Source organism: Primulina eburnea, chromosome 1 (assembly GCF_022965805.1).
Source record: "Primulina eburnea isolate SZY01 chromosome 1, ASM2296580v1, whole genome shotgun sequence".
In the NCBI taxonomy this organism is placed as follows: domain Eukaryota; kingdom Viridiplantae; phylum Streptophyta; class Magnoliopsida; order Lamiales; family Gesneriaceae; genus Primulina; species Primulina eburnea.
Window position 1 is genome coordinate 7374274 of NC_133101.1, and position 71413 is coordinate 7445686.

Sequence of the window (71413 nt, forward strand, 5' to 3'; positions counted from 1 at the left end):
GCCTTGATTATTTCTCATGAATTTTTGTATGAATAATGACATTGAGTCATTGCTCAGTTGTTCCGCTACCATTAGAGCAGTTGTAACCAATGGCGTTATTGGCTCGCCTTCTCTGATTTGCATATCGAATTCATAGACTTTTAAATCTTCAAATAAATAATGTAGCACCACCTTGTTGAAGTCTTTTGATTCTCTTATGACCATAGTTTTGATATTTCATTCTTTGGGAAGGTCACACATCACTTTTAAGGCAATCTCTTTATTTGAGTGCACCCTTCATGGTGCATTTAGTTCGTTTACGATGCAACTTACTCTTTCATCGAATTCATTCATTGATTCTCCAGCTTTCATGTTGATATTATCACACTTCTAAAGAGCAACTGAAAGTTTGTTTTCCTTAGTCTGCATCATTTCCTTCACACAACTGAATCAGCTTCTCCCAAATTTCTTTGGTGATTTACACATACTGATTTTGCTGAATATGTTTTTATCCAGGATCTTGTACAAAATGTCTTTGGCAACATTTTCAAAGTTCGCCTTCTTTTTATCTTCCGAGGTCCATTCTTCGTGTGACTTTTCTATACGATGTGGTCCTCCGTCAGTAAGAGCAACAAATGTGTTTGCTTTCATGAACTTCATGGGTCCGTCACTTATCATGTACCACATGTCATCGTTCTGAGCAGCTAAATGAGCCTGCATTCTGATTTTTCAATCGTCAAACTCCTCTCCGGAGAACAAGAGGATTTTGTTGAATGAAGACATGGTTATCAATTTGAGCGAATAAGAGTATTCAAAACAAGATTAACTACTCTGATACAACTTGTTATGATCAGTTAATACAATTGGATTGTTTAGAAAGGAAGTTGAATAAATATTCTAGCTTGTTAGATCTTTTTATTATGAATCAGTTATTTGATGGAACTGATGTGCAGCTAAAACTGAATAAACAATAAAATAGAACAATAAGTTTTTATGGATGTTCAGAGACTTCAAATGTCACCCTTTTTATCTCAAAGATATATTTTTCACTAAAAGATGGATGCATTACAACTGATGGTGATAATCCACGTCGGTATTATACACTGCCAAGCTGAAACTCTTAGTTTTCAACACTTTACAGTAGATAACTGAATAGCTCTAAAGTAGTCTGAATTCTACGAATAAATACAATGTAATGAGAGCTAAAGTGTGCGATTAATAATCTGAAGAATGATTGAGGGAGTATCGCAACTGATTGATGATCGTAGATAGTTCATTCAATATTTTTTCCCCAACTTTCTTCAACTGAATCGATCAGCTATGTATATCTTCGATTCCAAACGTCACGTTGAATGCTTTTAATGACTAATATCCGTTGAATCGTTGTTTAGTCCATGTAGATGACTTTGTCTGACAGTTGTACGAAGCATCATACTGTTCCGTTTCATCTATTCTGCTTTGGTACGTACTGTTAGTTTATCGACTGATATAACTGATGACATGACTAACTGATCAGGAGTCAAACTGGTAAACATATCAGTTCAGCCGGACAATATGAGTTTTAATTGATTTCTTTTCGGTTTTGAACACTTCAGTTGATATAGGTCTTTTCAGCTCAATTTTGTAAAGTCTACAGTTCTGGTTTCCAATTTGTTTACCGAGCTTCGAGTCATTGGTTTTAAGACTTATTTATACTTATAAGAACTTAGTTCTTAATACATTTAAGTACGATAAGTCTTCTTTCAGTTAAGATCTCTTAGTTACATTCGATCAGTTTGGTTTTTCAGTTCTCTTGCAAATTTGTTTGTCAAACTCTGAAACTCATAAATTCCAACATGTTAAAACTAACTTTTTTCATGGAGATCTTGACGAGGTGATTTAAATGCAACAACCACCAATGTTTGAAATTAGCTCCATGGTACCACTGGTGTGTCTCTCAAAGAAATCCTTGTATGGCTTTAAACAAGCACAAAGACAATGTTATTAAAGGTTTGATAACTTTATGATGAGCCACAAGTTTAGCAGAACCAACTTTGATTGGTGTGTGTACTATAAACATCTATCTTAAGGGAAGATCGTGTATTTACTGTTGTATGCAGATGATATGCTCATTGCATACTCTGATATGGAAGAAATTCAGAGACTCATGGCTCAGTTGAATGAAGAGTTTGAGATGAAGGACCTATGGGCTGCTAAGAGAGTATTAGAAATGGAATTAAAAACCAAGACAAGAAGAATAAATTGTTGTTCCTCACACAGAAGGGATACTTGTTGAAGGTTCTAGAAAGATTTGAAATGATAAATCTAAACCAGTAACTTATCAAATTGCACAACATTTCAAGATATCAGTTTCATGGTCCCCCAAAACTGATCAAGAAAAATTGCACATGAGTAAAGTCTTTTATGCAAGTGTAGTTGGGAGCTCGATGTATCTCATGGTATATACAAAGGTTTATTTAGCCTATGGAGTAAGTCTGGTAATTCGGTTCATGTCTAATCTAGGCAATGATCACTGTTTAATTATAAAATGGATCCTAAGGTACTTTATAGGAACATTGGATGTTGGATTAGGTTCAAAAATACATCTGAAACAGATGAAACGGTGAAGGGTTATGTGGATTCTGATTATGTAAGGAGCATTAATACAAGTGACTGTACAATGGGTCTCTATAGGGACTACTATATATTCGTTCTCGCTTTACGAAAATGATTAACCCAAGTTGTTAAAGAAGTTCATTGTAGCCCATCATAAACTCATTTTAAATCTTTAATTTTTAAGATGTCAGTAATTCTTATTTTTCTAGGAAAAAACAAAGAAAAAAGGGTATTAGAAAATGAAAAGAGGGGAAGATAATAATGAATATTCTTCGAGAATAAGAAGGGTGGGAAATAGTAAATTTGTAAATAGTTTCTTGGATCCTCCAACAAGGATTGCCCTTATTGTGCCCATATATATCGAATTGCTGCTGAGTGCTGGCTGGCCCAAACATAATAAAGCAAACAAGGAATGATGAAAAGTAGGCAAGGAGCAAGAAAATAAAATAAACAATAGAAAAAGTGGAATGCAATCCAAGATAACCAAAAGCATTGTTGGAGAGGAGACAAAGGTAGAATACATACATAGAAAAAGGAAACACTTGCCATGAGATAAACATTTTATTATAATCTAAGATTGAATTATTTGTTTATCACGAGATTATTTTTTCCTCTGATAATGAGAGTCTAATGTAGGATAACGATGATGTTATCAAACATAGAATAAGCTCAACTTTTATTCACATATAATGGTCCATACTACTTGTGGAAAGTAATTTAGCCTGGGAGTTGTAAAATAAATACAAGAAATGGGAAATGTAGAAGAAGACGCAATAGTTCTGTGTTTTTCCATTCCCTTTCTCTTTTTCCTATTTCTCTCCCTTCATGCCAAAGAACACACACTCACACACCCCATTGAGTGAAACTAATCATCATGAAAAATCCTCTCCATCTTGCACTCCAAAAAAGCAAATTCAACCATCAAAATCTTCCCCACCTTAAATTTACTTCACTCCACACAATTCCTTTCTCACCAATTTCCACCATTGCAAAATCCTCCAAAAAATGAGCCTCTCCCCACTATTCCTTAGTTTCGATTTCTCCATTTTCTTGATTCTTGTTACAGCATCAGTGTTCTCCTCCTCCGCCGCCGTTTCCGCAGCGGCGCCGCCTCAGCTCGTCTCTCTTCTTGCGATAAAATCATCCCTTAAAGACCCTTCAAACACATTACGTGATTGGGAACCGGAAACGGCGTTTCCCAGGCCTGGTTCACTGCCCGTTTGGTGCTCCTGGTCTGGGATCAAATGTGACCATAAGACAGGCCAGGTAACAACCTTGGACCTGTCGGGGCGTAATCTCTCTGGCATAATTCCTTCGGAAATCAGATATTTGTCCCATTTGCATCATTTAAATTTGAGTAGGAATTCTCTTGATGGACCCTTCGAAGATTCCATTTTTGAACTGCCGAATCTCAGGACTCTGGATATCAATCACAATTACTTTAATTCGAGTTTCCCTCCTGGGATTTCGAAACTCAAGTCTCTCACATTTTTCGATGCTTATAGCAATAATTTCTCCGGCACTTTGCCGGAGGAAATTATTTACCTCAAGAATCTCGAGTACCTGAACCTCGGCGGAAGCTACTTTGAAGGTGAAATCCCGACGGCTTACGGCAGATTCTTGAATCTGAAGTCTCTGTACTTGCATGGGAATTCACTTACAGGTTCAATTCCGGCTGAGTTGAGTTTCTTGAATCGACTTGAACATATAGAATTGGGATACAATGCGTACTCTGGAGGGATACCGGCACAGTTTTCAAGCCTGTCAAATTTAGTCTATCTTGATATCTCATCAACCAATTTATCAGGCAATGTTCCAGCTGAATTAGGCAGCTTGACAAATCTTGAAAATATATTGCTTTTCAAGAATCATTTATCAGGGTCGATTCCGGCGAGCTGGGCCGGATTAGTATCCTTAAAGGTTCTTGATTTATCAGATAACAACCTCACAGGCGAAATACCTAGAGGATTTTCCGATTTGAAAGAGCTAAACAGGCTATCGTTGATGGACAACAAGCTGACAGGTGAAATTCCAGGAGGGATTGGTCAGCTTCCCAATTTGGAAATTTTGTATATCTGGAACAATTCTTTTTCAGGGATGTTACCTCAAACACTCGGCTCGAATGGGAAGTTGCAGCAACTCGATGTCTCCTCGAATTCACTGTCCGGTCCTATCCCACCAAAACTTTGCCTCGGCAACATGCTGATAAAGCTCATTCTGTTTGCCAACCAGTTCATTGGTGAAATCCCTCCATCTTTAGCAAATTGCACGGCTTTAACCAGAGTAAGGATTCAAAACAACAGGCTCAACGGGTCGATCCCAATTGGATTTGGCTCCCTGCCAAACCTCACTTACTTGGATTTAAGCGATAACGACCTATCTGGTCCAATCCCGAAAGATTTTGGCAATGCTGCCAGAATGGAGTCCTTGAACATATCAGAGAATTCTTTCAATTCCGAGCTGCCTGATAACATATGGAAAGCACCGAGTTTACAGATTTTCTTGGCAAGCTCTGCTAATCTCAATGGGAAAATCCCTGATTTTATCGGGTGTTTGAGATTTTACAGGATCGAGCTTGATGGAAATAATTTCAGTGGCAGCATTCCATGGGATATTGGCCATTGTGAGAAGCTAGTTACCCTAAATTTACGCCAAAATTCCCTGACAGGAATTATTCCATGGGAGATTTCAGCACTCCCGTCCATAACAGCCGTCGATTTGTCCCATAATTATCTTACAGGGACGATTCCCTCTAATTTCAACAACTGCAGCACATTGGAGAATTTCAATGTATCATACAATCAGCTCACAGGTTCTGTTCCGTCATCAGGATTACTATTTTCATCCCTTCATCCATCATCATTCGCAGGAAATGAAGGGCTCTGCGGTGAAATTCTCAAGAAACCTTGCCGGGAAGATGGGCTCGAAGCTGGAGCGGTGGAAATCCACCGCGAGCCAAAGAGGACCGCCGGCGCCATTGTATGGATTATTGCCACCGCATTTGGTGTTGGCTTGTTCATACTTATCGCCGGAAGTAGGTGTTTCCAGGCCAAATACGGCCGGAAATTCTCAGATGGTCGGGAAGTCGGGCCGTGGAAGCTGACTGCTTTCCAACGCCTGAATTACACGGCCGATGAAGTACTTGAGTGCATAAACATGACAGATAAGATAATCGGGATGGGGTCCACAGGTACTGTCTACAAGGCCGAGATGCCAGGTGGCGAGATCATAGCCGTCAAGAAGCTGTGGGGGAAGCACAAGGATACCATCAGGAGGAGAAGAGGGGTGTTAGCAGAGGTCGATGTCTTAGGCAACGTAAGACATCGCAATATCGTAAGGCTATTGGGTTGTTGCACTAACAATCAATCTACCATGTTGTTGTACGAGTACATGCCTAACGGGAGCCTAGACGACTTGTTACATGGGAAGGATAAGTGTGACAATTTCGTGGCGGATTGGGTCACAAGGTATAACATTGCTTTAGGAGTTGCACAAGGGATATGTTATCTTCATCACGACTGCGATCCCGTGATCGTTCATCGCGACTTGAAGCCTAGTAACATACTTCTGGATGTCGAGATGGAGGCTAGGGTGGCCGACTTCGGAGTGGCCAAGTTGATCCAGAACGACGAATCGATGTCGGTCATTGCTGGATCATATGGTTACATTGCACCAGGTTAGGTTCAAGAATCTCCATCTTTCAATCATTTTATATCTTAATTTTGTTTAAATCATAATGTTTACTTTATTTATTTATTTGTTTTTTTCTTTTTGGCGGGCTAGGAACTAGGAATAAGAGAAGGATGTCATGCATGCCTTTTTCTTTGGTTACATTGATTTTTAGTTCGTTGTGTAGGGTGACGATATATGTGTCCTCCTTGCGTGCAAAATGTGGTGTCACGTCTCATGTGATGCATTCGGGATCCCTTTCGGTTGATAAGGATAATGGGCGTTGCTTTAATCTGTCTTTCAATTTTATTTTATTTTTTATTTTTCAAAGTTATTGGTCATACAAAATCCACCCTTTTCAAATTAAATTATAAATTTTTAGGCGCCAAGAAAATCTCTTCCGACTATAAAATCAATTTTAATTTCGCACTCGATTAATAATAATATTCTTTAAAGAAAATCTTATTTGAATCTGCCGTCATTGATCCACTCCTTGAAAAGTTCGTGGTTTTAAAATTTCTCATCTCAAAATAGGCACAATTCAATTTCTTGATTTCATATGGATTAGTAATATAAATTTATTATGCTTTTCATTCTCTTTTCCTCTTTGTCGCCGTGATTTCCTACTGTTGAGTGCGTTGTCCACTATTAGGCGTGAACTCTTCTTTTCCCTTTAGTTTTAACTTTTATTCGATTACTGAGGACCCACCATGAATTTCTCAAACTTATTCTCAAAACAAAGATGCAATTTTTGTTCTTGATTAATCCTTTTATATTATTTTTTTTATCAATTCTTATGCCATAATTTTTTAAAATTTTGTGCTTTAATTTTTTGGCAGAATATGCTTACACTTTACAAGTCGATGAGAAGAGTGATATCTACAGCTACGGGGTGGTACTAATGGAAATCTTGACCGGGAGAAAATCAGTCGACGCACAATTCGGGGAGGGAAATAGTATAGTGGACTGGGTGAGGTACAAGATCAAGATGAAAGATAGTATGATCGATATGTTAGATAAGAACGCAGGCGCATCCTGTAATTCTGTGAGGGAAGAAATGGTGTTAGTCCTTAGGGTCGCGTTACTATGCACGAGCCGGAATCCAGCTGACCGGCCCTCCATGAGGGATGTCATATCTATGTTGCATGAAGCCAAGCCTAACCGGAAATTGCCCCGGAGCGGGGACTGTGTGAGTGCTGATGTGGTGTTGGATTTTCCCGAGCCACAAAAACCAGCAAATGTGGAATGTTAAATATATTTTAGTTTGGGGATTTTAATTTTTTTTTTAATTTTATTTTATTACGTTACTTGGAGATTGTGGGGATTGGTATAGAAGAAGTGATTTTCTTGTCTGATTTTTGCTGGAGTCTCTTTCTTTTTGTATATTGTACTAATAGTAACCTGGATTTTTGGAATTTTATTCCAAAAGTAAGTGTCTCATACGGCCCTACTTCCCCACTATACTTCTAAACTATGGACTCACCATTACTTATTATTATTATTATTATTATTATTATTATTATCCAAAAGAAATGAGAAGCTATAGGGATTTTGAAACAACCGTATCAAATTACTATACAGTGATAACATAATATAAATTAGTGTCCTTTCGAATACATTACATATTAAGTTTCTATATGTAAAAAATATAGAGATTATTATAAAATTTAAAAACGATATTTTATAATAATTTTTATGTTAGGAATGATATCATAATTTAAAATTTCAAAAAATATAGTTAAAGACAAAAAAAAATTGTACTTGTAAAAAACTATCAAGACTTATCATTTGAAACAATTAGGTTTTATTAAGAATTCAACAACAAAATATTAAAAATTCAAATGAATTAGCAAAACTACATTACCTTTTTATATTTAGTAGGTCTTCTGTAAAACGGTCTTATAGATATTTGAGTGAGTCTCATATGAGACCGTCTTACGAATCTTAATCTGTGAGACGAGTCAACCCTACTTATATTCACAAATAAAAAGTAATAATGTTAGCATAAAAATTAATAGTTTTTCGTGGATGACCCAAATAAGATATATGTCTCACAAATAAGACCTGTGAGACCGTCTCACACAAGTTTTTGCCTAGATTATTTGTAGAACCCGATTTCAGTACACGTATAACCCATGCATCTATTTAAATTATTAAAGCATTTAACTTATTTTAAAAGGAGTTTTGTAGTGACCCGTTCCAGAATCACCTACTAAACAGAACTTAAGCATGCAAAATTAACATTAAAACTGAATCAGGTAAAACAGCGGAAAAACAGTAATACAACCCAATCGAATCTGTAAGTACAAAATACTTAAACAACCAGATCGAACTAAATTCCAAGAACAAATACCAACAACTACAAGTCAACCTCTGCCAGCTCCCTGTCCACTCCCTCCTGGACCGTCCAACCTGAGACCTGCCCCATCGAATAGGGTGTCCAAAACAGAGATAAACCGAGGACGTGAGCATAAAACGCTCAGCACCGAAAGCATGAGTATACAAGACTATGACATGCATGTATGCAAAATGTACTGGATACCAGGATCTGGGTATATCGAAATACTGCTCAGGTAAATGACGTCAAGGTATGTAGCACTCTGCGCCGTCGCACCAGGAGGTGGCTCCCATACCAAAATAAACCTGTGGATATACCGGTGACCTGACCACCGTCGGCCAACGGGGTCCAACCATCCACAACAAACGAGGGCTGAGCACCCTCTCAACAGGCTATCTCAAAAATAGTCAGGCTCAACATGATTATGCAAATGCCGCATAATAAACCATGCATCATATGACAGATAATAATGCAACATATAAACATGCAACACATAGTAAAGCATACTCAATCCTGCTATCTCGGATAGTACTTTCGTACCTCAAATCAGTAGATCCTAGCAATCAGCCCTAGAATCAAGCCTGCGTCCGTAGTCAGCCCACTGATGCCGCTAGCTCCCAACTAGAGCACAGCTCCGCTACAAAACCAGTAGCTCCCCGCTAGTGCCTAAACCTCGGGAAAAGACTAGAAACCCATCAGAAATGACTAAAACGCTCTGGAACACTCGGAATTGGCGAGTAAAAAGTGAAGCCTCGCGCCTCTATTTATAGACAACGATCGGACGATCCGATCCACTTCGGACGATCCGAACCCTGTACCCTTCGGACCTTCCGAACCCTTATCGGACGATCCGAACCCTGCATGTCTTCCACGTGTCCAGCCACCTGTCTTCGGACGATCCGAACCCTGATCGGACGATCCGAACTCTGCATGTCTTCCACGTGTCCAGCCACCTGTCTTCGGACGATCCGAACCCTGATCGGACGATCCGAACCCTCTTCAGACGATCCGAACCCGGTTCGGTCCTTCCGATTCCACCGAAATATAATTAATCCAATAATTAACTCAAATTAGGCATCGGGATACTACATTCTCCCCCTCTAAAAAGGATTTCGTCCGCGAAATCGAGTCTGAAGAATGACAATTCTGAACAACAATACATTCAACTTAAGAATGAATTACAACTGAAAGCACAACTGAAATTACAATCATAACTGAAAATACTACAACTAGAACAACTCTGGATGCTCTGACCACATGCGACTCTCTAGTTCCCAAGTAGCTTCTTCAGTACCTCGGCGCTGCCACTGCACTAAGACAAGAGGAATAGTCTTATTCCGCAGTACCTTATCCTTCCGGTCTAAGATCGAAACCGGTCTTTCCACAAAAGACAAATCCGGATTCAGCTGAACTTCTGTCGGATGCAAAACATGAGACTCATCCGCTACGTATCGTCTCAACAAGGACACATGAAACACATTGTGAACACTAGACAGATACGGTGGCAAAGCTAATCCGTAGGCCAAATCTCCCACACATTCTAAGATCTCAAAAGGACCAATGAATCTCGGAGATAGCTTACCCTTGAGTCCAAATCTCAGAATCCTCCGAAAAGGTGATACCTTGAGAAACACTTTCTCGCCTGCATCAAAATGAAGAGGTCTGCGCTTGGAGTTCGCATAACTCGCTTGTCGATCCTGAGCAGTCTTAATCCGCTGTTTGATCACAAGAACTTTGTCCATGGCCTGCTGAATCAATTCTGGACCCTCGACCTGTCGTTCTCCGACTTCTTCCCAGAACAGAGGAGTACGACAACGTCGACCATACAATGCTTCAAACGGAGACATACCAATACTCCTATGAAAACTGTTGTTGTATGCAAACTCTATCAGTGGCAGATGATCCTGCCAAGCTGGCCCGAAATCCATCACACAAGATCTCAACATATCCTCAAGAGTACGAATAGTCCTCTCTGACTGACCGTCAGTCTCTGGGTGATATGCAGTACTCAAACTCAAGGTAGTGCCCAAAGCTTGCTGAAAGCTGCCCCAAAATCTAGATGTAAATCGAGGATCTCTGTCACTAACGATACTCACGGGCACACCATGAAACCGTACAATCTCCTGAATGTACAACCGTGCCATCCGATCGAAAGTGAAATCTCTGTTATATGGAAGAAAATGGGCAGACTTAGTAAGCCGATCCACTACCACCCAGATAGCATCTCTATTCCCCACAGACATAGGCAAGTGAGTCACGAAGTCCATCGTGATATGCTCCCACTTCCACTCCGGAATAGGAAGATTCTGCAACAAACATCCAGGTCGTCGATACTCAGCCTTCACCTGCTGACAGACTAGGCACTTGGAGACATACTGATAAACATTACGTTTCATACCTTTCCACCAAAATCGAGTCCTCAAATCCTTATACATCTTGTTGCTCCCTGGATGAACACTCAACTTGCTACGATGAGCCTGGGACAAAATCTCCTCCCTCAAAGTGTCATCTTCCGGTACAACAACACGACCAGATAAGCACAAAAGACCCTCGGACTGATAGTGGAATCCAGAAGTATTATCTCCATCAGCCAACCGAGCTAATTTCTGAACCTTAGAATCAGACATCTGAGCATCTCTAATCCGAGAATACAAAACTGGCTCGGACAAAATAGTAGCTATACGGATACTCTCTGTTCCCTTCCGATGCTTACAATTGAATCCCATCGAACAGAAATCCTGAATAATCCCAGATACAGCACAAGTCTGAAGAGCAGATAATCTCACCTTGCGACTAAGAGCATCGGCCGTGAGATTCGCAGATCCTGGATGATACTTGATCTCACAATCGTAATCCTTGAGTAGATCCATCCAACGACGCTGACGCATGTTCAACTCAGCCTGAGTGAACAGATACTTCAAACTCTTATGATCAGTGAAGATCTCAAATCGCTCACCATACAGATAATGGCGCCAGATTTTCAAAGCAAAAACGATCGCTGCTAATTCCAGATCATGAACAGGATAGTTTTCTTCATGAGGCTTTAACTGTCTCGACGCATAAGCAATCACATGCTCATTCTGCATCAGAACACACCCTAGTCCCTGTAAAGAGGCATCGGTGTAAACACTGAAACCACCAGATCCAGACGGTAAAGCCAAAACAGGCGCAGATGTCAAACGTCTGCGAAGTTCCAAGAAACTCTCTTCGCACTCTGATGTCCACTCAAATGAAACATCTTTCCGAGTGAGCTGAGTGAGTGGCTTAGCAATCTGAGAGAAGTTGACAATGAAACGGCGATAATACCCAGCCAATCCCAGAAAACTGCGGATCTCGGCTACTGTCGTCGGACGCGACCAGTTCAATACCGCTTCCACCTTGCTTGGGTCAACTGAAACTCCCTTGCTAGAAATGACATGACCAAGGAATACAACCCTGTCAATCCAAAACTCACATTTACTCAACTTCGCATAAAGCTGATTCTCGCGAAGTGTCTGTAAAATAATCCTTAAGTGTTGTGCGTGTTCTTGCTGATCGTGCGAATAGATTAAGATATCATCTATAAACACCACAACAAACTTATCCAAGAATTCCCGAAAAACCCGATTCATCAGATCCATAAAAACTGCTGGTGCATTCGTCACCCCAAAAGGCATAACCAGAAACTCATAATGCCCATACCGGGTCCTGAATGCAGTTTTCGATATATCTCCCTGATGAACTCGAAGCTGATGATAACCAGACCTTAAATCAATCTTGGAATACACAGAGGTACCTTGCAGTTGATCAAATAAATCATCAATCCGTGGCAACGGATACTTATTCTTTATCGTAGCACGATTCAACTGCCGATAATCTATGCAGAGCCGCATAGAACCATCCTTCTTTTTGACAAAAAGAACTGGTGCTCCCCACGGGGACACACTGGGTCGAATATACCCCTTGTCAAGAAGATCCTGCAACTGCTGTTTCAATTCTTGCATCTCCGATGGAGCTAAACGATAAGGAGCTCTAGAAATTGGTGCCGTGCCTGGCACTAAATCAATGCCGAAATCCACTTCCCGAACGGGAGGAAAACCAGGAATCTCCTCGGGAAAAACATCCGGAAAATCGCAAACCACTGGAATGTCACTGATACCGACACTATCTGCGGACGAATCAATAGCATAAATAAGGTAGCCTTCCCCGCCCGACTCTAAAGCACGACAGGCTTTCAGAGCAGAAACCACAGGCATCGGGGGTCGCGCTCCCTCTCCATAGAAAAACCAACTGTCGCCCTCAACTGGACGAAACTGCACAAACTTCTGATAACAGTCCACAGTAGCTCTAAACACAGTCAGCACATCTATTCCCAGAATGCAATCAAAATCCTCCATCGCAAGAATCATCAAATTAGCAGTTAAAATATTACCCTCAAACTCTAGAGGACAACCCAAAACTAGACGTTTAGCTAACACCGAATCACCCATCGGTGTGGAAACAGATACCACAACGCCCAAAGAAGTGAAAGGTAATGCATGACGCTTAGCAAATCTCGCAGATATGAATGAATGAGATGCACCAGTATCAATGAGAACGTAAGCAGGTAATCCACATAATAAAAATAAACCTGCGATAACTCTCTCGTTCTCCTCAGCAGCCTGATCCTGGTTAAGAGCAAAGACCTGCCCTTGAGTACGCGGTCGGAGGTTAGAACCCTGAGTAGACTGTCCCTGCTGTGGCCTCTGATGAACTGAAGCCTGAGAACCAGATCCTGATCCTCCGCCCGTCTGTGGACAATCTCTCTTCATGTGGCCCATCTCACCGCACTTGTAACAAGCACCCGCAACCTTGCGACAACGTTCCGTCGGATGATCCTTCCCGCAATGCTGACACGGGCCCTTCTTCTTCCCAAAATGGTGAACTCCTCCAGATCCAGAGGAAGAAGAAGTAGATCCAGCTTTCTTGAATGCTTGGGCGCGGGGACCCAAAGAACTAGTAGGACGAGCAGACTGCATGGCTCGACCTCTCAGCAAACTGCCCTCAGCCTGGCGACAACGATTCACAAGGCCCTCATACGATGTCGGATCATCGCAGACAACAACCCGATCATAAATCTCCTGATTGAGGCCCTGAAGAAAATGGTTATACTTGGCCATAGCATTGTCACTGACATGCGGAACATACGGAAGCAACTCAAAGAACTTCTGCTGATACTTATCAACAGACAAACTTCCCTGCTTCAGATTGATCAACTCAATCGCCTTGGTCTGCAGAAGAGCTGGCGGAAAGTAAAGCAACATGAAAGCGGCTCGGAAATCGGCCCAAAGAACTCGACCCTGTCGCTGAACTATCGGTGCAGAGATAGACCTCCACCACTTGCGCGCACCACCCTCCAGCAAGAAATCAAGGGTATCAATCTGCTGCTCCGCCGAGCACTGAAAAGTCTTGAAGCAGCTCTCCATCCTCTCAAGCCAGTTCTCCGCAACATCCGGAGTCTCACCGCCCGAAAGAGGTTTCGGCCCCATCTGCAAGAACCGATGCATACTAAAACTCCGAGGCTCATCACGACGGTGTTGACGACGTTCTCGATGCTCTCGACGACGCTCCCGATCGTCGTGGTCTCCCCAGCGTCCAACGCTGCCATGACTACTAGCATCGTCGTCAAAACCAGACATCTTTTAGCTACAAAAGTTACCAGAGATTAAACCCAAAAGAACAGTTCTAAATCCCAAAATCTTAATGCATGCTCTGATACCATAAATGTAGTGACCCGTTCCAGAATCACCTACTAAACAGAACTTAAGCATGCAAAATTAACATTAAAACTGAATCAGGTAAAACAGCGGAAAAACAGTAATACAACCCAATCGAATCTGTAAGTACAAAATACTTAAACAACCAGATCGAACTAAATTCCAAGAACAAATACCAACAACTACAAGTCAACCTCTGCCAGCTCCCTGTCCACTCCCTCCTGGACCGTCCAACCTGAGACCTGCCCCATCGAATAGGGTGTCCAAAACAGAGATAAACCGAGGACGTGAGCATAAAACGCTCAGCACCGAAAGCATGAGTATACAAGACTATGACATGCATGTATGCAAAATGTACTGGATACCAGGATCTGGGTATATCGAAATACTGCTCAGGTAAATGACGTCAAGGTATGTAGCACTCTGCGCCGTCGCACCAGGAGGTGGCTCCCATACCAAAATAAACCTGTGGATATACCGGTGACCTGACCACCGTCGGCCAACGGGGTCCAACCATCCACGACAAACGAGGGCTGAGCACCCTCTCAACAGGCTATCTCAAAAATAGTCAGGCTCAACATGATTATGCAAATGCCGCATAATAAACCATGCATCATATGACAGATAATAATGCAACATATAAACATGCAACACATAGTAAAGCATACTCAATCCTGCTATCTCGGATAGTACTTTCGTACCTCAAATCAGTAGATCCTAGCAATCAGCCCTAGAATCAAGCCTGCGTCCGTAGTCAGCCCACTGATGCCGCTAGCTCCCAACTAGAGCACAGCTCCGCTACAAAACCAGTAGCTCCCCGCTAGTGCCTAAACCTCGGGAAAAGACTAGAAACCCATCAGAAATGACTAAAACGCTCTGGAACACTCGGAATTGGCGAGTAAAAAGTGAAGCCTCGCGCCTCTATTTATAGACAACGATCGGACGATCCGATCCACTTCGGACGATCCGAACCCTGTACCCTTCGGACCTTCCGAACCCTTATCGGACGATCCGAACCCTGCATATCTTCCACGTGTCCAGCCACCTGTCTTCGGACGATCCGAACCCTGATCGGACGATCCGAACTCTGCATGTCTTCCACGTGTCCAGCCACCTGTCTTCGGACGATCCGAACCCTGATCGGACGATCCGAACCCTCTTCAGACGATCCGAACCCGGTTCGGTCCTTCCGATTCCACCGAAATATAATTAATCCAATAATTAACTCAAATTAGGCATCGGGATACTACAAGTTTAGTCATGCATAATTATTTAAATGCATTATTTTTAATTTAATTACGTTTTTGTAATGCACGTTAAAACGTCTTTCGAGTTTCATGTTTCAGGCGATCATTCGAGGCGAGATTGAGGAAAAGACCCGGTGACGATTTTTGGCAATTTTAAAGATGGTATTTTATTTTAAGTTGAGTTTGGGGGCATTTTAAATAATTTAGTGAGTTTTAGCATTTTTGAGCCTAAATATTTATTTAGTGATTTTAAGAGTTTAAAACTTTTAAAATTTAGTATTTTATGAGATGTTAGTATTTTGAATCCTAAAATTAATTATTTTTGTGAGTTTATGATTTTAGAACTTTCAAAGTCTAGTATGGAGTGTTATATTTTTAATTATAGAGTTTCATTTAAAAGGTATAGGAGAGTTAGTGTTTGATTAGTAGATAAGTATTTTTAATTAAGCAATTAGTCTCCTAATTAATCTAAAACACACGCCACACACACACAAACACACTTTTACACACACTAGCTCACGCCTAAACACACACACACAAGTTTCATTCTAGATTTATTATTTTAAAAGAGAAAACTAGGGTTCTTCAAAGAGCATAGCAGCCGTCCCCCTTCCCTCTCAAATTCCAGCAGATTTCGTGATTTTATTTCAAGAGAAACGGTGCCACGTTCGTCCCGGATCGAGCCTCTCTCCATCTCCGCTTCGGTGTCGTCTTTCGGTAACGTTATCATCAAAAGGCACGTATATTCTGTTCTTGCTGTGTCGATCAAGTCATATATCGAATTGCGTTGTTTTTATGCGTAAAAGTTATGTAGGATGATAGTAGTTTGAGCGGATCATGGATCGGATCAATCTCGAAGGAAAATTTTTAGATCTAAAACTCGTTTTTACTGTTCATGTAAAAACTGCGATTTTTCTGTTCATATTTTGGGAAAACTTTCAACGGCAAAAACGTAGAATTTTTGATACCTTCGATTTTATGTAAAATTAAAGACTTTTGGACGAAAAATGAGAGAGTTATGATATTTTTCGTGTGACTGCTCAAACTGAAATTTTAAGAAAAATTTGGTATCATTGTATTTTTGAAGTTTTATGTTGCAGGCTTCGTTGGAAATCGACGGGCGATCGTCGCTGCGTATGAGTATGTTAGTATTGAGGTTTGTTGTATTTTTCAAGGTTTTGTTGGACGTCGTTAGGTGTTTGAATTAGTTTAAAGTCGTAGGAACTCGATTGATGTCAATTGCTAATTAGCGTTGTATTGGGTAGTATGGTGGACGTCGTATCTTGAAGTGTTTATATAAGTTTTATGCAATGTTATGGTGTCCTTAAGGTGTTGAATCATAGTGTTCAAGTGTCAATTTGAGTGTGTAGGCATGTGCATAAGTTTTCTCGCAGGTTTCTTCGTACAGTGTGCAGACGGACCCCCACACGGACCCGAGCACGGGGTCCGTGCCTTTGTTTTCCATTTGGTGTTCCAAGACAGTAGCCACACGGACCTCAACCCGGACCCTCACACGGGGTCCGTGTCCTTTCCTTTTCGAGACACTTGACATGCAGTACCTACACGGACCCCCATCCGGATCCGACACATTCTAGGCAGTAAGTACACGGACCCTCTCCCGGACCCAAGCACGGGGCCCGTGTACCCTTGTTTTTGGGAAATATTTGTAAGTTCATTTTAAGTTTGATGTTATGGGTTAGTGCAAGGATTATTAAGGGCGTGTCGTGGGAAATTGTAGAAGGTCCTAAGATATGATTGAGCTTGAGAGTAAGCATGAGTTTTCTACGTCTAAGTAATGCAAGTTAAGTATGAAATTCACGTTAGTAAGTTGCAGCAACGGCCCCAGTCGAAGTCCAACGAATCCCTCAACGCCAAGTAAGTATGAATGACGTGCAAATGAAATGTTTTAAGTTTCGAGGTATGCTAATTGTCTTGTGACCAAAGAAAGTTAGGATTGGAAAGCGTTAAATCATGAACGGGGACCAATCCGTCCGTTAAATTATGAACGGGTTAGATCGTGGTTGTGAAGCGTTAAATTATGAACGGGGATCAACTGGCCTGTTAAATTATGAACAGGGATCTTATGTATGCGGCAGTGGATACGTCCCTGTCATCCCAGTACTGTGGTGTGTCTGATCAGGCGTTTATCATGTTAAGGGTCACTTGCTTTGAAACATCCTCTACATAAAATTATGCAGCCAAGTATGTGAAGTATGATAGCATGTTTAAGAAAAGTTTATGATCATGACACGTCGTAGTATGTATGTTCAAGTTCAAGTTTATTTCAAGTTGAAGTTTATGCAAGTTCAAAAATAAAAGTTATGTATGCCCTATATTAAATATGCATGCGATTTTATTATGTAGTACTCGTTATTTTCAGTTTATACGTGTTGAGTCTTTAGACTCACTAGACTTGATCGATGCAGGTGAGTACGATGAACAGGAGACAGGAGGTGGCGACCAAGGGGCAGGCTTGGGCTGAGCGGCAGGCTAAACCCGAGGACCGCAAGTTTATGTTTTTAAGCACAGTTTAAAATACTCTGAATTTTTATGATTTGAATGTGAGATGTTTTGAGACAACGTTCTTTTAGCAACTTTTTAATTGGTGATGGATTATTTTAAAAATATTTTTATGAATGCTGGGTGACGACCGTATGGATGTTTTTATTTAATAAAATTTTTTATTTTTCCGCAAATTTCAAGTAGTAAAAGTACGGTACGTTACAGTTGGTATCAGAGCCAGATTCTTGTAAAGGGTTACGCCTACTGCCAGTCGCAAGAAGCTCTCGAAGTCACACCTCAAGTCTGTAAGTTTTAAAGTTTCAAGATTTATGTTTTGTAGTATGCACTGAGTTACGATTTCAGCATGCCCATGTTTTAAATTCAGTACGTGCATCATATGTTATGTATATCACGATCATACATCTTGGGTTTACGTGTTGGGTAAATATTGGAACAGTATGCCTCCTAGACGTGAGATTAATCGGGAAGATAGGGAGGAGGACAGAGAGCCTCGAGTCGAGGAGAGGGCCAACCCTCCACCACCTCCACCACCCGACATGCAGGCCCAGATGATGGCTGGAATGACTCAGTTCTTTGCCCAGTTTATGGGTAACCAAACAGTGGCTAATACAGGGGTGAGACCCAGAGCTGAGGCTGTCTACGAGAGGTTCAGCAGAATGCACTCAGATAAATTCTCAGGGACGACGGACCCATTAATAGCGGAGGGATGGGTTAAATCCATCGAGGTAATTTTCGATTTTATGGAGTTGCAGGATACTGATCGAGTGAGGTGCGCTATCTTCCTACTTCATGGGAGTGCAAGAATTTGGTGGGAGAGCGCATCAGTGATAGTTAACCTACAGACTCTCACGTGGAATGAGTTCAAAGAGGTGTTTTACTCCAAGTACTTCACTGAGGAAGTGCGTACGAAACTGATTGGGGAGTTCATGACGCTACGACAGGGAGATAGCAGCTTAGCTGATTACGTGCAGAAGTTTGAGAAGGGTTGCCAATTTATGCCCTTAATCGCCAATGATGTTCAGGCCAAGGTGAGACACTTTCTCCTTGGAATGCGGCCGATCTTGCACCGTGACGTGAAGGTGGTAGGGCCTATGACCTATGAGGTCGCAGTAGCGAGGGCATTGGAGGCAGAGCAGGACATGAAAGAAATTGAGAAGGATCGACTGGGCAAGAGGCCCTTTCAGGCACCGCAGCAACACCAGCAGTATCAGCAGCGACCGCCATTTAAGAAGCCCTACCAGGGGCAGCCTGGAAAGAAACCATACCAAGGACCACCTAAGGGCAAGGGTCCTATCCAACAGCAGGGGGCGCCGCAGAAGCCCGGTAATTTCCCTGTTTGTCAGAAGTGTAACCGCCAGCATCCAGGACCATGCTTGTATGGGTCAGACAAGTGCTTTAAGTGTGGTGCTACCGACCACATGCTAAAGGAGTGCCCGCAGTGGAAGCAGCCAACTCAAGGCCGGGTATTCGCCATGCACGCTCAGGAAGCGGATCCGGACACTACTTTACTGACCGGTAAACTTTCCTACCTAAGCTCAGTATTACTTGCCTTGCAGGTGAATTTTATTTGGGGATTTTTAGGATGCTAGTATTGTTTGAGTATATTTAGGTTACTATCTTGTTAGCATTATTTTTGAATGGCATATGACATCGAATTTTATTATGCGTAAGGTTAATGTTAGTATTTTGGATATAAGTTGTGTTGTGCTAACGCATCTCAGGGAACATTTTCATAAAGAGATTAGCTACAACTGCACTGATAGATTCAGGAGCCACTCACTCCTTTATATCAGAGACCTTCGCTAATCACCTGGACATCAAGTCCATCGGCCTAGACTTGAACTTCTCAGTGACAGTCCCATCAGGGGAAGAGTTGTTAGCGACCAGTGTGATCAGGGATATCGATCTAGAACTGCAGGGCCACCTAGTGTATGCAGATTTGATCGTATTGCCGATGCCAGAGTTCGATATCATTTTGGGCATGGACTGGCTGACTAAGAACCGAGTTCTAATCGATTTTCAGAAGAGGTCGGTATTGGTCAGACCGCTCGGTATGGAGCAGTTTTTATTCGAGCCAGCTAGATGGAGGAGTTTTCCTCGTATGATTTCGTGCATGCAGGCGAGGAAATTAATTTCAAAGGGATGTCAGGCTTTCTTGGCCAGTGTTATAGCAGCGCCTGACGTGCCCACTCCTTCTATTTCAGAAGTGCCAGTAGCCAGAGAATTTCCAGACGTCTTCCCAGACGACGTCACAGGCCTTCCACCAGATAGAGATGTGGAGTTTGCCATCGATCTCATGACTGGTACAGTGCCGATCTCCAAGGCACCGTACAGATTAGCTCCAGCAGAGATGTTAGAACTTAAACAGCAGATTCAGGAGCTCTTAGACAAGGAGTTTATCCGCCCGAGTTTCTCACCATGGGGCGCACCAGTACTCTTTGTGAAAAAGAAAGATGGGAGCATGAGACTGTGCATCGATTACCGCGAGCTGAACAAGGTAATGATCAAGAATAAGTATCCGTTGCCACGAATCGAAGATTTGTTCGACCAGTTGCAGGGAGCTACCGTGTTCTCCAAAATCGATCTTCGATCAGGGTATCACCAACTGAGAGTAAAGGATGCAGATGTGCATAAGACAGCTTTCAGGACCAGATACGGGCATTACGAGTTCTTAGTGATGCCGTTTGGATTGACCAATGCCCCAGCTATTTTCATGGATCTCATGAACCGAGTATTTCAACCGTTCCTCGATCAGTTCGTCATAGTGTTCATTGACGATATTCTCATATACTCGAAGAGCCATGAGGAGCACGACCAGCACTTGAGGACAATTTTGCAGACTTTGCAGAGCCGTAAGTTGTATGCAAAATTCAGTAAGTGCGAGTTTTGGTTGCAGAAAGTCGCGTTTTTGGGGCATATAGTGTCTAGTAGAGGGATTGAAGTGGATCCAGCCAAAGTGACAGCTGTCAAGGAATGGGTAGAGCCAAAGAATGCATCCGAGATCCGCAGCTTTTTGGGCTTAGCAGGCTACTACCGTAAGTTTATTCAGGGGTTTTCGTCTATAGCAGTGCCACTCACTTCACTAACCAAGAAGAATGCTAAATTTACGTGGAGTGATGAATGTCAGAAGAGCTTCGACACCTTGAAGCAAGCTCTCATTTCCGCACCGGTGTTAGCCATGCCATCAGGGTAAGGAGATTATGTGTTATACACCGATGCATCTAAGCTCGGTTTAGGAGCAGTGTTGATGCAACAGGGTCGAGTTATAGCTTATGCTTCCAGACAGTTAAAGGTGCATGAGAAGAACTACCCGACTCACGATTTGGAATTAGCCGCCGTTGTCTTTGCATTGAAGATTTGGAGGCATTACTTATACGACGAAAAGTGTCAGATTTTCACCGATCACAAAAGTCTCAAATATTTCTTCACGCAGAAAGAGCTGAATATGAGACAGAGACGGTGGTTAGAACTTGTGAAAGACTATGATTGCGAGATTAGCTACCATCCGGGAAAAGCTAACGTCGTGGCAGACGCTTTGAGCAGAAAGGTGGCAGTCATAGCACAATTGTCAGTTCAGAGACCGCTTCAGTCTGAGATTCATAGGTTTGGTCTAGAGATTTATCGTAAGGGCAGAGCTCCTAGACTGTCTAATCTGACAGTCAAATCTGATTTACTAGACCGCATTCGAGCAGGACAGTCTTCAGATGAGCAACTACAGAAATGGAGACTGAAGGATGAAGCTAAGGGCAGTGTGTTGTACACAGTGTCAGGCGGTATCGTGAGATACAGAGACAGAATGTGGGTGCCTAGTGTTGATTCGATCAGACAGGATATTCTGACAGAGGCACACGCATCTCCGTATTCTATTCACCCAGGAGGTACCAAGATGTACAAAGACTTGCAGATTTTGTATTGGTGGCCAGGGATGAAGAGAGACATCCGCAGATTTGTATCTGAGTGCCTCACTTGTCAGCAGGTGAAAGCAGAGCATCAGAGGTCAGCAGGTATGCTTAAGCTGCTCCCTATCCCAAAGTGGAAATGGGAGAACATCACTATGGATTTCGTCGTTGGGTTACCTAAGTCAGTCAAAGGGTCTAATTCTATTTGGGTTATAGTGGATCGACTCACTAAGTCAGCGCATTTTCTGCCAGTGAAGACGACTTTCTCCATGACGCAGTATGCGGAGCTTTATATCCGGGAGATAGTCCGTTTGCATGGTTTCCCAGTCTCTATTGTGTCCGACAGGGATCCGAGGTTTACATCGTCCTTCTGGAAGAGCTTGCATGCAGCTATGGGGACGAAGTTACTGTTTAGTACAGCTTTTCACCCGCAGGCAGATGGCCAGTCTGAGCGAGTGATTCAGATTTTGGAAGACTTGCTAAGAGCTTGCATGATTGATTTTCAGGGAACTTGGGAGTCTAAGCTACCTCTAGTGGAGTTCACATACAACAACAGCTTCCAAGCATCCATAGGTATGGCTCCCTATGAAGCGTTGTATGGTCGGAAGTGCAGATCGCCAGTTCATTGGGATGAAGTTGGTGAGAGAACAGATCTAGGCCCAGAGATAGTTCAGCAGACTGCAGAAGTGGTGGTCAAGATTCGTGACAGAATGAAGACCGCCCAAAGCCGTCAGAAGAGCTATGCCGATAAGAGAAGAAGAGATCTCGAGTTTGCCGTTGGGGATCACGTTTTCGTCAAGATAGCACCCATGAAGGGTGTTATGAGATTTGGGAAAAGAGGCAAGTTGAGTCCGAGGTTTATTGGACCGTTCGAGATTCTTGACAGAGTTGGGACATTAGCCTATCGTGTAGCCCTTCCGCCGAAACTGGCCGGGGTACACAATGTGTTCCACGTCTCGATGCTAAGGAAATATTTGGCTAATCCTTCGCACATTCTGAGTTATGAGCCTTTGCAGCTTGCTCCAGATATGTCTTATGAGGAGAGACCGACTCAAATCCTCGAAAGACAGGAGCGCAGACTCCGGAATAAAGTGACTAAGCTAGTCAAAGTTCGGTGGTTAAACCAATCAGTGGAAGAGGCCACTTGGGAGTCAGAGACAGATATGAGGCTTCGCTACCCGGAGTTGTTCGGTAAGACTTAATTTCGAGGACGAAATTTATATAAGTGGGGGAGGAACTGTAGAACCCGATTTCAGTACACGTATAACCCATGCATCTATTTAAATTATTAAAGCATTTAACTTATTTTAAAAGGAGTTTAGTCATGCATAATTATTTAAATGCATTATTTTTAATTTAATTACGTTTTTGTAATGCACGTTAAAACGTCTTTCGAGTTTCATGTTTCAGGCGATCATTCGAGGCGAGATTGAGGAAAAGACCCGGTGACGATTTTTGGCAATTTTAAAGATGGTATTTTATTTTAAGTTGAGTTTGGGGGCATTTTAAATAATTTAGTGAGTTTTAGCATTTTTGAGCCTAAATATTTATTTAGTTATTTTAAGAGTTTAAAACTTTTAAAATTTAGTATTTTATGAGATGTTAGTATTTTGAATCCTAAAATTAATTATTTTTGTGAGTTTATGATTTTAGAACTTTCAAAGTCTAGTATGGAGTGTTATATTTTTAATTATAGAGTTTCATTTAAAAGGTATAGGAGAGTTAGTGTTTGATTAGTAGATAAGTATTAATTAAGCAATTAGTCTCCTAATTAATCTAAAACACACGCCACACACACACAAACACACTTTTACACACACTAGCTCACGCCTAAACACACACACACAAGTTTCATTCTAGATTTATTATTTTAAAAGAGAAAACTAGGGTTCTTCAAAGAGCACAGCAGCCGTCTCCCTTCCCTCTCAAATTCCAGCAGATTTCGTGATTTTATTTCAAGAGAAACGGTGCCACGTTCGTCCCGGATCGAGCCTCTCTCCATCTCCGCTTCGGTGTCGTCTTTCGGTAACGTTATCATCAAAAGGTACGTATATTCTGTTCTTGCTGTGTCGATCAAGTCATATATCGAATTGCGTTGTTTTTATGCGTAAAAGTTATGTAGGATGATAGTAGTTTGAGGGGATCATGGATCGGATCAATCTCGAAGGAAAATTGTTAGATCTAAAACTCGTTTTTACTGTTCATGTCAAAACTGCGATTTTTCTGTTCATATTTTGGGAAAACTTTCAACGGCAAAAACGTAGAATTTTTCGATATCTTCGATTTGATATAAAATTCAAGATTTTTGGACGAAAAATGAGAGAGTTATGATATTTTTCGTGTGACTGCTCAAACTGAAATTTTAAGAAAAATTTGGTATCATTGTATTTTTGAAGTTTTATGTTGCAGGCTTCGTTGGAAATCGACGGGCGATCGTCGCTGCGTATGAGTATGTTAGTATTGAGGTTTGTTGTATTTTTCAAGGTTTTGTTGGACGTCGTTAGGTGTTTGAATTAGTTTAAAGTCGTAGGAACTCGATTGATGTCAATTGCTAATTAGCGTTGTATTGGGTAGTATGGTGGACGTCGTATCTTGAAGTGTTTATATAAGTTTTATGCAATGTTATGGTGTCCTTAAGGTGTTGAATCATAGTGTTCAAGTGTCAATTTGGGTGTGTAGGCATGTGCATAAGTTTTCTCGCAGGTTTCTTCGTACAGTGTGCAGACGGACCCCCACACGGACCCGAGCACGGGGTCCGTGCCTTTGTTTTCCATTTGGTGTTCCAAGACAGTAGCCACACGGACCTCAACCCGGACCCTCACACGGGGTCCGTGTCCTTTCCTTTTCGAGACACTTGACATGCAGTACCTACACGGACCCCCATCCGGACCCAAGCACGGGGTCCGTGCCCCTTCCGTTTTCCGACACATTCTAGGCAGTAGGTACACGGACCCTCTCCCGGACCCAAGCACGGGGCCCGTGTACCCTTGTTTTTGGGAAATATTTGTAAGTTCATTTTAAGTTTGATGTTATGGGTTAGTGCAAGGATTATTAAGGGCGTGTCGTGGGAAATTGTAGAAGGTCCTAAGATATGATTGAGCTTGAGAGTAAGCATGAGTTTTCTACGTCTAAGTAATGCAAGTTAAGTATGAAATTCACGTTAGTAAGTTGCAGCAACGGCCCCAGTCGAAGTCCAACGAATCCCTCAACGCCAAGTAAGTATGAATGACGTGCAAATGAAATGTTTTAAGTTTCGAGGTATGCTAATTGTCTTGTGACCAAAGAAAGTTAGGATTGGAAAGCGTTAAATCATGAACGGGGACCAATCCGCCCGTTAAATTATGAACGGGTTAGATCGTGGTTGTGAAGCGTTAAATTATGAACGGGGATCAACTGGCCTGTTAAATTATGAACAGGGATCTTATGTATGCGGCAGTGGATACGTCCCTGTCATCCCAGTACTGTGGTGTGTCTGATCAGGCGTTTATCATGTTAAGGGTCACTTGCTTTGAAACATCCTCTACGTAAAATTATGCAGCCAAGTATGTGAAGTATGATAGCATGTTTAAGAAAAGTTTATGATCATGACACGTCGTAGTATGTATGTTCAAGTTCAAGTTTATTTCAAGTTGAAGTTTATGCAAGTTCAAAAATAAAAGTTATGTATGCCCTATATTAAATATGCATGCGATTTTATTATGTAGTACTCGTTATTTCCAGTTTATACGTGTTGAGTCTTTAGACTCACTAGACTTGATCGATGCAGGTGAGTACGATGAACAGGAGACAGGAGGTGGCGACCAAGGGGCAGGCTTGGGCTGAGCGGCAGGCTAAACCCGAGGACCGCAAGTTTATGTTTTTAAGCACAGTTTAAAATACTCTGAATTTTTATGATTTGAATGTGAGATGTTTTGAGACAGCGTTCTTTTAGCAACTTTTTAATTGGTGATGGATTATTTTAAAAATATTTTTATGAATGCTGGGTGACGACCGTATGGATGTTTTTATTTAATAAAATTTTTTATTTTTCCGCAAATTTCAAGTAGTAAAAGTACGGTACGTTACATTATTTATCCGTGAGACGAGTCAACCATGCATGTATCTATAATAATAAGTAATATTTTTTATATGAAAACATTATTTTTTCATAGGTTCCTCAAATATCAGATATTTATCATAAAATTGATTCGTAAAACCATCGGACAAAAATTTATGTGATCTATATCATTCTTGGTCCTTTGCTTAACGACACAGCTAATATGGGCCACTTGAGAGTCTTTATGGCAACTGGACCGAAACACAATATGGATCAAGAAAATATAGAAAAATACAATCGATTTATATAGACAGAGGGTTAAGAAAATACAATCGATTTATTTTAATTTGGAAATTTTGTTTTATTTTCGTAAAATGAAATCTTTTATTAAACCTAATAACCTGATTTTTTTTTTTCAAAAAATAATATTATTAATTTTTTTCTAATTTTTTTTATCAGGACATGCAATTGGAAGTTAGGCTATATAGTTGAAATATCACAAAATTATAATAAAATTTTATTAAGTCATAGAAATTGAAGTAAAAATAGTTTGGTTTTTAATAAATAATATCCTATATGGAATATAATCATAATCTGATTTTTCATTTTTTGGGGGTAAAATTTAGGTTCACTCTTCGCTTCATTTTATTCGGTTTTGATGAAAAAAAAATTATGTTAAAAATATTTACAAAAAAAAATCAATTAATTTGATTTTGTCAATTATGTAGAGATGGTTCAGGATCAAATGCTTACTTGGAGGGTTTTTTTTTTTTTTAAAAAAAAACTTTTGTCAACTATTTATTTAAAAAACATTTAATGATGTCATTTTCTTAAATAAATAGTCGATAAAGTCATTTTACAAATTTTCCCTTGTTTATGTATGTATTTATATAAATATATTGTGGGTGTACAAATCAAGATGAATAAAGAATATCTGAATTAATTCTTTCTTCTCAAATTTTAATTTATTTTCAATATAAAATGATAGTATATAAAAGGCGCTGAAGAGTTCTATGAGTAACCCGTACGACGCCTATGGAAAGTCCGTGAGAGAAAAGACCTCATAAAGAGAGTCAAAGATCGGGATAGCCTTGGGTCGATCGGGACAGTGGGCCGTATGGGCGGTCCACTGGGCCTGTCATGGGTCGCTACAATAAAAGGCGCCTTTTATTGTAACGACCCATGACAGGCCCAGTGGACCGCCCATACGGCCCACTGCCCCGATCGACCCAAGGCTATCCCGATCTTGGGCTCCCTCAAAGGGGTCTTTTCCCTCACGGGCTTTCCATAAGCGTCGTACGGGTTACTCATAGGATCTCCCCCTCCCTACCAAGGGGTTTCTTTCGCCTCCCCAGGACTCGATCCCATGACTTATAGGATAAGTACAAAGATATCAAGAGTCCTGGTACCAATTGAGCCACATCGAAAAAATCAAAGATTTAAAATGAGTTTATAATGGCTTACAATGGACTTCTATAGCAACTTAGGTTAATCGATTTCGTAAAGCGAGGACGGATACGAAGTAGTTGCTATAGGGGCCCAATGTGCAATCACGCAGCCGCGGGCTCGGGACGTGACAGAATGGTATCACATATATAATTATCCTTATTTTTATTATTTGGTTATGTGATTTGAGAAGCACTATAAAGAAGGTTCTGTTAAAAACACTGTAGAAGATTTAATTATAAATCAAAAAATATAGTTCATCAAAACTTTCAAAAAGTTAAAGAAACTGATTCGGTTTCAGAAATGAATTTTACTATTTTACTAAAGGTTCTGTGGCTAGAGCCAAGATAAAGTGATAAATTCAGAATTTTATCAACCAAAATAAGAATCTTCCAGATAATTGGTATTTTAAAAGTTTCTCTGAACAAGAATACAAATATATTGTTATAGAATTTTATAAGTTTTGGAAAACCAAAATAAATTAATACATTTTGTTCCTTGGTTTTTTAAAACATGTATTATATATTATATTTCTATTCTAGAAAGAACTTATTAACTTTGTTTTTGACAGATTCAAAAATCTGTTTATCCTCCACAGCAATCTTTTGTAGATTAAAAAATATATTGTGGCTGTACAAATCAAGATGAACAAAGAATATCTGAATTAAATATTTCTTCTCAATTTTTTATTTATTTTCAATATAAAATGATAGTATATAGTTATTCTTCTTAAATTAATATAAAAATTTCTTGCTAGCCTGCTCTACGATATATATATATATATATATATATATATATATATATATATATATATATATATATACATGTTATAATTATCCTTATTTTTATTATTTGGTTGATAATTTTAATAATGTAAATTTTTTTTGAGATAATATAGGAATTTCATTTTTTGAAGAGAATATTTTTCGAAATTTATTTAATATTTATGACAATTCTCTATTCGCGTCTCCCAATTCCTTCTGCATCTTAGCCTTCATGCAACCCGATTGCAGAGAATTGAAATTGAAATGAAGAAAGACAAAGGAGTGGTAATCGCAAACCCTAGCTGGGAGAATCATCGGCGAGAGGATGGAGAAGATTCGGAGCAGCGGAAGGAAATTGAACCGTCTGAAGTTCTTCCATTCTCCACTCGCAACGCGTCTTCCAAATACGATTTTGTTAAGGTTTGAGTTTGTGATCGGCATGTGTATTTCCCGAATTTGTGTTTTTTTAGTTGGATTTATTTGTCGATGGTTTTTTAGGTTAAAGTGTGGTTGGGTGATAATGCCGATCACTATTACGTGCTCTCTCGATTTTTGCTTAGCAGAATGTTGACTGTAACTAAGGTATGGTATCTTCGTCAAGATTCCTTCTTTTATGCGTTTCATTTCTGGGTTTTGCTATTGTTTTGTTTTGGTGTTTCTACGTTTAGTTTCGCTGACACTGTTTTTTCGTCCTGATTACAGATTCCAAATCACGTGGCTATTAAAATTGCTCTCGAACTGAAAAAGCTTCTTATAGACAACAGCCTTCTTGACGTGTATGTGCGTGCTGCTGTCATTTTATTCGATCTTCTTTCGTACAGTTTGTGAGGAATGTTTGCTGGTTACTGTTGTTTCATTGATTTTGCAGCTCACAGTCGGACCTGGAAGCTAATTTATTTAAGGTACTCTGTTTTTTCCTTTTCCTTTTCCTTTTCCTTTTGTTAACGAAAATTTATTAAATGCATTAAAGACCTTTATATTAGGACAAACTACCATTTCCTGGATATTGCTTGAGTATTTTCTCCTTTAAGATGTGCTTTATTTACTTACATCAGGCTTTTAAATGTGGTGGTCATATTTTATTTTGGCAGATAATATGAGCAAAAAGGCCCCTTTTTGGTAATTGTTCCACCTTCTGTATGATGAATAATTGAAAAAGTATACTCTTCAGGCATATAAATATCTAGCCTGTGGTACAGTTAGGAATTATATAGCTTCACTGCAAGCCGGTTTCACTTTTTTCCTAGTCTTTTTTCCCCCATTTTTCATCATCCATTTCCGTTTGATGATGAAATTTTCCTACTTTCTTTGGGACCTGCAGCTTATGGAGCGTCGAGGTTTTGGGCAAGAGTACATAAACAGATATAAAATGATGACAAGGCAAGTCTAGGTCTGATTGTTATCGATATAGTGATATGAAACTCTTCTAATTCTATTCTTGAAAGGTCCAAAATCTTGGGTTACATTCTCCTAAATCAATTAGAAATAAATGAACTTCTGAAACTTCTTTTTCATTCTCCTCTTCATTTTCTTTATCTCTAGATTTCACCATCAAAGAGTGCCACTGGTTATTCTTGTATGTGGCACCGCATGTGTTGGAAAGTCTACCATTGCTACTCAACTTGCCCAAAGACTGAACCTGCCAAATGTTTTGCAGGTGATTTCTCTTCTGTATAATTGTTTGCATCTTTCTTGAAGAGTGATTCCAGCACTTCATTTTTTTAACTTTTCCATTCTCGTACTGATTTTAGTATATTTTCTTAATGGCACAGACAGACATGGTGTATGAGTTACTACGGACAGCAACAGAGTAGGTGACTGTTTTCACGCACTGATTTATCCTTTTTTCACTGTGACAATTTATATTCAAATCCACACCGAAATGATTTCATGAATAATGTTTTGACTTGTTCTTCCCTGGATAAATGTTGACTTGTCTTGTGGGATGGTACCCCTATTAGGTTTATAACCTAACATTGGTGCTCTCGCCAAGAGTCGGCGTAGCGGAAGAAGCGACTAGAAAAGGGCTATCATCATATCATTGTCGATAATAAAAATTGTAGGTTGGATCAAGGTGCATGATGCATCCAATGAATATTGAGAGATGAGTGAAAGTCGTCTAATGTGGCCGTTGCGGATGTCAGCTTCTTAAGGGGTCGGCAATGTTACAAATGTCCCACATTGAAATATTAAAACTGATAAGAGTAGTTTATAAGTTCATGAGGATATACAATTCAATAAACAAGTCTTTTGGGATGGTATTCTTCTTGGGTTTATAACCTAACATCAAGTCTTTTGAGATGATACTCCTCTTGGGTTTATGACCCAACATTGGTGCTCTCGTTGAATGTCGGCGTAGCGGAAGAGACGCCCTGGAAAAGGATTAGCATCAGATCAGTGCTGATAATAAAATTATAGGCTGAATTAAGGTACATGAAGCATTCATTGAATAGGGAAAGGTGAATGAAAGCCGTGTAGAGCCGTCGGCTTCTCAAGGGGTCGGCAATGTTACAAATGTCTCACATTGAAATATTAAAACCAATAAAAATAGCTTATAAACTCATGAGGATATACCACCCAATAATCAAGTTTTTTGGGATGATAACTTTCTTTGTTTTATAACCTAATATGTTCTCTCTATCAAGGTACTAAATCTAACAAGTGCTATTAAAACTTAAGCGGCTAAGTTATTTCAATTTGAAAATGTGAGATTATATTTACGATGCTCTATTTTACGACATACATATTCATCAAATATACCATTAAACAATGATAATTCTTAGGCTTGATGAGTGAGTTCGTATATGTCTTTACTCTTTGTTTTATGTGCGACGGAACCTTGTTTGAAGGTTTATTTGTCAGATCCCATCGGAGAGATATTGGTTGCTTCCTTCCTCTCTCCCTTTAAATTTATTGTCATTACAAATCTCTCTATTCATGATATTACGACCTATTAAATTGTTGAGAGATGTTGTGCAATCTTGCGTAATATTAACCACTGATTCGTCTATATGTTTATCTCAGTGCACCATTAATGTCTTCCCCTGTATGGGCACGAGACTTCGGTTCATCTGAGGAATTAATAACTGAATTCTGTAGAGAATGCCGAATTGTTCGTAAAGGTACTGCATAGCTGTGCTTATGTTACTCTCAAGAATTACAGGGATTATGACATGTGTATTATTGGTATTGCTTGTAGGTTTGGCTGGTGATTTGAAGAAAGCAATGAAGGATGGAAAACCAATCATAATCGAGGTATGATTTTTGACAATATACTACTGTGCTGGCTTAAAATATGGTCATTATGCTCGTGGTGAGTGTTAGTTGAACTCCATTGTAAAGTAAGTAGCAAGGTCAATTCCCATAACCTGTTAAAATAAACGGGGGTAGAGTACAAGTAATACGCATGCTATATGGTCCAAATGGCACTTCCCAAACATAAGAGAAGCAGTCAATGAGGTGGAAGAATTTTGACAAATTTAGAACTGAGGGTGAACAGGCCAACAACCCACTCTACAGAGTCGAACACAGAGAAACTTGGTTGAGTGGCTCAAGTAAAGACGGCTGGAGAAACAGACGGTGAAGAAGAAAAGAGAACCTTAAGCAAACAGCAGTGTTGATAACTGCAATTTTGGGTGGGGAAAATTTCGATTGTCTGGGCACATTTCTACTTTGATCTTTAAGTTGGTTCATTACTTGTTAAGAAAAATAGCATATGTCTGAAAGAAATGGGAAAATTACTCGAGAAAGATTTTGCTTAGGGAAAAAGAAACTGTCATAACCATCATAAGTGTGACAGTGGAATCCATATTATCGAGTTTATAGAAATTGATGTAGAGTGCGAAAAAGAAAGAGTAATTACGAGAAAGAAGAATATGTGAATATGCTCATAGTTGAAAGTTTTGATTCCATTCTCAACGTCATGATAGTTAGGAGTTGTTCAGCCATGATGTGTTGATCACTAGGTGAAGAAGAAATAAAGGTGGTGGTAACAAATGGCATGGATGTATATGCAGTGGAATGGGACACATATAATTTCTGCACTCATGCTGATATTTAGTTTTTTCTGACAACGGCAGGGAATACATTTGGATCCTAGCATATACTTAATGGATGATGAAAATAAATCACCAACAAAGTCTCCAGCCATAAACAAAGAGAAGGGTTCAGAAAAAAGTAAAAATGGAATCCCAGCTCAGAATAATCATAGCGATCCTCCATTTGGTAATCAACCCGAAAAAAATTCCTGTGCCCAGGTTGGTAGTTCAGGGGAAACAGAATTTGCCGTGGATATGATTTCAGGTGCTCTAAAATCTGTGGATATAAGTGGAAACGCTCCCAATGATGAAGGTGAAAACACTCATCATTTCCTGCGCTGCTGTATGATATTACTGAATTAGACTATCTTGAATTTTACTTTTCTTCTTTTAAGTATTATTTTTACCAGATTAGAATTTTGCGTATAAATTTTACCTATTTCTTTCAGGTGGAACTGTAAAAGAATCTGATGCAATTGAGGCTCTTCCTAACAAAAAGGACAAGGCTGGCGCTGAACCCATAATTATCCCCATAATTCTAAAGATGGCTGAATTTGATCACAAGGTCTGTTGAAAATAGCTTCTCCTTTAAGTGTTGTCCTTATGAGCAAAGTGAAAAGCCGAAGTCCTTTTAAACTCAAAAGGTTACCTGAATCTCTGCTTGCTCGACAAGCTCAGGATCTTAAACCCTTGACTGGTTAAGATGTGCTACATGTGTAGGCCCATATACGAGTGTAAAAATTGACAGACTTTTGTTGGAGATCTTGTGAATTTAGAAATAAAAATAATCATTGAAGGTAAAGTTGATATGAAACACGAATTTTGTGTCGATTATTGGAAGATTAAAGCGACATTGAGATGGGAAACTTTTGATATTGAGGTATACCACCCTGTTCAACTAATCAGCTCGAGGTTATGGATTTGGGGATTCTGTCTTCGTTACTATTGCCCCAATTATTCCGTCTTCTCAGCATCATACTTTTCTTGATTCCTCTCAGGCATTGCTGGAGGAGTGGATATCTACTCGGAGCATTGAAAAATATCCTATTCAGGTTTTACTAAAATCTTAAAAATTTCTGTCATAGAGTTTGGTTCGGTTCGCAGACTTTATGAAGATAAATAACTGTTCTTGTAGATTAAGTTACTGATTATCTTTGTAGAAAAATAAGTGAAATTATCTTGTTTCACCTGAACCATATTTTTTGGTGGTGATGGTCATGAATCATATCCCCTTGTTGATGCTGATTCTCTCCTGATATTAAGTTCTGTAATATTGTTCAATGTATAGAGAAATTTTGGGGAACATTATGATACTATCTGTATTGATGAAAATAAATCTTCGGAGTTACGGGGACAGGCATAATTTTACCTTTTCCTACCGTACATTTATCCGTGTGATAAAACATTGTTTGCTGGTTGTATCTATCAATAGTGTAGTAAGCACTTGCAGGTTCATGAGTCTTGTAGGTTTGTATTTGTTTTATTTTGTTAATTTATATACTCTGCATGACAGTGTTTGATTAGACTCTTGCTCTTCCCATCTATATTGGTTTGAAATAACAAATAAATCTTTGACACATAAACCTTCTCCAATCTTTTCCAGGACAAGAGTACGCTAGTTAGCAACTTAAAAACACTCCAGGATTATCTCTGTTCATTTAGGTCACAGGTATGTATGTTTGTATTCCACAAAAATATTCATCTTATCGAGAATGCAATACAAGGTTAAGTTTTTGAAGGTATTCAGGGTCTATCCGGCTGTAAAGATATCCAGGATATTCCTTCCTTTATGGTACTTTTCGAAAGTTGTGAAAGAAATTTGCCAAATAATTGCTAGTCAAATAAATATCCCTTAGTTTCAAGACATAATAGATGGAAAATGTGCAAGTTATTCTGTTCTCCCAGATTAATCCTGGTAACTATATTAATCGATAAGCAACTGCTATCTCAGCCATAGAGAAAACAAACAGATTTTGCCAAAGCAAAGTTGAAATTCTACGATATGGTACAACTGCAACTCCTATTGACAGCATAAGCACATGTTTTGCAAAAGTAATATGGAATTCCAGAATATGGTCACAATTGAGCAAGTTATTTTGTTAGACAAACAGCATTGTGGTGTTATATCTTACTATTTATCTTGCAACATATATTTTAACTTATGGTGACGATGTTCTAATTTGAGCAGGGCTTAACAGTTGTTAACATATCAGCGACAACCTTCCCTCAAACACTGGATTGGCTACATAATCATCTTCTTCAGGTTATTGAAAATCTCTCGTAACATTGTCTTTGTTATAGTATTTTGCTATCATATTGTACTTAGATTAATGAAAACTGAGCAGAGGACTCTTGTATAGGAAACCATTATGTTTTCAACAAAATAACAATCATATCATTCTGATCAATATGTTTCCTTTTTTACATCAGTGTATCGAGCAAGGTATACCATCTACTTCCAGTGGGAGTGGTGGTCAGACAGTGGAAAATTAGGTCAGTCGATTCGACGTATTTTTTCAAGCCATCTTTTTATTATATGCAACTATTTTTGTTTCCTCCTGTGGATTTGTCCTGTTAATTTCTGTTACAAAATATATAGCTTTATAACATGTAACCCAGGTTAGCGGCGTGAATGGTTTTGGGTACAAACATCAAAGTAAATATTTTATACATTGAATTTTACGAGACATTTTTTATGGGGAGAACATTTAAATTTGTACTGCTCCATTGAGTGACAAATTTGGCGTAAAAAATTAAACACCCCCCCCCCCCCCCCCCCCCCCCCCACCCCACCCACCACCACCAAACCAAATGGGGAGTCATAGAAATTTTATTAAGTCATAGAAATTGAAGTAAAAATAGTTTGGTTTTTAATAAATAATATCCTATATGGAATATAATCACAATCTGATTTTTCATTTTTTGGGGGTAAAATTTAGGTTCACTCTTCGCTTCATTTTATTCGGTTTTGATGAAAAAAAAATTATGTTAAAAATATTTACAAAAAAAAATCAATTAATTTGATTTTGTCAATTATGTAGAGATGGTTCAGGATCAAATGCTTACTTGGAGGGTTTTTTTTTTTTTAAAAAAAAAACTTTTGTCAACTATTTATTTAAAAAACATTTAATGATGTCATTTTCTTAAATAAATAGTCGATAAAGTCATTTTACAAATTTTCCCTTGTTTATGTATGTATTTATATAAATATATTGTGGGTGTACAAATCAAGATGAATAAAGAATATCTGAATTAATTCTTTCTTCTCAAATTTTAATTTATTTTCAATATAAAATGATAGTATATAAAAGGCGCTGAAGAGTTCTATGAGTAACCCGTACGACGCCTATGGAAAGTCCGTGAGAGAAAAGACCTCATAAAGAGAGTCAAAGATCGGGATAGCCTTGGGTCGATCGGGACAGTGGGCCGTATGGGCGGTCCACTGGGCCTGTCATGGGTCGTTACAATAAAAGGCGCCTTTTATTGTAACGACCCATGACAGGCCCAGTGGACCGCCCATACGGCCCACTGCCCCGATCGACCCAAGGCTATCCCGATCTTGGGCTCCCTCAAAGGGGTCTTTTCCCTCACGGGCTTTCCATAAGCGTCGTACGGGTTACTCATAGGATCTCCCCCTCCCTACCAAGGGGTTTCTTTCGCCTCCCCAGGACTCGATCCCATGACTTATAGGATAAGTACAAAGATATCAAGAGTCCTGGTACCAATTGAGCCACATCGAAAAAATCAAAGATTTAAAATGAGTTTATAATGGCTTACAATGGACTTCTATAGCAACTTAGGTTAATCGATTTCGTAAAGCGAGGACGGATACGAAGTAGTTGCTATAGGGGCCCAATGTGCAATCACGCAGCCGCGGGCTCGGGACGTGACAGAATGGTATCACATATATAATTATCCTTATTTTTATTATTTGGTTATGTGATTTGAGAAGCACTATAAAGAAGGTTCTGTTAAAAACACTGTAGAAGATTTAATTATAAATCAAAAAATATAGTTCATCAAAACTTTCAAAAAGTTAAAGAAACTGATTCGGTTTCAGAAATGAATTTTACTATTTTACTAAAGGTTCTGTGGCTAGAGCCAAGATAAAGTGATAAATTCAGAATTTTATCAACCAAAATAAGAATCTTCCAGATAATTGGTATTTTAAAAGTTTCTCTGAACAAGAATACAAATATATTGTTATAGAATTTTATAAGTTTTGGAAAACCAAAATAAATTAATACATTTTGTTCCTTGGTTTTTTAAAACATGTATTATATATTATATTTCTATTCTAGAAAGAACTTATTAACTTTGTTTTTGACAGATTCAAAAATCTGTTTATCCTCCACAGCAATCTTTTGTAGATTAAAAAATATATTGTGGCTGTACAAATCAAGATGAACAAAGAATATCTGAATTAAATATTTCTTCTCAATTTTTTATTTATTTTCAATATAAAATGATAGTATATAGTTATTCTTCTTAAATTAATATAAAAATTTCTTGCTAGCCTGCTCTACGATATATATATATATATATATATATATATATATATATATATATATATATATATATACATGTTATAATTATCCTTATTTTTATTATTTGGTTGATAATTTTAATAATGTAAATTTTTTTTGAGATAATATAGGAATTTCATTTTTTGAAGAGAATATTTTTCGAAATTTATTTAATATTTATGACAATTCTCTATTCGCGTCTCCCAATTCCTTCTGCATCTTAGCCTTCATGCAACCCGATTGCAGAGAATTGAAATTGAAATGAAGAAAGACAAAGGAGTGGTAATCGCAAACCCTAGCTGGGAGAATCATCGGCGAGAGGATGGAGAAGATTCGGAGCAGCGGAAGGAAATTGAACCGTCTGAAGTTCTTCCATTCTCCACTCGCAACGCGTCTTCCAAATACGATTTTGTTAAGGTTTGAGTTTGTGATCGGCATGTGTATTTCCCGAATTTGTGTTTTTTTAGTTGGATTTATTTGTCGATGGTTTTTTAGGTTAAAGTGTGGTTGGGTGATAATGCCGATCACTATTACGTGCTCTCTCGATTTTTGCTTAGCAGAATGTTGACTGTAACTAAGGTATGGTATCTTCGTCAAGATTCCTTCTTTTATGCGTTTCATTTCTGGGTTTTGCTATTGTTTTGTTTTGGTGTTTCTACGTTTAGTTTCGCTGACACTGTTTTTTCGTCCTGATTACAGATTCCAAATCACGTGGCTATTAAAATTGCTCTCGAACTGAAAAAGCTTCTTATAGACAACAGCCTTCTTGACGTGTATGTGCGTGCTGCTGTCATTTTATTCGATCTTCTTTCGTACAGTTTGTGAGGAATGTTTGCTGGTTACTGTTGTTTCATTGATTTTGCAGCTCACAGTCGGACCTGGAAGCTAATTTATTTAAGGTACTCTGTTTTTTTCCTTTTCCTTTTGTTAACGAAAATTTATTAAATGCATTAAAGACCTTTATATTAGGACAAACTACCATTTCCTGGATATTGCTTGAGTATTTTCTCCTTTAAGATGTGCTTTATTTACTTACATCAGGCTTTTAAATGTGGTGGTCATATTTTATTTTGGCAGATAATATGAGCAAAAAGGCCCCTTTTTGGTAATTGTTCCACCTTCTGTATGATGAATAATTGAAAAAGTATACTCTTCAGGCATATAAATATCTAGCCTGTGGTACAGTTAGGAATTATATAGCTTCACTGCAAGCCGGTTTCACTTTTTTCCTAGTCTTTTTTCCCCCATTTTTCATCATCCATTTCCGTTTGATGATGAAATTTTCCTACTTTCTTTGGGACCTGCAGCTTATGGAGCGTCGAGGTTTTGGGCAAGAGTACATAAACAGATATAAAATGATGACAAGGCAAGTCTAGGTCTGATTGTTATCGATATAGTGATATGAAACTCTTCTAATTCTATTCTTGAAAGGTCCAAAATCTTGGGTTACATTCTCCTAAATCAATTAGAAATAAATGAACTTCTGAAACTTCTTTTTCATTCTCCTCTTCATTTTCTTTATCTCTAGATTTCACCATCAAAGAGTGCCACTGGTTATTCTTGTATGTGGCACCGCATGTGTTGGAAAGTCTACCATTGCTACTCAACTTGCCCAAAGACTGAACCTGCCAAATGTTTTGCAGGTGATTTCTCTTCTGTATAATTGTTTGCATCTTTCTTGAAGAGTGATTCCAGCACTTCATTTTTTTAACTTTTCCATTCTCGTACTGATTTTAGTATATTTTCTTAATGGCACAGACAGACATGGTGTATGAGTTACTACGGACAGCAACAGAGTAGGTGACTGTTTTCACGCACTGATTTATCCTTTTTTCACTGTGACAATTTATATTCAAATCCACACCGAAATGATTTCATGAATAATGTTTTGACTTGTTCTTCCCTGGATAAATGTTGACTTGTCTTGTGGGATGGTACCCCTATTAGGTTTATAACCTAACATTGGTGCTCTCGCCAAGAGTCGGCGTAGCGGAAGAAGCGACTAGAAAAGGGCTATCATCATATCATTGTCGATAATAAAAATTGTAGGTTGGATCAAGGTGCATGATGCATCCAATGAATATTGAGAGATGAGTGAAAGTCGTCTAATGTGGCCGTTGCGGATGTCAGCTTCTTAAGGGGTCGGCAATGTTACAAATGTCCCACATTGAAATATTAAAACTGATAAGAGTAGCTTATAAGTTCATGAGGATATACAATTCAATAAACAAGTCTTTTGGGATGGTATTCTTCTTGGGTTTATAACCTAACATCAAGTCTTTTGAGATGATACTCCTCTTGGGTTTATGACCCAACATTGGTGCTCTCGTTGAATGTCGGCGTAGCGGAAGAGACGCCCTGGAAAAGGATTAGCATCAGATCAGTGCTGATAATAAAATTATAGGCTGAATTAAGGTACATGAAGCATTCATTGAATAGGGAAAGGTGAATGAAAGCCGTGTAGAGCCGTCGGCTTCTCAAGGGGTCGGCAATGTTACAAATGTCTCACATTGAAATATTAAAACCAATAAAAATAGCTTATAAACTCATGAGGATATACCACCCAATAATCAAGTTTTTTGGGATGATAACTTTCTTTGTTTTATAACCTAATATGTTCTCTCTATCAAGGTACTAAATCTAACAAGTGCTATTAAAACTTAAGCGGCTAAGTTATTTCAATTTGAAAATGTGAGATTATATTTACGATGCTCTATTTTACGACATACATATTCATCAAATATACCATTAAACAATGATAATTCTTAGGCTTGATGAGTGAGTTCGTATATGTCTTTACTCTTTGTTTTATGTGCGACGGAACCTTGTTTGAAGGTTTATTTGTCAGATCCCATCGGAGAGATATTGGTTGCTTCCTTCCTCTCTCCCTTTAAATTTATTGTCATTACAAATCTCTCTATTCATGATATTACGACCTATTAAATTGTTGAGAGATGTTGTGCAATCTTGCGTAATATTAACCACTGATTCGTCTATATGTTTATCTCAGTGCACCATTAATGTCTTCCCCTGTATGGGCACGAGACTTCGGTTCATCTGAGGAATTAATAACTGAATTCTGTAGAGAATGCCGAATTGTTCGTAAAGGTACTGCATAGCTGTGCTTATGTTACTCTCAAGAATTACAGGGATTATGACATGTGTATTATTGGTATTGCTTGTAGGTTTGGCTGGTGATTTGAAGAAAGCAATGAAGGATGGAAAACCAATCATAATCGAGGTATGATTTTTGACAATATACTACTGTGCTGGCTTAAAATATGGTCATTATGCTCGTGGTGAGTGTTAGTTGAACTCCATTGTAAAGTAAGTAGCAAGGTCAATTCCCATAACCTGTTAAAATAAACGGGGGTAGAGTACAAGTAATACGCATGCTATATGGTCCAAATGGCACTTCCCAAACATAAGAGAAGCAGTCAATGAGGTGGAAGAATTTTGACAAATTTAGAACTGAGGGTGAACAGGCCAACAACCCACTCTACAGAGTCGAACACAGAGAAACTTGGTTGAGTGGCTCAAGTAAAGACGGCTGGAGAAACAGACGGTGAAGAAGAAAAGAGAACCTTAAGCAAACAGCAGTGTTGATAACTGCAATTTTGGGTGGGGAAAATTTCGATTGTCTGGGCACATTTCTACTTTGATCTTTAAGTTGGTTCATTACTTGTTAAGAAAAATAGCATATGTCTGAAAGAAATGGGAAAATTACTCGAGAAAGATTTTGCTTAGGGAAAAAGAAACTGTCATAACCATCATAAGTGTGACAGTGGAATCCATATTATCGAGTTTATAGAAATTGATGTAGAGTGCGAAAAAGAAAGAGTAATTACGAGAAAGAAGAATATGTGAATATGCTCATAGTTGAAAGTTTTGATTCCATTCTCAACGTCATGATAGTTAGGAGTTGTTCAGCCATGATGTGTTGATCACTAGGTGAAGAAGAAATAAAGGTGGTGGTAACAAATGGCATGGATGTATATGCAGTGGAATGGGACACATATAATTTCTGCACTCATGCTGATATTTAGTTTTTTCTGACAACGGCAGGGAATACATTTGGATCCTAGCATATACTTAATGGATGATGAAAATAAATCACCAACAAAGTCTCCAGCCATAAACAAAGAGAAGGGTTCAGAAAAATGTAAAAATGGAATCCCAGCTCAGAATAATCATAGCGATCCTCCATTTGGTAATCAACCCGAAAAAAATTCCTGTGCCCAGGTTGGTAGTTCAGGGGAAACAGAATTTGCCGTGGATATGATTTCAGGTGCTCTAAAATCTGTGGATATAAGTGGAAACGCTCCCAATGATGAAGGTGAAAACACTCATCATTTCCTGCGCTGCTGTATGATATTACTGAATTAGACTATCTTGAATTTTACTTTTCTTCTTTTAAGTATTATTTTTACCAGATTAGAATTTTGCGTATAAATTTTACCTATTTCTTTCAGGTGGAACTGTAAAAGAATCTGATGCAATTGAGGCTCTTCCTAACAAAAAGGACAAGGCTGGCGCTGAACCCATAATTATCCCCATAATTCTAAAGATGGCTGAATTTGATCACAAGGTCTGTTGAAAATAGCTTCTCCTTTAAGTGTTGTCCTTATGAGCAAAGTGAAAAGCCGAAGTCCTTTTAAACTCAAAAGGTTACCTGAATCTCTGCTTGCTCGACAAGCTCAGGATCTTAAACCCTTGACTGGTTAAGATGTGCTACATGTGTAGGCCCATATACGAGTGTAAAAATTGACAGACTTTTGTTGGAGATCTTGTGAATTTAGAAATAAAAATAATCATTGAAGGTAAAGTTGATATGAAACACGAATTTTGTGTCGATTATTGGAAGATTAAAGCGACATTGAGATGGGAAACTTTTGATATTGAGGTATACCACCCTGTTCAACTAATCAGCTCGAGGTTATGGATTTGGGGATTCTGTCTTCGTTACTATTGCCCCAATTATTCCGTCTTCTCAGCATCATACTTTTCTTGATTCCTCTCAGGCATTGCTGGAGGAGTGGATATCTACTCGGAGCATTGAAAAATATCCTATTCAGGTTTTACTAAAATCTTAAAAATTTCTGTCATAGAGTTTGGTTCGGTTCGCAGACTTTATGAAGATAAATAACTGTTCTTGTAGATTAAGTTACTGATTATCTTTGTAGAAAAATAAGTGAAATTATCTTGTTTCACCTGAACCATATTTTTTGGTGGTGATGGTCATGAATCATATCCCCTTGTTGATGCTGATTCTCTCCTGATATTAAGTTCTGTAATATTGTTCAATGTATAGAGAAATTTTGGGGAACATTATGATACTATCTGTATTGATGAAAATAAATCTTCGGAGTTACGGGGACAGGCATAATTTTACCTTTTCCTACCGTACATTTATCCGTGTGATAAAACATTGTTTGCTGGTTGTATCTATCAATAGTGTAGTAAGCACTTGCAGGTTCATGAGTCTTGTAGGTTTGTATTTGTTTTATTTTGTTAATTTATATACTCTGCATGACAGTGTTTGATTAGACTCTTGCTCTTCCCATCTATATTGGTTTGAAATAACAAATAAATCTTTGACACATAAACCTTCTCCAATCTTTTCCAGGACAAGAGTACGCTAGTTAGCAACTTAAAAACACTCCAGGATTATCTCTGTTCATTTAGGTCACAGGTATGTATGTTTGTATTCCACAAAAATATTCATCTTATCGAGAATGCAATACAAGGTTAAGTTTTTGAAGGTATTCAGGGTCTATCCGGCTGTAAAGATATCCAGGATATTCCTTCCTTTATGGTACTTTTCGAAAGTTGTGAAAGAAATTTGCCAAATAATTGCTAGTCAAATAAATATCCCTTAGTTTCAAGACATAATAGATGGAAAATGTGCAAGTTATTCTGTTCTCCCAGATTAATCCTGGTAACTATATTAATCGATAAGCAACTGCTATCTCAGCCATAGAGAAAACAAACAGATTTTGCCAAAGCAAAGTTGAAATTCTACGATATGGTACAACTGCAACTCCTATTGACAGCATAAGCACATGTTTTGCAAAAGTAATATGGAATTCCAGAATATGGTCACAATTGAGCAAGTTATTTTGTTAGACAAACAGCATTGTGGTGTTATATCTTACTATTTATCTTGCAACATATATTTTAACTTATGGTGACGATGTTCTAATTTGAGCAGGGCTTAACAGTTGTTAACATATCAGCGACAACCTTCCCTCAAACACTGGATTGGCTACATAATCATCTTCTTCAGGTTATTGAAAATCTCTCGTAACATTGTCTTTGTTATAGTATTTTGCTATCATATTGTACTTAGATTAATGAAAACTGAGCAGAGGACTCTTGTATAGGAAACCATTATGTTTTCAACAAAATAACAATCATATCATTCTGATCAATATGTTTCCTTTTTTACATCAGTGTATCGAGCAAGGTATACCATCTACTTCCAGTGGGAGTGGTGGTCAGACAGTGGAAAATTAGGTCAGTCGATTCGACGTATTTTTTCAAGCCATCTTTTTATTATATGCAACTATTTTTGTTTCCTCCTGTGGATTTGTCCTGTTAATTTCTGTTACAAAATATATAGCTTTATAACATGTAACCCAGGTTAGCGGCGTGAATGGTTTTGGGTACAAACATCAAAGTAAATATTTTATACATTGAATTTTACGAGACATTTTTTATGGGGAGAACATTTAAATTTGTACTGCTCCATTGAGTGACAAATTTGGCGTAAAAAATTAAACACCCCCCCCCCCCCCCCCCCCCACCCCACCCACCACCACCAAACCAAATGGGGAGTCACGTCTAGTATTAGTAAAAATGATTGGTTGCTTAATTTTAAAAATGCTCCTCTTATGAGAGTTTCAAAAGCCTCCCCTCCTTCATCCGTTGTCGTATCTGCCAATTTCATTTACCTAGGAAGTGATACATGTGTTGCCCTTGAGACTACATTTTTATTGTCCATAAGTGAGTAAAATAAACATGTTCAAAATAGATAAGATTTGCTGTCAAGAATTTTCAGTCGATTTTATTTAGGGACAAAACTCATAGATGAAATAGGGGTTCTTACTTCTGCTTTGACTAGATCCAAGTGACAGGAATACAAATTAATGCTTGATATAGTATCTTTATGTGATAACTTCTGTATATCAGCATAACTATTGTCAGCATTGTAATACTGCAAATGGTTCAGCAAAAGAGAAATGGTGGTTCTGCTACAAGCCGGCTGTAACTTGATTAAGTTTAGGTCGAGGATTGAGGTCTGGGTTTTAATGTTGATGGCTGATTGAATTGAAGTACCGAATGATGGACGATTTCATTCTCTCAGTTCACCACCACCACAGCCTGCTACGAACAACGGTGTATTACTTGTGTACTGCCAGGCTTCTAAAGCTGTCCGTTAATTGCATAAACCTCGGGTACACTTTGTTTTGTTCAAGGATCTTGCCGTTGACAGCTTTGTTACTGTCGTGTTCGATTTATGTAATTTTAAATCATATACGTGGAGTTGTAAAAATTCGAAGTTCTTGATGTCATGAATGTTTTAAATGTGTTGTTTGTACATTGTTTCTTAATTATTTCCTTGTCTTTAAATGGTCATACTATTTCAGTATGGCTCTACGGGCAGCTGTTTTTCACCATTTCAGAAAAATATAATAGTTCGATAGAGTCTAGGTCCGATGGCTATCCTGTAGAAATTTGTAGAAGGTGAATAATGCATGATCTAGCAATAAAAAGATTACGACTGTTGGTCTCGTACTCCATAATCTCTGTGTCTCCAGTGCATTAAGGTAACTAGGTAAGAGGAATTATATGAGTTAATTTTGTGCTGGCTTTGGCATTTTATAACTCAAACTTTACGTATCAACTTTGATCAAATTCGACAATTGAACAATATAGTATGAAAAAGGTACGTGGCTGAATGCAACCACAAGATCTAAAAGAAAATGAAAGACATGATTTGCATGAGAGCTTTTTCAGATTGTGAGGGGGCAGTCGTTTATTTGTAGCGGGAGTACAACAAACATTTTGGTACGATGATCAAATCTCACCATCCCATAAATCTTGTATGGTCCTGTACGGGCTTGTTGTTTGATTGACATAATACTCCCCCCTCATTATTTTCCATTGCTCCATCTGTTCTATTTCAAGTAAATCATCGTCTTCTAGTTCGAGATCAAGGGATCCTATATTCTCCTTCAACCTTTCTTTGCTGAAACTCTTTGCGATTACGCTTACTCCCTTAGACAATCCCCATCTCAGAGCAACCTTCAAGAAACATAAAAACATGTTACCTTTGGCTGAAGTGATGTACTTGGTCCAACTTCATCGAGATTTTTCACGAAGGCACGTGTCTATGCATTGTTAACCGGGGATGTTTCTAAGTTGGATACTATTTTGTGTATTTTACATTTATACAAATTCACTTTTAACTGCTAACTCAAACACAAAAACTGTTGCACTCGACGTAAATAAAATTCTCATATGTTTTTTTTACTGTTAACTCAAACACAAAAGCTGTTGCACTCGACATATATAACATCTCTTATATGCCTGTACTGGTTTTGCATGTTACTTTAGGTCTCTACAAGAACACTAGGGATTTTTCTAGGTCAGTTAAATCGTATTTGTTCAGTTATTTAACACAAATGGATGCTTGAGAAAATCGCAAAAGACACACAAGGGAGATATGGATCATTCTCGTATATGCCGATGCAACATGGAGTGAATGTATAGCAAGCACTTTCCCAATTCGAGGCTTCATGGCTTACCTGAGCTGGGGTCGCATGGTGTTTATTTGCAATGGATTGAATAATGGGATTTTGAACCACTGCTGTTGAACCCCAATAATTGCCTGGTCCACCAAGGGCTGAATATGCACTTACATGGATATTGTAATCCTTGCAAAATTCCCTCAGTTTACTTTGCCTCCACATAGGATGCATTTCCACCTGTATCAAATCAACTTTATCAGATTTCCTCACCATTAATTTCTCCTCTAATCATCTTTTGAATTTTTTCCTAGTTGATCACTTGTAGAAAAAGTTGATTACACTATCCATGTTCAATCATTCCTTTTTAAAAGTACTGTCTGTACATCATTGTCTCTCTTGTGATTCAATGGAAAATATAATTTACGTGCTAGCATTTGATTTTTATATGATAAAATTATTCTTCTAAAAAGTAATAATGGTGACTCCATACAATATAGCCCTTTGAGATTGACACAAAAATATACCTGATTGACAGCAGGAATGACTGATGCATAATCCAAGAGCCTCTCTATCTTTGTGCAAGAGAAATTGCTTACACCAATTCCTCTACACAAACCCAATTCCAGACATCTTTCCATTCCTTCCCAAGTTGTCTCAAGGTCTAGTTGATCAAAATCTTCTTCATTTGGTAAAGGGTTGAGAACCCATGGCTTCAATCTCACAGGCCAATGCACCAAGAACATATCTACATATTCCATCCCAAGATTGCTGCAGAGGACATGGATACTTTCAAAACCAAGACCTTGTAAACTTTCTAGAAATGTAAATTTTATTTCAAAATGTACTGATTCGCGATTGTCGCCAGGATTTTCTGGATTAGGCCTCACTAAAATGTACTTTGAAGATTTTGTAATTAGTACTTACTTTAAAGTTTGTCCAAGGGCTGAAACAGGGTCGTGGTGATTACTTCCCCACAGTTTAGATGTGACAAAAAGTTCCTCTCTTTCAACAAGACCATTGGAGATTGCTTTGTTCAAGGCATTTCCCAAGGCCGGTTCCGAGCCGTAAATTTGAGCAGTGTCAAAATGGCAGTATCCCATCTGTAAGAGTTGAATCTTGGTTGAGTTCATGTTCAACATGCCACTTACATTTAGAGATATATAACAGAAACATGGCTGTATTCGTAATGTATTCTTTTCCATTATGAATCAGTTAAAGACTCATATAAAGGGCGGTTCGATGGCGGAGGCGAGGGGATTGTTCTTGCTCACCATCACACCAGAAGTAAATTCTTATGCATGTTATTTTCTTGAATATAAAGCGAAGGTGAAATCAATACATATTCTTGCAAACCTTGAAGAAAACACATTATGAAAGCTAAATTCAAAGACAAAATTTTGAGCAAATATCTACTAAAGAAGCACATTGGTTAAATAAGATTTTATCGAAAATGTTTCAAAATTTGCATACCTTGATGGCCATTTTGACAGCATTTTCAGTGGTTCTTCTATCATTTTCGGGGGAGTAAGTCCCCATTCCAATTGTTGGTATGGCCATTCCATTATTCAATACCTGATAATTGTCTCTCATTCTTTGAAATCCTCAAATATATTCTCTCTCAATTTGTATTCACGATTTGCATGGAAAACTCCATATGTGGATTGGCTTATTTATACTCAAATTCTAGAGGGAAGAATGCCCATTTAATGTAATAAACTAGATTGTTATCTTTGAAGTAGTTATTTGAAGATGTCAAGAAAATATTATAATAATAAAGAAATGAGGGGATCTTCCATGTCTTGAGAGATTCCCCATTTCTAAAAACAGTATCCTAAAGTACACAACAAGGTTTAGGGATCTTAATGTATTTAACTTAGAGTAAGTTTTTTGTGAGACTGTCTCACGAATCTTTATGTGTGAGACGGGTCAACCCTATCGATATTAACAATAAAAAGTAATACTCTTAGCATAAAAAATAATACTTTTTCATGGATGATCCAAATAAGAGATCCGTCTCACACAAGTTTTTGCCATAACTTTATCTTTTTAAAAAATACTTTAATTAAAATGAAAATACGTGCTACTTTGTTGCAGATCTTCTCTATTAAGTTTTACAAGTTGAAAACCAGTTTTAATATATTTTTGACAAAATACATTATTAAATAATTATTAAAATAAAACTAGAATTACTTTTTTTTCCTCCTTGTTGAACACATTGTAAAAAATCAATTTCGATCACTTCGTTTTCTTCACAAACTTGAAATGGAAAAATCATCAACAAACAAAACATTAATATTTTACAATCAACGATTTAAAATTCTTTGTAAAACGATATTTATCCTAGGATAATGTATAGGAAAATAACATTTTTCAGTTCATTAACTTGTCTCGTTTTGGTCCACAAAGTATTCAAATATTAGTTTTGGTGCATTAACTTTAAAGTTCATGTTATTTGATCTAATTGTAATTGCTGATGTGACACCAGACACGTAACCAGTTTCTGATATTACGTAAGTAATACATTGGTGTTTGTATTTTTCAGTGTCATGTCAGAATTTTTTTTCCCATGTCAGCACTTCGACGAAATAAAACTAAGGAAAAATCAAAATTATTGTACCAAAACCAAAAACTTTGAATAATTAATAGCCCAAACCCAAAATGAGACAAGTCATTGAAGAAAAAGTTATTTCTTCTTATGTTTAAAGTTGTTGAATACTAGCTAATATATTCAATCCAAATTATTTTTTAGAATTAAATTTATCTTAGTATCATTTTATCTGTTTCCCAATCTCCATGTAGCAGCACAACATTGTAATTTAATATTATTTTCAAAAAAGTCAAATTAATTTTCATCTAAAAAAGTGCATACAATTCAAATATTAATTCATATTTTAATGTTATATTAATTCATTAGACTGAATTGAATCAATCAATCCTCAATCACAAACGATCACTATGTTAATTAGCTTAATTCATTTTGGAGGTTGGTTGCTTGTTGACTTTAAATATTTTCCCTATTTATATAAATTGACTTATTTCTTTGTAATAAAAAAAATAAAAAATTGAGATAGAGCGAGGTTGTTGCTCAAGTATTTGTTAGTCCAGAGTCAACCGCCGCCATCTTCTCCGGCAGCTAGGTGGCGTTCGGGAATGAGTTTGACTAAAAATTAAAAATAAAATTAATTAAGAATGTCAAAAGGTTGACTTAGTTTATCTTGAAAGAAAAAAAAATGGTGTAATTATATATGATTAAGGCTCCCATTTTTAAAGTCAAATGTACTTAGCTGAAAACATTCATAATCACAAGTGATTATTGGCTGATTTAGTCAAGCTCTAGGGGACTATCTATCACGTTCCAAATCAACCCTGATATTTTATATAGTTGATAGTCAACTAATAATAATAATTATATTACACACACATTAACTATATAATTAACCTATATATCTAAGTTTCGTCTCACTAATCTCGTCTAACGGGATGATCCTCTAGGTAAATTTGGATACAATCACTATCTATACTGTCTATAGGACGGAGCATTTGCCGTTTCACAAAAAGTTATAGCTAGTAGTAATGGTGCAACTCAAATCTTTTAAACCGCACAGCAGCTCAAGCACCACGGTTCGATCGTTCTATCAAGTAGGGACGATTATTGCACCCAACAACCTCCCTCTCAATAATTGCACTCCTTGCAATCAACGAGAATCGTATCCGCGACCTTGGATCTGATACCAATTGTAGGACCGAGCGCTTGCCGCTTTACCAAAACTATAACTAGTAGTAATTGTGCGATTCAAATTTTTTATACTAAGAGTATCGTTTTTTCTTGTGAATATCGGTAGGATTGATCGTCTCACAGATAAAGATTCGTAAAACCATCTCACAAAAAACCTAATTTTCTCGAAGTCAATCTCAAAACTGACATGAAAATTGGTCGGCACAAAATAATCATTAAAGTCAAAAACAATTTTAAAGAAAGATGGAAGCACCTGTCCGCTTAAATCTCAGATGGTCTACGCGCATCCCTAAATAGATTTTAAGACGTGATTACAAGATTGAGTACTACTCATGACCAACCATAAAATAATTATCTAATAATACTTAAGTAATTGTTTATGTTGTTGTCAAATACCCAAAATTTGTATGTCTTATATTAATTTTTTTTTTTACTAATACATATAATTATTACATTTTATCTTTTTTTACTATATTTTTATTTAGTCAACAATTTCTATATATTTTTTTATATAACTAATTAGTCTATTTTTAAAATTTAGGAAGTTGGAAAAGTAGTAATAGATAGCGACGCAATAACATACAAACAACCTTTTGACCTTCAATCGATATCTCAATTCACCTTTTCATATGCATGCATCTAAATTTAATAATATACGGAGATTATAATTAATGAAAAATATATTAGAAATGATGTTTTCATTATATCTAACGAAAAAAAAAGTATACTACAATTTAACAAGTTTAATTGTCGAAAAATAGCAAAGCAAATCTTAAAAGTAAGTTAATTAATATATGAGAATTTATAAGGCTGGAAAAAAAAATTGAATTTAATTTGTATTCATGTATATTTATTTTTATTTTTCGCAATTTGAGTTTTGAAATTCTAGTCTTTTTCTTTTGATATAACTAATTTCATCATTGTTTTGGATGAAAAATCACTAAAATTTATAAAAATTTGAAAAACTAAAATTCGATAATATAGAAGAACAAAACCACGCGAATATATAAGACATGTAAAATCATGTAGTTGACCAAGTTTTATCCAATAAAAATCCGATGACGACGACGACAATAATAAATTTAAAAATATTACAAATATATGTAAATGGACTTAGCTAGGAAGTCGAGGCGAAATGTATTGGATTACAAGATCCCGACATATGGCTTAAAGATTATGCCAGTTTCATCGAATTCACGAATTTTGATTACATAAGATGTAGTTTCGTAATCACATTATTCTCATATGTTTTTTTTTTGTGATTTATAATTTTCTTCTGGTTTCGCCAAATTAATTTCTACGAGTTTCTTCGCTTTAATAATATAGAAGATAATTTTTTTTTTAAAAAAAATCCTAATTTAGGGGTGGGAGAACTCGAACTCGAATCATTACAAGAGAAAAACAAGGTGAGACCGTTAGAGCTAAAGTTCGATCTCAATATAGAAGATAATTCAATCCCATGAAGCCGAAACGTAATTATTTTGGTTTTTAAATCGGTTCGAACCATTAACCATGCCAGGAATAATTAGAACCAAATAATGTTTAAGCACTTCGATTTAAAATTAGATGGGTGAGCAGGTAGAGTTCAATCAACCTTTAAGGATATTATTCTAACGATAGATCTAATAACTCATGTTTTGTCACGTTAGCATTATAACATTAATTATACTCATGTCTTTAAATATGAACAATTAGATATATGATTAACATCTAATTAATCGCGCGAGCTCGAATCCACGTTGTAATAAATAAATAAAATTATATCGTGAATTATAATACATGTGAATTAATGAAAATAATGTAATAAATAAAAAAAAATTTATATTATTCGTTGGAATGTATAAAGGTTTTTTCAACTTCTCAAAAGTTCCTAAAACAAATATATATATCAACATCAACATTATACGAAAAATAACCAAACCTAGCTAGCTAGTTTCTTTAAGGAAATCAAACCCCACCAAGACCTTCAGCCATGCCCCTTAACTCGGGCGGCACGGCGACAGGGAACACTACATTATCGTACAGAATCCCAGCGATGGCGGCTCCGATCAAAGGCCCGACCCAGTAGACCGCATGGTTCTTGAAATGCCCTCCTACAACGGCTGCGCCGAAAGAACATGCAGGGTTCATCGACCCTCCTGTGAATGGCCCGGATGCGAGTACATTGGCTCCGGCTATGAGTCCGATTGCCAGTGGCCCTATCGCTCCGATCGGACCCTTCTTCGGGTCAGAAGCAGCGTAGACTGTGTACACCAATGCAAATGTCATCACACCTTCGAGTATGGCTGCGCCGAATCCTGTCATCTCTTCCGCGATTCCATGCACCGGAACATGCTGAAAAACATTCCAAATAAATGGACAAATATTTTGAAGAAATTAATTTCTCAAAAGTACTGATTATATTTTTCTATAAAAAGGATAACTGTTCATTTGAATTTTTTTGTTACTTACATGAACAAAAGTTTTCTATGTGTTGAATGGATTTTTACCTGGCTAATGGTGATGGTTTTCAGCAAAAGGCATGCCATGATAGAGCCAAGCATTTGAACAATCCAGTAAAATATAGTCATGGGAACCGAAATGTGTCCTCCAATCGCCATACCGAAGGTGACGGCCGGATTCACGTGCCCGCCGGAGATGTTGGCGGAGATATACACTGCCACCGATAATGCAAAGGCAGTAGCCACCGCATTGGCAACCAGGCTGGAAGAATCCGGCGCTGCATCCATCATCCGCCCTGCGATTTTACGTTCAACAAATAGAGCTTAATGTCCTTAAATTCTCCACATTATCTAAAATCTATTCTACATATTTCTAAGACTAGAATATATATTGGCTATATACTTTATAAAAAAAAATTATAATTCTAGAACATAGACAAATTTTGGACTCTTATCTTGATCCATTAAATCACTTGCGAAGCCTAATCAATTAACTCGTTCAGTTCATTTATAACAAGAGTCCAAAATCAAGTTTAAGTTTCAACTGTCGCATTTTCAATAACGATTCGTGACCAAATTATTTTATGATAAAATCATCCGCATGCATATATTTTAATTTTGGCATGCTTGAAATGCTAAAATGGAGACAGAGGAAGGAAAAATCCAAAGATAAAGGACGAGAATGCGAAGAAAAAAGCATACCGGAAGCCATGGTTGAGCCGATGGCGGCGAAAACGAAGATGAAAGTTGAGATGAACTCCGCCAAATATGATCTTAGAGCAATGGGAGTGATCGAGTGTTGCAAGCGGGATCTGAGTGACGCCATTTTCGGGATAAATAAGCTTTCTGCAGTCGATTCTGCAATTCTAAAAAATTACTCTTTTGGATTTTGTTAATGAAAAAGGATGGAAAATAGATAAAGTCGGTTATATTTAGTTTTGGAGGGCGGGATGAGCAGTTGTGACGGTTGGTGATGGATTTTGAATTCTTAACAGTGGGCCACGTGGCAACATGTGGTTGGCCCAGGTTTGACATTTTATTGGTTACTGATTGATTGATTAATTAATTAATTCATTCTTAATTCCAATTTTATTCCTTTTTTTTGTGCATGCACGTTCATAGATATTTCAAGTCAAATTCAAGTCCAAATTATTTTTTAAGCACTGGAGAATTTAAATACGTGTAAACTAAATGAGCTCGTGATCCCTAGTTATAATTTGACCTTTGATTAATGATGGTTGATACCTAAGTTTTAATCAAATGGATCATAAAATTCTATTGAACTCGAGCACAAAATGATTCGAATTTTAACTTCCAACTCGGGTTTATATAAAAACTAGAAAAGTGCATGTGTGTTGCATGTGAGCAACTAAACTGCTGAAAATATATGAATGAAATTTGATAATATTTGAATGAATTAAAATATGGCTAGTAGCATTTATCTATTGAAACAAATCAAACCACAAAAAATAAAAATCATGATCATAGACGATATATGAATAGTAAAAGTTATCTTATCCACATGACACATTTTTCAATATGATTCTTGGTTGATTTTGACAACTCAACAACTCTTTGTCGTAGTTTTTATAATATGCGTATAACCATTTTGGTATACTCAACAAGTATATGATCACCTTTAATACTTATTATCTTATTTAGAATCCTCATCTGAGACTGACATGCTTGTAGTTTGCTTCCCTATCACGACATTTTTTCAGTTTTTCTACATTGTTTTTATCCGGTAATCTTATATTTCGACTATTTGCTTTTTTCGTTGAATGGTTTTTCAGTTTATGACAATCATCAACTGTAACTCTTAAGAAAATATTCTTTTAGTAGGTTTTCACTTGTGAGTAAAAGTATGTATAACCTATATATCCTTCAACAACATAATCAATGAATGGTGTTGCAATTTTTTCAAACATCGTGATATTTGTAATATGAATTTTATATATTTAATATCAATATTATTAACATATAGTTAAAAGGTTAATAAATTTTTAACAATTATTTGTCAGTCACTGTGAGAAATAATACTTGAAAATCAATTCAAATTACTATATGTTAGAACTGTGTCCTCGTTTCATTTGACGCAATTCAGGAAAGTCATCTCCTTAGTCATTTTTTAAGAAGCTTTGGAATAATGATTGCGTTCACCATATCATTGTGATAATATAGTTTCAATCTCATTTGTTGTGTCTAGAACATAATATTATATTATTCATTGAAACAAAACAAATTTTCTTCTATCGAGTTTACATTTTGTTTATAATATTTTATATCTTGTGGAACGATATACAAAATTAATTATTATATTTTTAAAATTTTGAGAAGAGACATGAATAATGTAATTAAGATATGCATATAAAGTATCATTCAAATATATATAAAAATATTTATTTTATTCAATATCTCATCTAATAATATAAATGTTTAAATTTCTTGAACATTTTATGATAATCAAAATTAATTTGATGAAATATTGTAGAATTATATTTGTATTTCATTATTTGGCTAAGTAAATTTATTTGGCGAAGAGTTTTCAATGCTACCATCTTATATCTTATGAATTAACTGATTAGCTACTTTGACTAAAAAAAAGACAAAAACAACCTCTTAGCCACCTAGAAATATATCGAGATGATATTGAAGGAAATAATGTGCAACTGGCTCAATATCTCAATTTACTAAAAATGCACAAAATTAATCTATTGTGTCCATAAAGCGTTAGAATTTTTCTCATATCATTATAAATAGAACGTAATTATGTACACTTCGTTTTTCATGTATTATTTTTTCTGGATGAAAAATTTTTTCTTTTTGAAAAACGATTTTATTTTTTGAGAAATATTGACATTCTATATGACATCTATACAACATAATCAATACAAATGACATATAACAATAAAACATATCAACGCTAGGGTAAAAAAACTCATCTCATTGCAAGAACACTAAATGATCTAATGAAGCATATTATTTAGTAATATTTATTTAACAGCATATATAAAAAAATTGACCAAATTACTTAAAACAGTTTTTGAAATCAGTTACATACAAGCATTTATCTCAATCAAGATAGTTATTAATTTGATTTTACTTTTAAATGTAATTTAATTACATGTTACATATTTTAAAAAATTACTAATATTACTAACATCTATTTTACTTTTATAAATATATGATTTTCATTTGTAAACTTACTATTTTACCAATTTGTTTGTTTTATAATTTGTCATGTTCATGTGGTTCTTTAAATTACTTTCTACGTTAGTTTAATAGGATTATTAATAGAGTAATTAGTTAAAATATTTATTATTTTAATTTTAAATTTAAATTTAATTACTTTAATTATACATTGACATCAAATGCATAGAGAATTACTATAATAATGTTATAAATTAAATATTTGTTAATATTCCGAATATTAAGGTAATAATAGGAAGACAAATGTAGATGAGTGATGTTGAATAAATTAAATTATTAATAAATATCAAGATCATATAAAACATCTTTTTTTCATTTAAAATAGAATATTTTTAGACTACTTATGTATCAACATAGATACATGATTGAGAGAAAATGTCTGTATGTAAGTGATTTCAATGCAAATATTTAAGCATTTAGTCAATTTCGATATATGATGCTAAAAAAATATTCCTAATTAATATATTATCTATATTTAATATCTATTAAATATATGGACGAGTGAGGTTAAATAAAATTAAATTATTAATAAATATTAAGATCATATAAAACTTTTTTTTCTCATTTAAAATAGATATATTTTTGGACTACTTATGTATCCACATAGATACATGATTGAAAGAAAATGTTTGTATATAAGTTATTTCAATACAAATATTTAAGTATTTAATCAATTTCGATATATGATGCTAAAAAAATATCCCTAAATAATATTATCTTAATAATATCTATTAAATATATGACTTTTAATTGTGAGCTTACTATTTTACCGTTTTTTGTTTTACAATATTCTTCATATTCATGATGTTATTTAAGTCATTTTTTATGTTAGTTTAAAATGATCATTAATAGTATACTTAACTCAATCAAATAATAATTATTTCAATTTCTTAAATTTATACATTGCAGTCAAATTCATGAAAATCTCTACCATATTAATGATAGATAATAATGGGAAGACGAAGAGAGATGAGACGTATTGAATAAAAATAAATTATTAATAAATATTAAGTTCATATAAAACTTCTTTCTCTCATTTAGAATAGAGATTGATATCGCTGAAATCGGTGATGCTAGCTGGGAGGTCAGATCCCTGCTTGAAGAGCTCGGATCAAACGTTTGAACGCTGCCTGGGAGGTCGGATCTTCACCTTGGGAGCTCGGGTCAGACACCTCGAAATCCAGAAACACAAACAAGAGTGTTAGAAGGGGGCCGGAAGGTTGTTCCGGCGTAGCCCCTCCGACGCTCAAGTCAGAAAACTGAGAGAGAAAACTGTGCGTGCAAAGAGAATGTGCAAAATTATGAATTGAATAAAACAATGAATGGAACCTGGTATTTATAGGAGATCAATAGAGTCCTAGTTTTGGTAGGTGTCGATCTTCAGAATCTTCGGAAGATTTAATTAGATCTTCACCCAGATTTGATTTAGATATCGTTATATTTAATTCAGATCTTTAATGGGCTTTACTTTTCTGGGTTTTGATCTCCGTAGGCTACGCGCTTAATATCTGAGTAGGGGCTCCCGTAGGCATGAGCCCACGAGACGGCAGGACCTTATGGGACCTCGGCTCGGGAGCTCGGCTAACGCATCTCCAATCGTCCTGATATCTCTATGTAGGAGGTCAGCTCGGCTTCATGTGGGGAGGTCGGCACGGGACCTCGGCCGCCCGACGGTCCTGCTGATTTGGGAGGTCGGCTGGGATGACCTCCCGGATGACCTCCCGCGGATGACTTCAAGTGCTCCTTTGAGTGCTGGGCTTCCCTCGAGATGGGCTATCGGGAGCGGGCCGAGCCCATCCTTCATCCGGGGGTATCAGAGATATTTTCAGAGTCTTTATGTGTCAATTGAGATACGTGGTTGAGAGAAATGTTTGTATGTAACTAATTTCAAACATTGTTTTTAAGCCATTTGGTCAATTTTTTATAGATATTGCTAAATAAATATTACTAAATAATATGCTTCATTTGATCATTTAGTGTTCTTGTAATGAGATGAGATTTTTACCCTAGCGTTAACATGTTTTATTGTTATTTGTCATTTGTGTTGATTATGTTGTATGAATGTCATATAAAATAGTCGAAATATAAGATTAATAAACATGACAACCATCATGTTTAGTAAATATAAGATGTTGATTATGTTTAGTAAATGTTTAGTAAATATATTTGAGAACATATGAATGACCCGATGTAGAATTGTTTATTTACTAAATATGACAACCATCAACATCTATTTGGTAATCTTATATTTCAAACATCATGATATTTGTAATATCAATTTTACATATTTAATATCAATATTATTAACATATAGTTATAAAGTTAATAAATTAGAATTGTTTATATATAGCTATAAGGGTTAATATATCTATTCAAATTACTATATTAGAACTGTTTACTCGTTTAATTTGACGCAATTCAGGAAAGTCGTATCATTAGTTATTTTTTAGAAGCTTTGGAACAATGATTGTGTTCATTATATCATGGGGATAATATAGTTTTAATATCATTTGTTGTGTCTAGAACATAATATTATATTATTATAATATCGAGTTTACATTTTGTTTATGATATTTTATATCTTGTGGAACGACATAAAAATTAATTATTGTATTTTAAAAATTTTGAGAAGAGACATGAATAACGTAATTAAGATATGCAAATAAGATAATAGATATCATTCAAAGAGTGGGTCTCATGTGAGACCGTCTCACGGTACTAATCTGTGAGACGGGTCAACCCTACCCATATTTACAATAAAAAGTAATACTCTTAGCATAAAAAATTATACTTTACATGGATGACCCAAATAAGATATCCGTCTCACAAACTCGACCCGTGAGACCGTCTCACACAAGTTTTTGTCTCATTCAAATATATATAAAAGTATTTGTTTTATTCAATATCTCACATAATAATACAATTGTTTGTATTTCATGAGCATTTTATGATAGTCAAAATTAATTTGACGAAGTATTGTAGAATTATATTTGTATTTCACTATTTGATGTCATTCATGGCCTCTTTTGTGTTAATTGTCGGTTCCAAAAGACCATGACGCCGTGAATTTTCTGCATCAGATTTCCCAACTATGGCAGTATCTACAAACTTACCCACAACTGTATCCTCACTAAAACATTTTTCACTTCCACCTCGTCTTACTTCTTTCATGGGAATTTCATCTGTAGATGTTTGTGGTAGGTCCATCTTACTCCCAATATTTACCAACTTATAAGATTGCATCTCAGGCAAATATTCTTGAGGCCATGTTTGTTCAGCCTTGCCAATATCAGTTTTTAGTAAATTCTCACGGCAAGGTCTAACCTTGTCGTGAGTCTAAAAATTTCTCATAGCACATAGTGATTTGCCATCAACTTTTCGTCCCTGATGCTTCAGTATGTCTGCCAATTGTTAAATAGTGAAGAAATCTTAGCAACGTAGAAGAATTATCAACATATAAAGATCAACAAAAACCTGAATTCTCTTATTTTTGTATCTTTCCATGCGATGAAGATATAGTTCATATGATTTTAGCAACTCGCCAACAGGCTCTCAACATTGTATAGATGAAGGAACATAATTAGTCAAATTACTAAAACATTAATTACCTATGCCCATGACTAGTGATTCTCTTATATTCATGAAATTTGACAAATATATATTACGAATGGAAACAACAGCACTCCTTTGGAATCAGAATTGAGGTGTCCTAAAAGAGGAGATTAGATTAAACCCACTCAGAGCAAGTGATTCTAAATCAATCATATTGATCAATTAGGTATACTATTCTACCTAATTTATACGGTAAAGTTACTATTTTACCATTTTGTTATTTTTATAATTTGTCATATTCATGAGGTTCTTTAAAAATTCAGTCAAGATAATTATTAATTTGATTTTACTTTTAAATTTAATTTAATTATATGTTACATATTTAAAAAATTGCTAATATTACTAACATATAATTATTAATTTGATTTTACTTTTAAATTTAATTTAATTACATGTTACATATTTAAAAAATTACTGATATTACTAACATCTATTTTACTATTATAAATATGTGATTTTGATTTGTAAACTTAATATTGCTAATATTAAAATAATGTAGAAAATAATTTAAAGAACGTAGAAAATAGTTTAATGAAGTAACAAATAACATTAACCTCGTCCAAGATAAATTCCGCTTTCCATGCCAATGTTATTGCATTCGGAGTAATCGATGCCAAATATGCAGTGTTTCCCATCAGAAGGGGCTAAAACTCGCGCCCTTTTGTTCCATAATATTATAGTAAAAAAAATCTCAACTTTCTTGGACCATTCAAAAGATAAACCATATTTTTGGACCATATTCTCATACAAATGACCTCTATAAAGCTTGCATCTCTACAATAACTCGCTCAGTATCATTCCTAGAGGGCGATGCCTGAATCCTGTTTATCAACAGAAGCATTCATTTCCTGAACGGGAGGCGGATTCACAATGGCCATTGGTGTTCTGGAATCATCTTCTAGGCGAGCTTTCATCTCTCGGTGCTCCTGGCAGATTGCACACCAATGCATACAGCAATGCACCATGCAAGGGTCGCAAGGCGAGTTCTACATTGGAGCACGGATATGGTGAATTAAAAATGAAACAACATATCTCCCTACTTTAGACACTTGGTGTTAAGCCATAACCCGAAAGCGAACCCAAACCTAATGAATGTCAGAGTCTCAAACTGATCAACCATTCCAAAATTTAACAACAAACCATATTAGTAATATTTCATCTAGGCAAGGCATGAAATAACAGAAAATGAAAGAGCAGCACTCATGAATGAACACCAGCCAGCACTTTTGAAACAGAACTGATACCTACTTGTTTTTAGAAGTGAAACTATTAGCGACTGAAACACTGTGTGTGCATATGATATATTAGGATTATTGTCTCATTTTTAGTAAAAATTAATTTTACAGTATTTGGTGATAGTGATTCTAAATATTAGAATAATTAACAAAAATAAATGGTTAGTTATTGTGAAGGCATTTAAACGATTTCTTTTAAAAAAAAAACATGCCAAGAGACCGAGTGCAGTTATTATGTGGTTATCTTTCTTCTTAATATAACCGGCCTTAAAAACTAGGGATTCAAAAATAATATCGTTTTTTACTGAAACAAAACTTTTATATAACCAATCCAAACACACCCACAAATATTATTTGTTTGAAAAATCTCTGGCGGGAAAAGAAGAAAACTAATGAAAAAAAAATCGAAGACGATGGGACACATGCTTGACAGTTGGAAAATGACATAGGCAAGACATTATATGAAAAACATAGCTACAATGAAGCAACAGCTATCCGAAAAGGTGAAATCATATATAGCCTTTAAGCAAAAAAGAATTAAGAGCCTCTCAAAATTTTAATAATTGGAAGCTTATCAATAATAAGTAAAACCAAATAAATAAAAGAATCAAATTCACCTCGAGATGGTATTTCTTCTGCAATGATTGTCGTACAATGCCGGTGTATATTCCACACATCCACCAACTAAAAAACAAACCCTCCCAAATGAGGCAGGTAGTCCCTGGATCGATAAAACCATGTAGGGCTGCCGTTGCTGCAGCAAGTGCTAGGCCACCCTCCACAAACACGGCATGACAAATGCAGGGCCCAGTCCATGTAGCGTCGTCTCTCACTTGTTCAAAGTTACGACCAAACAAAACGCATGGACAAAATAGCCCCGTGCAGCCTATTGCAGGAATCAAGAAAGGAAGGCCATTGATGGTATTTTGAAAGTTAATGTGCTCATATAACCATGAAAGCATTTCCCCACACTTCATAATATAGATGATATATGTGAATTTTATGACTTTTTTCGCGCATATTTCACTGTCGTGCTCGTGCATACTGACATGTTTATTTCCTAACATTACAGATTATGACTGTATTATTGTTGACTGTAGGTTGACCGTAAATCAAAAATGGGAAAAGTAAGAAGGAAAGTGAACAAAATTCACGTCACATAGACTGAACGAGCCAAAGGACATATCGCATGCCTGAAGATGGAGAGAAGACAAAGGGTTGAAAAAATTGACCAAGGTAACCATGGATCTATCCCTGCTCCATAGTTACAACCGTGCTAGGTGTCACAAGGAACTCTCGTAACAGTAGGCCATTTTTCAAGGAATCAAAGGAAGCACAGCCATGGATCCATGGCCATGAAATGATTGGTTCCATCACCAGGCTCTGCAGATCTAATCTCTGTTTGACACTACGGAAGCCGCTGCCCAAGAACAGAAACATGTTATGCACAACAGCTAAGCTTTTAAGGCTGACCACAGATTCCTGCGACATCTGTGACCAAATCTGTTCACAGTGTCAGGCCTCAATATTGTATTGGGGGAGTGACCATGTTTTCCATCCATGGTACGTTGTGATCCTAAAACAGAAATGGTATTCATATGGAGTGGAAAAGGTATGTCTCAAAACCGTGCTTAACTATGAAGGATCAACTCTCTATCCAAGACTATGTAACAAGCATGGAGATCAACAACGTTACCATGATCCACATGAAGGTCAAAGAAAAGAACAAGACAAGAGACCTGTTTACATTCCACGGTAGAAACTATGATCTGGTATCTTAACTGAAGAAAGGAAGCTCGTGGACATGAGACTGCATGTTTTTCATCCGCCATAGAGAGATCGTGAACACACCCTCAGATCCTTGGTTCATCAATATGGACCAACCCTAGATTTATTGTTTAGCATTTGTTTGGAATCAAGATGCACTTTGTGTTGGAAAATTGGTTGCTCAAGGCATTCTCCATATACTGGATTCGGAAGGTTGTTAGACATGAATTATCTATTTCATTTACTTGTCGTTCACATATCCGGTGCTAGTCTTAGCAAGTCTTTTTTAATTGGACATTGAGCTCTAAGATCAATCCAATAAATTAAGAGCGTGATCAAACATTTGACAACAGCTGACTATCTACTTTGCATAGGTGACAAGAATGCAACTTACAACTTTCTGTATCTTGAGCACATGCAAAAATCCCAGTACTCCAAGGTTCATCTGCAGGGGCTCGATAGCTTTCTGGTAAAGGCTGTCCACATTCATTGCACTTCTGGACATGCAACTGCAGATTGAAGCACAAAAATATAATTTAAATCCTCACTTTAAAAAGTGCTGATTAAAATAAGCAAGAATGTTGTGACCACAAAAGCACAAAATAAACTTGAATGAAACTAAATCAAAAAATTTTAAAGTGATATTTAAAAAGAGAAAATACTGGCACATTAAATCTTTCATAGAGTATCCATGATACATCATGAGAGCTTATATGCGGGATATCCTTGAATCAGTTCGAATATAAATGATCCGCTACATATTGGGAACTAAAATCAATGAATATGTTTTCTCCTCATCTATTAACTGGGGGTGCCCACATTTATAAACTTAGCCCCAATTAATTAAGTGATAGTAATTTTTTTTGAAAAAAAAACTACATCTTACACCCAAGATCATAGTAATGGCTGCTCGAAGAAAAGAATGACACAAAATGATGTTCTCGAAAAGATTTCATCCAGCAGAAGTGAAAAAATCAGGACTTAAATGCTGATCAAACCATGTCAAGGTAAAAAATTATATATTTTATTAATGAATCTGAATAAAAATTAAACTTCAAACATAATAGTGAAACCTGAATCAAATGAATCAACACACTTAAATCCCAATATGTATTGAGACATTAAAGCATCAAGACAAGAACTCATAATCTAAGAACCAGGAAAACTCATTACAGCTACCCATCTCCCTCGAACACAAATGAACTACACAGATCCATTCGAGTGAAACTTTTTCAAGAAGAGTGCACACTACAAAAATACATCATCAATAAGAAAACACAATGCACGAATCTAAATACATGCCTGAGGAACATCAACGGGCTGATTAAGCTCTCCGGGAGTAATGTCTTCAAGCGGCACCTGATTCCTCTTCAACTTCACATACGCAGACGCATGTTTCACTTCCTCCTCCATTTACCTCTTCAAGATCTGAGATGAAAAAAAAAGAGACAGACCAAAATCCCAAAATCAAATCCAACAATAAGCAATTCATCTCGAATACCATCAACTCAAATTCAAGAGAAATCAATACAAAAGAAATAACCGATGTATACAGAGTACTTACAAGAGCTTTGCTATGTAACCGCAGGGGATGAATGTATATATACAATCAATGTGCTATAGTTTATCGATGAGTAACGCTTCTGCCATTGAAATAAAATTGAAGATTTGCGACGATTTCTGTGGATTTTGGTGCGAAAATTCCTAAATTTTCTTCGGGTACCTTTTACTTGACACGGAAAACCTGCAAGAGGGTTAGTTCATAATTACGGTTTTATATAAGAAAAAAGTGTATATATATATATATATTAAATCGGATTTACACAAATCCAACCGAACTAAAACATATCAAAATCGAAACCACCAACCACCGACTCCTATTCCAATACGTCCTTCATATTTTAAGTTTATATATATATATATATATATATATCTTGCAAGTTTTCCGTGTCAAGTGAAAGGTACCCGAAGAAAATTTAGGAATTTTCGCACCAAAATCCACAGAAATCGTCGCAAATCTTCCATTTTAATTCTATATATATATATATATATGTATGTATGCCGATTTCAACGAAGAAGAGGGAACCAGCGTTTCTTGTGGAAGAATATGAAATCAGTAGTGGGGGAAGCTCGAGCGGCAGCAGTGGACGCATCGGCCGGTCAATCTGATCAAGGATCGGTGAATCCACTGCTGCTGCCTGAGCCGCTTCTACTACCTGTTTTCTTCTAAATATGCAAGACTGAGTGGTCTCGGATCAATTGAAGAACAAGAAAGATGGTATCGTAAATCTTGGTACCCATTTTTTTAAATGTAAATTTTTCGTTATAATAGTTGCTTGATCATGTGCTATTTCTCCATAATTTGTGTTCTTGAATCGATGTTCATTTTCTTGATATATTCATCAATATTGAATCTGCAAGTTAATTTTTGTTTGGAAAACAAGTTTAGTTTGATCAGACGGTATCTTTCATATATTCATATTACATTTTTATGTGTTGAATTCAAGAAACTTCATGTTCTTACGTTTCAAGAACAATTTTAATTTCGATTCCTAAATAAATTCATTGTTTAGTTGTTTATCTAAAAATAAAAATAAACAAACGGCATTTAAATTCTTGAATTTAGTTAAAATCAAACGGCTGACTTTTTCCAACCTAAATCTTCTGGTGGGATACATTCATTCTAACAAGTACCGTAAGTACCAAGCTAAAATCGAGAAACGGTATTTCACAATTTCTTTTATTTGGATGTAAAGTTTAATCTTCTATATGTCGAGAAATCTCCTTTATATATATCGATTTTAACAAACAACCGACGTTCGTTTGGAAGAGGAGAATTGCTTCGAGAAATCGGAGAACTCCGTCTCATCACGAAGATGAGTACGTTCGGGAAGATGACGATGAGTCCACCGGCGGCGAGGATTGCGGTATGAATGATTTTCTTGAATACGTTTGTTGAGATCCACACAAATCTTGGAGTTGAGATTACTCAAATTTCTTTACATACCAATGGAATAATAGATTTGTTTTTTCACCATAATTTTCTGGAATTAAGGAATTTTGAGTTATTAATTTCATTTTCAATTTTTTTATCTTATTTCAAAATGTTATTTTTTTTTAAAAAAAATTCTAATAGTTGGTAGGCCATTCAGTATTCTTTTACGCGCGCAAAGACAATCTGTTGATCAAATTCACCGAGAGATCATTCATGCAGTCGCACAGCACCTTTCTCACAAGAATGTGCTTCGTCGTAGCCTTAAGATCCGCATGGTTATGGATAATAGTCCAATGTTTCTTCGGCAACAGCGATGTTCGGGCAAAATACATGCGAGCAAAAGAAGGATCAGAAAGCATAGAAAACCATTTCTTTGTGACAATTTTGAATTTGAACAAAACCTTCGCCGGCAGCCTAACGTATTTCCACATGTGGACCTATTTATTTTAGAACCTATTTCAGATTTCATTGGAATAATCCAAAATCCTTTGAATAAATACAAAAACTATCGGCAATAACCTGTATGGGATATAGCAATAGATGAAGTTGAAGAAAAATTCGAAAGTTGGAGAGATGGACGAAAATTACTAATAAAATCATATTATCCAATTACCAAAAAAATATTATGCAAAAGCAAAGCAGTACAAATATTTTTAATGATTAATAAAAATAAATAATAAATATTATATCCTTCAAATTTGAATGAATTAATATCGTAGTCTTTCCACTTATTTATTAAAAAAAAGAATAAGCAACAATAGTAAACTTGAGCTACCAAATAATACACCTATGTCCCAATAAGTTGGGAATATGTATGTGTTCGATTCTAGAAATCCACAGCACCCCATGGAATAATAATAATCATAATAATAATAATAATACGATATGTGTGTACTTGTTAAATTAAATTTCAAAATGTAACTGGGGTCATAGTTGTATGTCATACTCCCTTGTGAATCTTTTCCATTCTTTGATAATTGAAAGGGTTGTTGATCATGAACAAACACTAGCTGATATCCTTGTAAGTTTAAAAGAAGAAAGAATTGGAAACCAAGTAAAACAGGAGTCTGATGATGAGCCTGACAAGGAAATGGCTCAAGAATTTGAAGAGAATCGTCCGGGTTCTACCTCAGTTCCTCATCTGCCTCTGATTTTTAAAATGAAGAACTCATTGAAGCAGAGTCCTCTTTTGAAGACTCTGAACCAGCCGGCTTTTGAGAGAAGAAAAACGTAGCCCCTTGAGAGGAGAAAAAGTTTAATAGAATTAAAGTCTCTAAGGTGAGAGAATAAAAACGTATCCATAGTGTTTTATGGTTTGTATGTATCTATATATAGATATATATGTATATAAAATTGGTTATCTGTAGATTTTTATATATAATATTAAAAATATAAATACTATTTGACTTTTTAAATTTTACGAAAATCTAATTTTGATACCACTATATTTCTATAAAGACAAAAACTTGTGTGAGACGGTCTTACGGGTCGTAATTGTGAGACGGATCTCTTATTTGGGTCACCTATGAAAAAGTATTACTTTTTATGCTAAGAATATTACTTTTTATTGTGAATATGAGTAGGGTTGACACGTCTCACAGATTATGATCCGTGAGACGGTCTCACATAAGACTCACTCTTCTATAAAATTTATAAAAGTATCACTAGACTATTAAAATATTCCACAAAAGTCAAATAATACATTGAAAACACAATTAAATCTAAATAATTAAAAAAAAAATTTAACTTACAAAGATATTTACCATAATTAGTTTAATTATATACCTTCTGTTAAAGTGCACGTAAATTGTGCAATCTGAACAAATCGATCAATTAAAGATGAAGAACAGAGATGAGATGAACAGCTCTATAGATCAGAAAAAATGAAAGAGATGATTTTATTATTGAAGAGAACTGAAACCATTTATTTACAGTGTTCCTATTTATATATGTACAAGAGTCAAACTTGGTCAACTAACTGACTAAAAGACTATAAGACTAATAACATGAGAACACATGACACAGAGTGTAACATCCCCCCTCAAGCTTGGAGTAGATTAAGCAAACCAAGCTTGGAGAGCAGAAAACGATGTTGATCAGAACCAAGCGCCTTTGTAAAAACATCTGCTGGTTGACAGTGGGTAGAAACATGAGCTGTACTAATAATATGATCTCGGATTTTGGCGCGAATAAAGTGGCAATCAATCTCGATGTGTTTGGTTCGTTCGTGGTACAAGGGATTAGCAGCTATGTGAAGAGCTGCCTTATTGTCACAGTGAAGCATAGTAGGACTGTTAAAAGAGAGACCCATATCAGTAAGGAGTCCACGCAACCATACAATTTCACACGCAGTGAAAGCCATTGATCTATATTCTGCTTCCGCCGAGGAACGAGAAATGGTACTGTAGTAGCCCGAATTCCAAATTGGGTAATTAACGGAGTATTGGTGATTAAGAAGGTTTAATGTGTAATTTTGACCGAGTCATGATCGGACGGACCGAAGATGGTTCGGAAGCACCGAAGAGGTCGGAAGGTCCGAAGTGAGTTCGGTGGATCCGATCATTAGGTGTCAAGAGTTGATCGACACGTGGGAGTTCGGACGTTCCGAAGTGTAGGTTCGGTGGATCCGATCATGAGGTGTCAAGAGCAGCTGGACACGTGCATGTTCGGACGGTCCGAAGTGTATGATCGGAGGATCCGATCATGAGCTGTCAAGAGCCAATGGACACGTAGTGTTCGGACGGTCCGAAGTGTATGATCGGAGGATCCGATCATGAGCTGTCAAGAGCCAATGGACACGTAGCGTTCGGACGTTCCGAAGTGTTGTTCGGAGGATCCGAACATGGCCTATAAATAGTGCTCGGATTTCCTCATTTTGACTTGCCAATTTCTTGAGTTTTCTCTCATTTTGGAGAGTTTGGAAGGTTTCTAGGGTTAGTTGTTGGTCGAGCGATAGCCAAGAGCTGCCAGGAGTAGTAGCGTAGCGGCGCCTGAGTTACGAGGCAATCGACATCAAAGGGCTGTCGACGGACGAAGGTAAACCCTAAACCTTTGGTAGTACTAGGGAGTACTGGTTTTGCTAGTCGAGCATGGTAGTATTGATTGAGTATGCTTTTGATGCGTAGGCTTGTGCTAGACCTGATTAGCGGTGTTGCGTAAGGCTAGGCTTGCTGTGATAGAGGTACGAAAGTACTATCCGAGATATCCTGGTTGAGTATACATTCTTATATGTGTTGCATGATTATGTGGTGCATTGATATATGTCATATGATGCATGCTATTATGTCACGTTTATTACTGCACGTTGCATTTCATGTTGAGCCGTATTCTCCTTCGAGATAGCCTTTACTGTTGAGCTGTATCTCTTTCGAGATAAGCTATATCTTGGGGCCGCTCAGCCCTGTCTTGTGGACGCATGGACACCGAGAGTACACAGTGGCCGACGGGTCGGGAGGGCTTCGGTGGTCCGGGACATTTTAGGTCCACGTCTGTCTTGTAGTGGATGCAGTGACCCAGAGGTTGGACCGCGCGGCACTATCCACTTGGCGCCTCTAGACTGAGCATTGTTGAGATCCTTTTGTGACTCCTGTTTCTTGACTACCCCGGTATCATGATCATAGCATGTGCATTTCATATAGGTCTGTATACTCATACTTTTGTACTGGGCGTTCTTACCGCTCACGTCCTCGGTTTTGTTTATTCTTGGACACCCCATTCCCACGGGGCAGGCCTCAGGTTGGACAGCTCAGGAGGAGCAGGAGGAGGACGTTGAGTAGCTGGTGGGTTTAGTTTATCGGTATTGTTTTGATTCGATATGGTTGTATTGGATATTTTATTTTGAGTTATTCTAGACTTCGATTGGGTTGTATAACTTTTTTTTTTTTTGTTGACTATTTCCGCTGTTATCTCTGATTATTGTTAATTAAGTTAGTTGCATGCTTAGTTTTTTTGACTAGTAGGTGATTCTGGAACGGGTCACTACATTTATGGTATCAGAGCATGCATACGATTTTGGGATATAGATTTCTGTTTTGGGATTTCCGTTGACCAATTTACTAGTTTCCCCATTCTATGTTGTAGCAATGGCTGACCACTTTGGTGACGAGAGTAGTCAGGGGAGTGTAGGTCGTTGGGGTGACCAGGACGATCGTAGACGTCATTCTTTCCGTTTCTACTCCGATGGGTCATTCGGTGTTAGCGAAGCGTCTAGTGATGGGTTGTCCCTTAGATTTTGAGGGTAACGATGTTGTTATTTTCGTTTTGTTCATTCTCTAAGCCTGATTTCGAGGACGAAATCTTTTTAAGGGGGGGAGAATGTAGCAGCCCGAATTCCAAATTGGGTAATTAACGGAGTATTGGTGATTAAGAAGGTTTAATGTGTAATTTTGACCGAGTCATGATCGGACGGACCGAAGATGGTTCGGAAGCACCGAAGAGGTCGGAAGGTCCGAAGTGAGTTCGGTGGATCCGATCATTAGGTGTCAAGAGTTGATCGACACGTGGGAGTTCGGACGTTCCGAAGTGTAGGTTCGGTGGATCCGATCATGAGGTGTCAAGAGCAGCTGGACACGTGCATGTTCGGACGGTCCGAAGTGTATGATCGGAGGATCCGATCATGAGCTGTCAAGAGCCAATGGACACGTAGTGTTCGGACGGTCCGAAGTGTATGATCGGAGGATCCGATCATGAGCTGTCAAGAGCCAATGGACACGTAGCGTTCGGACGTTCCGAAGTGTTGTTCGGAGGATCCGAACATGGCCTATAAATAGTGCTCGGATTTCCTCATTTTGACTTGCCAATTTCTTGAGTTTTCTCTCATTTTGGAGAGTTTGGAAGGTTTCTAGGGTTAGTTGTTGGTCGAGCGATAGCCAAGAGCTGCCAGGAGTAGTAGCGTAGCGGCGCCTGAGTTACGAGGCAATCGACATCAAAGGGCTGTCGACGGACGAAGGTAAACCCTAAACCTTTGGTAGTACTAGGGAGTACTGGTTTTGCTAGTCGAGCATGGTAGTATTGATTGAGTATGCTTTTGATGCGTAGGCTTGTGCTAGACCTGATTAGCGGTGTTGCGTAAGGCTAGGCTTGCTGTGATAGAGGTACGAAAGTACTATCCGAGATATCCTGGTTGAGTATACATTCTTATATGTGTTGCATGATTATGTGGTGCATTGATATATGTCATATGATGCATGCTATTATGTCACGTTTATTACTGCACGTTGCATTTCATGTTGAGCCGTATTCTCCTTCGAGATAGCCTTTACTGTTGAGCTGTATCTCTTTCGAGATAAGCTATATCTTGGGGCCGCTCAGCCCTGTCTTGTGGACGCATGGACACCGAGAGTACACAGTGGCCGACGGGTCGGGAGGGCTTCGGTGGTCCGGGACATTTTAGGTCCACGTCTGTCTTGTAGTGGATGCAGTGACCCAGAGGTAGGACCGCGCGGCACTATCCACTTGGCGCCTCTAGACTGAGCATTGTTGAGATCCTTTTGTGACTCCTGTTTCTTGACTACCCCGGTATCATGATCATAGCATGTGCATTTCATATAGGTCTGTATACTCATACTTTTGTACTGGGCGTTCTTACCGCTCACGTCCTCGGTTTTGTTTATTCTTGGACACCCCATTCCCACGGGGCAGGCCTCAGGTTGGACAGCTCAGGAGGAGCAGGAGGAGGACGTTGAGTAGCTGGTGGGTTTAGTTTATCGGTATTGTTTTGATTCGATATGGTTGTATTGGATATTTTATTTTGAGTTATTCTAGACTTCGATTGGGTTGTATAACTTTTTTTTTTTTTGTTGACTATTTCCGCTGTTATCTCTGATTATTGTTAATTAAGTTAGTTGCATGCTTAGTTTTTTTGACTAGTAGGTGATTCTGGAACGGGTCACTACAGGTACTTTGTTTCTTGGACTTCCATGAGATCGGGGATGTACCAAGTGTAATAAGATAGCCAGAGACAGACTTACGACTCATGGGACATGATAAGAAAATACCAGTGCCAGGAGACCCTTTCAAATAGCCAATTATTCTTTCTGCAGCACGCATATGAGAAGACTTCGGGGCCTGCATGAACTGACTTAAATGTTGTACAACAAAACAGATATCGGGGCAGGTAATTGTGAGATAAATGAGGCGCCCAATAAGCCGTTGAAAAACAGTAGGATCAGGGAGAAGGGAATCTGTGGTAGAGCAAGGCTGCACTGTGGCGAAACTTTCATCAAATTCAGAAGATGTTAACTTGAGGTGTTGTTCCATAGGAGTAGGAAAAGGCTTGCAACCAGCCATGCCAGTATCGGAGATCAATTCCAAGACATATTTGCGTTGATTCAAACAGATACCTTGAGTAGAACGAGCCACTTCGAGTCCCAAAAAATACTTAAGAGGACAAGATCCTTTATAGCAAACTTAGAATGAAGATGAGATTTCAATTCGACAATTGACTCATGATCATTGCCAGAAATAACAATGTCATCCACATAAACCAAAAGAATGGTAATAAAAGAATCGTGTTGTTTAATAAACAGAGAATGATCATGCACCGACTGAGTAAAGCCATGTTGAATCATCACAGAACAGAACTTTGAATTCCATTGCCTAGAAGCTTGCTTTAGTCCATATAAAGATTTCAATAATTTGCAAGCAAAGTTCTTGTGCTGTCGTGCAAAATCCGGAGGAATAGACATATAAATGTCCTCTGTGAGATCACCTTGCAAAAAAGCATTAGTGACGTCCATTTGATATAAAGGCCATCTTTTGGCAGCGGCTATCGACAAAAGGCATCTTACGGTGACAATTTTGGCAACGGGGGAAAAAGTGTCATGATAGTCTATCCCATATTGTTGAGTATAGCCCTTCGCCACAAGCCGG

At 37.3% G+C, this 71413-nt stretch overlaps 6 protein-coding genes across 12 annotated transcripts; 3 read left to right on the forward strand and 3 right to left on the reverse strand.

The window, feature by feature from the left end:
• The first annotated feature begins 3310 nt into the window (after positions 1 to 3310).
• Positions 3311 to 7704, forward strand: LOC140825545 (uncharacterized). The gene is made up of 2 exons (XM_073187392.1): positions 3311 to 6250; positions 7083 to 7704. Exons 1-2 carry the CDS (start codon positions 3580 to 3582, stop codon positions 7493 to 7495), a joined length of 3084 nt encoding a protein of 1027 aa, XP_073043493.1. The 5' UTR covers positions 3311 to 3579; the 3' UTR covers positions 7496 to 7704.
• Positions 7705 to 28389: 20685 nt separating this feature from the next.
• Positions 28390 to 35045, forward strand: LOC140825555 (uncharacterized). Its single transcript, XM_073187402.1, has 15 exons — positions 28390 to 28651; positions 28730 to 28813; positions 28934 to 29007; positions 29100 to 29133; positions 29553 to 29611; positions 29774 to 29888; positions 30004 to 30041; positions 31256 to 31353; positions 31431 to 31486; positions 32311 to 32581; positions 32718 to 32833; positions 33267 to 33320; positions 33872 to 33937; positions 34457 to 34531; positions 34699 to 35045. Exons 1-15 carry the CDS (start codon positions 28496 to 28498, stop codon positions 34759 to 34761), a joined length of 1359 nt encoding a protein of 452 aa, XP_073043503.1. The 5' UTR covers positions 28390 to 28495; the 3' UTR covers positions 34762 to 35045.
• A 1898-nt stretch (positions 35046 to 36943) lies between these two features.
• LOC140825563 (uncharacterized) lies at positions 36944 to 44407 on the forward strand. 7 transcript variants are annotated; one of them, XM_073187436.1, is made up of 16 exons: positions 36947 to 37211; positions 37290 to 37373; positions 37494 to 37567; positions 37660 to 37693; positions 38102 to 38160; positions 38323 to 38437; positions 38553 to 38590; positions 39805 to 39902; positions 39980 to 40035; positions 40860 to 41130; positions 41267 to 41382; positions 41816 to 41869; positions 42421 to 42486; positions 43006 to 43080; positions 43248 to 43325; positions 43986 to 44407. In XM_073187436.1, exons 1-15 carry the CDS (start codon positions 37056 to 37058, stop codon positions 43308 to 43310), a joined length of 1359 nt encoding a protein of 452 aa, XP_073043537.1. In that variant the 5' UTR covers positions 36947 to 37055; the 3' UTR covers positions 43311 to 43325; positions 43986 to 44407. The 7 variants fall into 7 exon arrangements, with proteins under 7 accessions (XP_073043561.1, XP_073043537.1, XP_073043547.1 ...); XM_073187446.1 differs by having other exon boundaries at positions 44026 to 44407; XM_073187429.1 differs by having other exon boundaries at positions 43248 to 43310.
• A 348-nt stretch (positions 44408 to 44755) lies between these two features.
• LOC140810880 (NADPH-dependent aldo-keto reductase, chloroplastic-like) lies at positions 44756 to 47208 on the reverse strand. Its single transcript, XM_073168791.1, has 5 exons — positions 47018 to 47208; positions 46472 to 46647; positions 46072 to 46315; positions 45605 to 45784; positions 44756 to 45101 (listed from the first exon to the last, which is right to left on the reverse strand). The coding sequence occupies exons 1-5, from the start codon at positions 47135 to 47137 to the stop codon at positions 44874 to 44876; spliced, it is 948 nt and encodes a 315-aa protein (XP_073024892.1). The 5' UTR covers positions 47138 to 47208; the 3' UTR covers positions 44756 to 44873.
• A 3919-nt stretch (positions 47209 to 51127) lies between these two features.
• LOC140810890 (probable aquaporin TIP5-1) lies at positions 51128 to 52610 on the reverse strand. Its single transcript, XM_073168799.1, has 3 exons — positions 52427 to 52610; positions 51773 to 52020; positions 51128 to 51617 (listed from the first exon to the last, which is right to left on the reverse strand). The coding sequence occupies exons 1-3, from the start codon at positions 52548 to 52550 to the stop codon at positions 51231 to 51233; spliced, it is 759 nt and encodes a 252-aa protein (XP_073024900.1). The 5' UTR covers positions 52551 to 52610; the 3' UTR covers positions 51128 to 51230.
• Positions 52611 to 59091: 6481 nt separating this feature from the next.
• LOC140825594 (cell number regulator 6-like) lies at positions 59092 to 63323 on the reverse strand. Its single transcript, XM_073187471.1, has 5 exons — positions 63113 to 63323; positions 62851 to 62976; positions 61943 to 62057; positions 60399 to 60667; positions 59092 to 59532 (listed from the first exon to the last, which is right to left on the reverse strand). Exons 2-5 carry the CDS (start codon positions 62959 to 62961, stop codon positions 59347 to 59349), a joined length of 681 nt encoding a protein of 226 aa, XP_073043572.1. The 5' UTR covers positions 62962 to 62976; positions 63113 to 63323; the 3' UTR covers positions 59092 to 59346.
• Positions 63324 to 71413: the final 8090 nt, after the last annotated feature.

Excerpts from the sequence above, each read along its gene's own strand:
- LOC140825545 (XM_073187392.1), top strand. The coding sequence starts at position 3,580 with ATGAGCCTCTCCCCACTATTCCTTAGTTTCGATTTCTCCATTTTCTTG. Across the intron at positions 6,251-7,082 it reads ATATGGTTACATTGCACCAG|AATATGCTTACACTTTACAA; the intron begins GTTAGGTTCAAG and ends ATTTTTTGGCAG.
- LOC140825555 (XM_073187402.1), top strand. The coding sequence starts at position 28,496 with ATGAAGAAAGACAAAGGAGTGGTAATCGCAAACCCTAGCTGGGAGAAT. Across the intron at positions 30,042-31,255 it reads TTACTACGGACAGCAACAGA|TGCACCATTAATGTCTTCCC; the intron begins GTAGGTGACTGT and ends TGTTTATCTCAG. Across the intron at positions 31,354-31,430 it reads ATGCCGAATTGTTCGTAAAG|GTTTGGCTGGTGATTTGAAG; the intron begins GTACTGCATAGC and ends TATTGCTTGTAG.
- LOC140825563 (XM_073187412.1), top strand. The coding sequence starts at position 37,056 with ATGAAGAAAGACAAAGGAGTGGTAATCGCAAACCCTAGCTGGGAGAAT. Across the intron at positions 41,870-42,420 it reads TTGAAAAATATCCTATTCAG|GACAAGAGTACGCTAGTTAG; the intron begins GTTTTACTAAAA and ends AATCTTTTCCAG. Across the intron at positions 43,081-43,247 it reads TACATAATCATCTTCTTCAG|TGTATCGAGCAAGGTATACC; the intron begins GTTATTGAAAAT and ends TTTTTACATCAG.
- LOC140810880 (XM_073168791.1), bottom strand. The coding sequence starts at position 47,137 with ATGAGAGACAATTATCAGGTATTGAATAATGGAATGGCCATACCAACA. Across the intron at positions 46,648-47,017 it reads CTGTCAAAATGGCCATCAAG|ATGGGATACTGCCATTTTGA; the intron begins GTATGCAAATTT and ends CAACTCTTACAG. Across the intron at positions 45,785-46,071 it reads TCATTCCTGCTGTCAATCAG|GTGGAAATGCATCCTATGTG; the intron begins GTATATTTTTGT and ends GATTTGATACAG.
- LOC140810890 (XM_073168799.1), bottom strand. The coding sequence starts at position 52,550 with ATGGCGTCACTCAGATCCCGCTTGCAACACTCGATCACTCCCATTGCT. Across the intron at positions 52,021-52,426 it reads CGGCTCAACCATGGCTTCCG|GGCGGATGATGGATGCAGCG; the intron begins GTATGCTTTTTT and ends GTAAAATCGCAG. Across the intron at positions 51,618-51,772 it reads AAACCATCACCATTAGCCAG|CATGTTCCGGTGCATGGAAT; the intron begins GTAAAAATCCAT and ends AATGTTTTTCAG.
- LOC140825594 (XM_073187471.1), bottom strand. The coding sequence starts at position 62,961 with ATGGAGGAGGAAGTGAAACATGCGTCTGCGTATGTGAAGTTGAAGAGG. Across the intron at positions 62,058-62,850 it reads AGCCCGTTGATGTTCCTCAG|TTGCATGTCCAGAAGTGCAA; the intron begins GCATGTATTTAG and ends TTCAATCTGCAG. Across the intron at positions 60,668-61,942 it reads TGCTCAAGATACAGAAAGTT|GCTGCACGGGGCTATTTTGT; the intron begins GTAAGTTGCATT and ends TTCCTGCAATAG.